General features: G+C 43.0%; 1 protein-coding gene and 1 pseudogene across 1 annotated transcript; both read left to right on the top strand.

The window, feature by feature from the left end:
• Nucleotides 1-4,118: 4,118 nt before the first annotated feature.
• Nucleotides 4,119-42,892, top strand: cd44b (CD44 molecule (Indian blood group) b). Its single transcript, XM_056282128.1, has 8 exons — nt 4,119-4,498; nt 35,624-35,789; nt 36,133-36,275; nt 36,462-36,527; nt 38,482-39,081; nt 41,926-42,015; nt 42,229-42,307; nt 42,630-42,892. Exons 1-8 carry the CDS (start codon nt 4,432-4,434, stop codon nt 42,841-42,843), a joined length of 1,425 nt encoding a protein of 474 aa, XP_056138103.1. The 5' UTR covers nt 4,119-4,431; the 3' UTR covers nt 42,844-42,892.
• Nucleotides 42,893-55,552: 12,660 nt separating this feature from the next.
• On the top strand, nt 55,553-60,424 carry LOC130114552 (uncharacterized; annotated as a pseudogene).
• The last annotated feature ends 524 nt before the right edge of the window (nt 60,425-60,948 follow it).

Genomic DNA, 60,948 nt, shown 5'->3' with positions numbered 1-60,948 from the left:
CCATGATGCCCATATATATATATATATATATAAAACTTCATTAAATAAAGTGTTTCTTTTAACAAAGTTTTATATATATATATAAAATTCGGTGATTCAAGTAAAATTCTTTATGAGACGTTGCAAGCCTGTTTCATGCCGTAATCAATGGGAAAGAAAACACGCGTTCTTTCTCATGTAGCTTTATTGACAGCTGATGATTACTTATGGCATGAAACAGACTTGTACTGTCTGATAAAGAATTTACTTGACTCACTGGATTTTATATATATATATATATATATATATATATATATATATATATATATATATATATAACTTTGTTAATGGTAGGGAAAGTGCTCAACAAATTTGGTCCTTCGAGCCGGATAGAGAGTGACCGCTGTGGAGAGTGAAGACGTTTCCGTGTAGTAGAAGTGAAGCAATGCAGCCAGCCTAGACCCGGCCTAGACCCGACCTAGACCCGGCCTAGACCCGATCTAGACATCAGATACGTCCACCAGCTTGGGTCGCTGACTATGACGTCTCACTGCCTGTCGTCATCAAGAGACCTCCCCTTGCTGCTGCTGCAGCGCTCTCAGTCCAGCGCCCCCAACAGAGGCAGGAGTCCTACCACAGTACAGAGAGGACCACCAAGATGCTACCTCTCACCCCTCTGCCCGTTGATCAGTGGAGTCCAGTTGGTGGTACCCGCCCGAAGTATCCCAGGGAGTCAGTGTACTCGGGGCCCCAGCACACATACACACATACGCCTACCTGGCAATAAACATCTTTGAAGACAATATCTTCGCATTCTTGCTGATGCGCCACAGTGGTCACATACTCCCATCCAGCTACAGTTACAGTCCGAGCTATCAATCCTCCACTACATTCGATGACAGCTGATGATGCTTATGTCATGAAACCGGCTTCTACTGTCTCATAAAGAACTTACTTGACTCACTGGATTTTATATATATATATATATATCTCAATACAGATGCAGGAAAAAAGTTTTAATATATTGCAGTACAGGCCTGTTTCGTGTGTTGCACACTCATCAGCTGCTAATAATGATATGTGTGTATGTATATATACATACATACATACACACACACACACACACATACAAACACACACACATGCATGTGTACATGTGACTTTTTGTGTTTTTACCCCAACATAGCAAGCGTTCCTTTGCAGCTCTCTGCAGGAATCAGAGCAGCAAGAACTGCAGCACCCAGCAGGTGATCTTCCACTGAGCCAGGGGGGTTGTGTGTTTTCGAATTAGACGTGGTGGTTACAATTGCAGTTTAAAAGGTAATGTTTAAAGTCTAAAGCAGGGATAGGCAACATGGTCCAGAAAGGTCCGGTGTGGGTGCAGGTCTTTGTTCCAACCAAGCAGTTACACACCTGATTCTATTAGTCACCAATAGTCTTTGCTAAGGAACTTGATTTGTAGACTCAGGTGTGTAACTCCTTGGGTGGAACAAAGACCTGCACCCACACTGGACTATTCTGGACCATGTTGCCTATTCCTGGTGTAGAGAATGTATGTCATATGAGATCACATTATTTTTCGTCCACTCTCCATGTCTATTCAATTCTCCATCTGATTTCCATTCTCCCTCTGTCGATATCTCTTTCTGTTGCTTGAATGGGCATTGCAGCTGGATTGTATCCAAACTATAACAGTTTTAACCACAATTCAAGCCTGGTCCCTTTTGCATCTAGTTTAGGAGACATGATAGCAATGTGAGCAAAATCCAGTTTTCCTGCATCCATCCTTGTCACTTAATGGGTGAGGACTGATGCAATGAAATGAAAAGTGCAGCTGTGGCCGAGGTATGAAAAATACCAAGCAAAATATGGTTGGGTTTTTTTTCTTGGTTTAAGTTGTACCATGATTTAAACTTGTGTTCTGTTTTAGTTTTGAAAATGTATATACATGTATATAGTGGGTCTAACGCCTTCTAGCTCATTAGAACTCCACGCAAAATTCTGTGATGTTCGTCAATTACTTTCATTGTTGTCATATTGATGATATCACTGGGCAGCACGGTTGTGCAGTGGTTGGCGCGGTCGCCTCACAGCAAGAAGGTCCTGGGTTCGAGCCCCGGGGTAGTCCAACCTTGGGGGTAGTCCCGGGTTGTCCTCTGTGTAGTCTTTGCATGTTCTCCCCGTGTCTGCAGTGGGTTTTCTCCGGGTGCTCTGGTTTCTTCCCACCATCAAAAAGACATGCATGTTAGGGTTAATACTCCTGTTTGTGCCCTGACCGAGGCAATGGAAAGGAGACCTGGAGTTGGTCCTGGGATGCTGCACAGCGGCTGCCCACTGCTCCTGGCTACACAGCTAGGATGGGTTAAATGCAGAGAGGAATTTCCCCATGGGGATTAAGAAAGTATATCAAAAAAAAAATTTTTTTCTTTTAAATGAACCAGTTTCCAGTTTATTGGAAAGAGAAGCTCTTTTAAATATCCATGCATGTCATCGTCGCAGGTGTGAGTCTATCCCACAGATTTCTAATTTTTCAGAGCCCATTTCCGCCAACATTAGTGAAAAATAACTACTAATAGCCTGACCTATAATTTCCCATTAGTGTGTTAAATCATAACCCCCACCCTCCACCCCACCCCACCCCACCCCACCATACATAGTGTTCCTCTTTTCCCCATAGAGGTGAATGCAGACCCTGTTAGATAGACCACCCCACTGGCATATTGCCTCTGTGCATATCACCCCTCCCCGTTTGCACTATTTAGATTACCAAATTATGTGACATGATCTGGGATAGTGCAAAGTATTGACTGTAAACGTCTTTCTATTTCAAGTGAACAGTCGACGTTTGTCCTTCTTTCTCCACCATTCGCTGCTTTTCCCATGACCGGGGAACTTGGTCCTGGCCATTAGCAGCATTCTGTATGGATGTTTGGTAAGGTAGTCAACCAACTACAGACCAGCACCATTCACGATGTTTCTCACACTTGTCTATTTGAGGATTTGTATAATCAGATGGGGACACTATAAGACCACGCTGTGTGTTTTTTGTTTGTTTTTTTTCCCTCTCTCCAGAAACCCGAGATGACTCTATCTCCTCATCTACTCGAATGAAATGCTCAGATATTTATAACTAGGGGTAAGTTTTGTAATGATCGAAATGGACGTTGCTTCACACACCGCAGATAAAAATCAAGCAGGCCTGTGTTTGGGGACTGAGTTAGCTGGAAGCTCATCAGCAAGAAGTTTCCATGGAATCACCGTGTCTCGCTTGCGTACAGTACACAGTGCTTTAGAAACAAGTCACAGTTAACAAACAACGGCTGTTCTCTGCTCCACATAATCTTTTTTTTCCCCCAAGAGAAGTGAAAAACATTCATTTGTTTCACTTCCATTCGCCTCCACTTGAGTGATGCAAATGAAAGTAAACCGATTACACGACCCCACGACACTTTCTTATTATCGATGAATGGATGTTAGGAAAGGATCTCGAAGAGAAAACTGTGTCTCTGTGAAATGGAAGTAACTCCTTCGATTGGTGGCATAGTGTAACACTAGGGGACCGAGAGAGAGAGAGAGAGAGAGAGAGAGAGAGAGAGAGAGAGAGAGGAGAGAGAGAGAGAGAGAGAGAGAGAGAGAGAGAGAGAGAGAGAGAGAGAGAGAGAGAGAGAGAGAGAGAGAGAGAGAGAGAGAGAGTAGACAAGAAAATCAGATTGAAAATGGAGCGAGGTGTGAACAAAAGACCAGATGCGCTCTCAGAAACTGTTGCTGTCAGGAAATAAAAAAGCGAGGGAGGCTGAAGAGGTAGGGAAGAAGAGAGACGTGCATACTTAGCCGGACAAGAAAAGATCACCTTCTTCTCCATTATAAACTGTGGGAGACGGGCAGACACGGGAAAAGGGGGAGAGAGAAGGGACTGAAAGAGAGAGGCTGCATGAGGCAGGCAGGCAGGCAGGCAGGAAAGGTGGGTGGGGGCAAGTGTGGGAGAGGCAGAAGGGTGTGTGCGCACATGAACCACCCTCTTCCCCCTTCTGCCTGTGTGTCACTAGCCTCCGTGTCTCTCTGAAGGCAGAGAATAAAGTTAGCCAAAGTCTGAATCTGCTTCAGTAGCTACTAGACATCCACAGCCACCACCTTGAGAGCAAAAGACCCCCCCCCCCTCTCTTTTTTTTTTTTGGATTTTTCTTTCACTCATCCGGTCTCTCGTTTGCGCACACACACACACACACACACACACACACACACACACACACACACTTATACACTCAGACACGTGCGCGCGCACACACACACACACACACACACACACACACACACACACACACACACACACACACACACACACACACACACCAACCATCACTCCTGGAAGAGAGAAGACAGGACCACAAGAGAACCGATACACACCTCCTCCACCAGCTCTTCACCCAGCCTTCACCAGACGCTTTGCCAAGGATGTGGACTCTGTTCTTGTGGGTCACTTTTGGATTACTGGTCTCCTCCAGATCGGACCAACTTGAAGGTGAGGGGACTGTGCCTTTGCCCGGCAGACAGCTCTTTGTTTGGGATGGGGGTTTTTTTGTGTGTTTTTGTTTTAATTCTGTTTGGTGTCCGGCTAGAAACACTCCTGTCCTGCTGTGTTTTTTGACGAGACGGTGTTTCCTTGTCTTTCTTTCGTTTCCCTAGAGTGCAGAGTAAAGCCTTGTTAAGAGTCTGAGGGAACATGTGTGTATGTACGTATGTGTGTGTGTGTGTGTGGGGGGGGGGTGTATAAGGAGAAGACAGTGAGAGAGGTTGTGCTGCTGCTGCTGCTGCTCATAGCATGGATGAGTGGATGATGCCGGCGAGGCAGCGTGCGCTACATTAGCACAGACAGGCTCATGTCTGGCAGTCTGACTCCTGATAGACACAAAGGAGACAGGCGCTCAGGCTCGCGCTCCTCTACTTGCACGCTCGTCGCCAAGTCAATCTTATTTGTCAGGGTTTCGAGTGATCGGGGCGCCTTTTCCCACAAATCATCCAGGTTTTTTTTTTCGCTCTGGTTGGAGGCAGAGATAGAAAGAAGATTTTTTTTTCTTCTTCTTTTTTTTTTTTGCTGCGCTGCCACAGCTGGTAGTCTGCGCTGCCATGCCTAATGCTGTATTGTCTAACAAAGGATATTTACATGAGTTGGGTCTATCTTTTTCCTTTTCATCCGTCTCCCTCTTTCTCTTTGTGTCCTATCTCCCCTTGTGCTTCCCAGCTCAGATTTTGATGAGATTTGTTGCTCGAAATGATATGGCTTTGTAGAGGAGAAGTTGTTACTGAATCAAACAGGTCTGGGTTCATCTGGCTTGTTCCCATAGGGTTATGTGTGCGTGTGTGTGTGTGTGTGTGTGTGTGTGTGTGTGTGTGTGTGTGTGTGTGTGTGTGTGTGTGTGTGTGTGTGTGTGTGTGTGTGTGTGCACGTGCACAAGTGTACAAGTGTGCAAGTGTGTGTGTATAGGGGAAGACAGTTAATAATGAATGTCTGGCCCTGTGCCAGAAAACACAAAGCGGAGCTGTATTTTACCTAAGTGGTAAAAGCAAGTGAGAGATCAGCTAGGCAGCTTGTAGATGCACTGTATGTGTATGTGTGAATAAGGGGTTGTACCCCCCCCCCCACATCCCCATGTGGGCTACTACACGTGTTTGTCCCCTGGTTTAACCTCAGAGTTCACCAAGCATTGGGACATTCTGAGGTTGTGTGTGCCTTCACTAGTTTTCATGTGTGTGCATGCGTGTGTCTATGCCTGGACTTATTTATGCATGTGTTGTCTATGTCTGAGTTGAGAGATTAATTTGGTGTCTGGAAAGGCCTGTGGTGGTTACCGCTCATCCTTGACCAGCTCTCGTCTTTAAACTTGAAATCTGCGGTCCCTAAATCACAATTATTTGCAGGGCCTCTGGATATGTGGGATGACCAAATCTCCTTCTAAACCAGTATTTAATTTAAGGTTTTTTGTTTTTTTTACTGTGTCTCTCGACCACGGACACATGGCTATCACAGGATTGGGGAGTGTTGTAGAAAAAAACAAAAAACAAAACAAAACCGCTACTTGCTCTTGTAATGGAAAAAGCCCCGGAACAACCCGACTACAAAATGTTTAGAAATAATTTCATTAAAATAAGTGGACGCAGATGTATATTCAATTATTTTGGTTGGCAAAGAAAAATGTCCAAAAATAGACAAAACCATTTTATGGCTGAGTTTTAAGAGAGATGATGTTATTAACTACAATTCTAAGGAATCGGTCAGCGTTCTGGGGAAGCTTATAAATTCTGAGTAATCTTCTAAATCCTGACTGTAAAAGGCTGATAAGCAAGGGCCTCTTGAGTTTGATCAATCATGTCAAATATCTTGTCACAATCAGCTTGTAAAGCAAATCGGCTGCACTAAGCTTTCAACCAGAAAGTGATACGATCCCTGGCACACTCAAAAACAAACCCTCAATAACCGTAGCAATGCACAAGCAGTCCTCCTCTCATCGCTGGGTTTCCAATGTGAGCAATACATACCTATACAATTAGGAAACACTATGACTGTGGCCTTGAGTCCATGTATTGGGGCGCCATAGTTCAACATATCATAACAATTGCTCATTTTGTGATAAAAGCGCCAAACTTGCAGATGTGTTGATATAGGGAACAAACCTAGATAATGGGTCCTCACAAACTTGCACCCTGGTGACCGTGGCAGTGCGCCACCAGCGGCTGGTCAAACCTTCTTATCCCATTAGACCCACATGCAAATAACAGAGAACCAAATAAAATACTCACTTACAATTTTATGGACTTCAAATAAGTTATGGAACCAACGAGTAGGTAAATCTAACCAAATTAGTGGAGACTTGAGGCCCAAGCCAACGTTTTACGATTAGCATGGCCCCTAACAGTCAGTGAGGGCGCTGTCGCCATTTCTGTTACTCTCGACAGGCGACCCTTCTGTAAAAGTCAGACAAACAAAAGCGTTAACCGCTCGTTTTACACTTGAACTGAAGTAAAATGCTCTCTTCAACATTAGCTAACAAACTAAAGCAATTTCTAAGAGATTTTCACACATTACCAACCTGAAATACAGGAGAGAGACGACAAGACGGCGGGACGAAGTTTGGGGAGAAACAGCAGCGCGTGCGCTCGTGACTACAGCCCCTGGGGCAAACCGTGGTTTTGCACTGCCACCTATTGTCAAAAAACGGTAGAACGCAAGAAGAAAGAAAGCCACTTTATTTTTGTCATTGAGCAGTTGTTGAAATGGGTTTTCTGCATTTAAACCATCCTATTGTAACGTGTATGGATAAGTAGACACGTTGGCCCTTGGCTAATGGGTCGGACCCTTTTGTAGTGATATAACGCCATGTATATCCACTGGAACTACACTAGGTGTTATGTACTACCCGGACTGTTATTATGGTTACACCACTACCATGTATGGTTATTACGTCTACCTACTGAGCCACGATTAAACCTGAGTTCTATAACCCGGTGTGGTCATTGATCCTCGACCAATACTACCCCAAGTATTACTTCATGGTGGCAGCGGTAAAGTACTCTCTATGAAGAATGAAGATAGACTGATAAAATTGTCCGTGGATAATTTCTGTCATCATTCAAGCAAGAGTGCGCCGGAGCTGAGCTAGCCGCAAAGCTAACTAGCTAGCTAGCAACAGGAGACGTCATGGCATCGCATCTACCGACGATGAATTGGTCAGACCCGGACCTGGGTGAGGCAATTTCACTGTACAAACAGAAAATGACTCTGTATTTAGAAGATGAAGAAATAAATGGCGCAGCTAAACAAGCTAGGAAAATATGTCGTGGAATCGGAGATGAAGGATTAAAAAGACTGAACGCCAGTGGTCTCACCGATGATGAAAAGAAAAAGCCTGCCAAACTATGGGACTTCTTTGAAAAACAGCTAAAGTTGAACGTAAATTTCAGAATCCATAGACTGCAACTGATGCAACAGACAGAAACCAGATGAGAATATTGATGATTTTGTGACCAGAGCCAGAACACTAGCACAGAAATGTCAGCTTTCAGACGAAGAGCTTAACGAGCGTATGGTTGAGCTTATTATTGCGAGCACTCCCCATGATGCCCTGAGGAATGATCTATACAGCAAACCAAAAGGATATTCCTTAGCAGAGGTTCTGGCCGAGGGACGAAAATATGAAGCCCTGACAGCAGGCAATGAACAGTTAGACAAACTTAGCCTGTCACACAATGAGAGAATCCACGCTGTGGACAGGGACCGCATATGTCATAACTGTGGGAGAAGCCACAAACCACGTCGATGTCCTGCATATGATGATGAATGCAATGCGTGTGGTGCAAAAGGTCACTGGGAGCAGTGCTGCAGGAAGGCCAAACGAGAGCGCCAGGAACACTCCAGCCAGAGCAGGAGCGGGGGAAGTAAAGTCCCACACACCACAAGACAAACAGCACAAGCGCAAAACCTATATAGACAAAAAGCAACAGAGCAGGACTCGCATACATGCTGTAGAGAGTAGCAGTGAAACAGACAGTGAGAACGAAAGTACTTACCAGAAACAGTTCCACTCCATAACTATCAGTGAAAAGTGCATGCATAGCATAGACAGCAAGCCGGCCAGAGAGGAGGCGTACACAGTCCTGAAGGTGACACCACCTGACTTACCTGGTCGTGGATACACACTACGTCTGAAGATAGACACAGGTGCGTCAGGCAACACACTCCCATTGCGTACCTTCAAGCAGATGTACGGTGAAAATGCATGCACCCAGAAACGACTGAAAAAAAACAACAGGAGGCTATCTGCATACAGTGGTCAGGCCATCCCCTGCCTAGGCACCATTGACATTCCATGCCAGTACAAAGAATCCAAATGGATCAATGCAAAGTTCTATGTTGTAGACGTACCAGGGCCAGCCATAGTTGGGCTGCCAACATGTGAACTGTTAAACCTAGTGACTGTCAATGTAGATGCAGTGACTGAGAAAGGACATGCAAACCAGAAAAAAGTCAGCACAAGACAGACAAAACCCAAAATGACCATATCTAACAGTGCAGACCTAAAGAGAGCATACCCAGACCAGTTTGACAAAATTGGCAACTTCAGTGGAAAGGCCAAGCTCTTCCTGAAAAAGGATGCTGAACCATTCATAGACCCACCACGTAAGTGCAGCATTCACATCAAAGACAAACTGAAAGATGAACTGAATAACCTAGTCGAACAAGATGTGTTAAGAAAAGTAGAACAGCACACAGACTGGTGCTCGAGTCTGGCATACAGCACAAAGAAAGACGGTTCCCTTCGCATATGCTTAGACCCCCAAAAGCTTAACGCCAGCCTTAGGAGACGCCCACACAAGATTCCTACTATGGAGGAACTGAACCCGAAGTTTGGAAATGCAAAAATATTCAGCAAACTTGACGCAAAAGCTGGATATTGGTCAATACACCTAGAGAAGAGTCACAACTGCTAACCACATTCCGAACTCCATTTGGTAGATACTGCTGGAAACGTTTGCCATTTGGTCTCAGTGTCTCTCAAGATCTCTTCCAGGCAAAGATGGACCAAATCCTGGAGGGGCTCGACGGTGTCGTCAGCATAGCCGATGATATCGCAGTCTACGGAGCAAGCGAAGAGGAGCATGACAGGAACCTGACCAACCTGATGGAGAGAGCAGCCAAGACAGGTATTGTGTTCAACAGTGACAAGTGCACAATCAAACAGACAAGCATCTCATTCTTTGGCAACCTGTACACAGACAAAGGTATCAAACCTGACCCAGCCAAAACCAGGGACATCCAGAAAATGCCGACATCCCAGAACAAAGATGAACTGAGCAGATTCTTGGGGATGCTGACCTACCTGTCACCCTACATCCCAAAGTTTGCAGACAAAGCACACACACTGAGGGTGCTGCTGAAAAGTGACGTGCCTTGGACATGGGACACTGACCACCAAAAGAGCTTTGAGGACCTGAAATCAGTTATCAACGAACATGACTGCCTGAAGTACTATGATCCAAGCACACCTCTGACACTTGAGGTCGATGCATCACAGAAAGGACTGGGCGTGGCATTAGTGCAGAACAAAAGACCCATAGCTTTTGGCTCAAAGACACTGGACGACTGCCAATCCAGGTACAGCAACATAGAGCGAGAAATGCTGGCCATAGTCTATGGAATGCAGCGATACCATACCTACCTGTATGGGAAGTCATTCATTGTAGTTACAGACCACAAACCCCTCGTTACCATATGCACAAAGCCACTGCATGCCGCCCCGCCACGGCTTCAGCGAATGCTGATAAAAACACAAGGATACAACTACGAGGTCACGTATCGACCAGGAAACCAGATGGTCCTGGCAGACACACTCAGCCGACTACCCAACCCTGAGAACAACAGCAACATCAAGCTGGACGAGCGCATTGACGGAATAGAGGCAGAAGTCGAGGATCCAGAGATGCTCACTGTTGCAATGATAAACTTCTCTCCCGAGAAACAGGACGCACTCCGCACGGAAACCACCAGCGACCCCAGACTCAATGCACTGAAAGAGCTGATCCACCAGGGATGGCCAGACGACATCAAAGCTCTACCAAGACAACTACGTGAGTACTGGTCATTCAGAGATGAGCTCGCAGTTGAAGCAGGAGTCATATTCAAAGGCAGACAGGTGCTCATCCCAGACTCCATGACTGATTCTATACTCGAACAGCTGCACGTAGGACACCAGGGCATCGAAAAGACACGGCGACTGGCGAGAGAAAGTGTCTACTGGATCAGAATGAACGATGACATCGAAAGAGTCTGCAGGTCATGTAGCGTATGCGTGGAACATCAGGATGGAAATCCAAAGCAACCTCTCAACCCACACAACACACCGTCAAAACCATGGCAATCCCTAGCTTCTGATCTATTTCGAGATCGATGGACATCAGTATTTACTGATTGTGGACAGATATTCTAAGTTCCCTCTAGTGGATGAAATGCCCATGCCTGTGTCCATACGGGCAGTTGCACAAAAAATGGAAATGTACATGTCTCTTTTTGGAAGGCCTGAAGAGATACTTACAGATAATGGACCCCAGTACACAGGGCACGCGTTCCAGAAATTCACAGCTGACTGGGGAATCAGGCACGTGACAAGCTCACCCCACTATCCAAAAAGCAATGGATTCATTGAGAGGCATGTGCGACACATCAAATCCATTGTGAAGAAAACCATGAGACAAGGAGGTAACATACAAGTGGCCTTACTACAGGTCAGAGCAACACCCATCGACAGTAAACTACCATTACCAGCAGAACTGATCTTCGGAAGGCCGGTCACCACCCTGCTGCCGAGTCGAGGGGACCCAGGCAAGGAGGAAAACCGACTCCACCTGGAGCAGAGAACAGCAAACATGAAGGAACATCATGACCGCAGCAGCGGCAGAGAACTACCTCCACTCGGTCCCGGACAGCACGTATCTGTCCTAAACAAGGAAAAAGGGACTTGGTATCCAGCCACCGTCGTACAAAAGTGCGATGAGCCAAGGAGCTACATTGTGCAAACATCAAATGGGAACAAACTCAGATGTGGCAGGTGCCACCTGCGGGAAATTCACCACCCCCATGCACTGAGGAGCGCAAGAACCCGCTTCACAGAACCTCAACGGGACACTCATGCAGCTGGAACTTCTTCCATTCAAACCTGTGAAACACACAAGACAGTACGCACAAGATATGGAAGAGCTGTTTCCAAACCAGCTCACTACAAGGACTATGAGTAGAGACAATCACACACAAAAGGAGGGCTCTGAATATGTTTATTGTTTTTTGAGATGGACAATTCTGAGTGTGTTATCTAAAAAAAAAAAAGAGAGAAGGCAACCTCTGTGTAATGAAAAAATTTAAAACTAAACGGGGGATGTAGTGATATAACGCCATGTATATCCACTGGAACTACACTAGGTGTTATGTACTACCCGGACTGTTATTATGGTTACACCACTACCATGTATGGTTATTACGTCTGCCTACTGAGCCACGATTAAACCTGAGTTCTATAACCCGGTGTGGTCATTGATTCTCGACCAATACTACCCCAAGTATTACTTCACCTTTAGGCGAGCGGTTAGCGATGTCTCCCGCGGTGCGGAACATACAGGTTCGCGTCCCTGCTGCGGCGGTTCCTATGGTTGCCCCCCGAATTCGCTACATTGGTGTCAGAAGTGGGATGGTGAGACCGTGAGGTCATCGGAAGGGCGTGCGCCCAGAGGCGTGAGTGAGTTGATATGCTGAAGCGCGGCGACGCGCTTCCCGAAGGAGGAGGGAATTGTAACATGCATGGATAAGTTGACACGTAGGTCCTTGACAATGGGTCGGAGCCTTTAGTCGAGCGGTCAACGATGTCTCCTGCGGCACGGGAGGTAAGGGTTTGCGTCCCGGCTGCGGCAGTTCCTGTCTGTGGTTGCCCCCCAAATTCGCTGCACTATTGTATAGGATTAGTGGGCAGCTGCAGCGCCCGGGGCCAACTTTTTCCTATTGCCTTGATCAGGGGCACAGACAGGAGTATTAACCCTAACATGCATGTCTTTTTGATGATGGGAGGAAACCGGAGCACCCGGAGGAAAGCCACGCAGACACGGGGAGAACATGCAAACTCCACACAGAAAGGACTTGGGACACCCTGGGGTTCGAACCCAGAACCTTCTTGCTGTGAGGCAACAGTGCTAACCACTGGGCCACCATGCTGCCCCCACCATGCCACCCAGCAGTTGAACAGCAACATAATTATTCTGGTTTAAAACCAGATAATCCTATAATAAGAGTAGGTTAAAACATTTATTAAACGTCTGGTGTTGCGCAACTATGTTTAAAAGCGACTGTTTTGACATCGGTTCCGTGAACAGCTGACACCATCATAGAAAACTGTTCGTGCGGCCAATGGGGGAACTCCAATTCAGCCAAACGGTCAATGATGAAGCTCCATCACTCGCTCACTCACAACCATATGTGTAGGGCTGGCCCCGCTGTTGCGGTCCAGCCAAAAAGGAAAGACAGTGTTTTCAAAAGGTAAAATAAAATGCAGATACCATCTCGAATTATCAAATACACCAAAAACCAAATAATTACATTTACACAAAAGTGGTCGCACTTTAATGGGCATCACAAATTGGACAGTAACAATGATGCCATGCACCTGGCCCATGCTACGAAAATTGTGTGTCACCACATGTTTGATGAGCAGAAACCCTTCACCAGGTTCCAAGAAGGCTGCCAAAGAGATTCTGTGCTGAACCTACTGCCAGCACAGCACTGTGATTCTTGGAGGCTCTGCAGGCCAAAAGACAGCGGGCTATTTGCCAAGCTGCTACACAGAAGTTCCACCGGTTTTCAATAACACCGCGAAGGTACCTGTACCGACTTGCACTGGGCATCTCTGAACAGGGAGGACTCTGACCAGAACATCAAGGAAGAGTACTGCTTGCTAGAAAATGTGTGGAAGATTCCTGCACTTGCATCTGATTTTTTTTTTTTTTGGATTTTGATATACTCTATTGATCCCCATAGGGAAATTATGCTCCGCACTTAACCCATCCTAGCTGTGTAGCTAGGAGCAGAGGGCAGCCACCGTGCAGCACTCGGGGACCAACTCCTGTTCATCTTTCCATGCCTCGGTCAATGGCACAGACAGGAGTATTAACCCTAATATGGATGTCTTTTCTGATGGTGGGGAAAACTGGAGCACCCAGAGAAAACCCACCACAGACAGGGAGAGAACATGCAAACTCCACACAGAGGACAACCTGAGATGACCCCCAAGGTGAACAACCCCGGGGTTCGAACCCAGGACCTTCTTGCCGTGAGGTGACAGTGCTAACCACTTGCGCCACTGTGCTGCCCCCACCGTGCCACCCAGCATGATGAAGAGAACTCTGTGAATCAGTGTGGACAACATGTCCTGGGTTGCAATACCATGCCATTCACCAGCCTGCTGGAAGAAAAGTCATCTGCCCAAGTGCCCAACTCCCTCTGTTCCATAAGAGTGCCCACATGGTGGTAATGATCAAACACTTGATGGAAAAAAGTCAAAAAGGCTGTTCAACATCTGAACACTGGGCAGACACCAGTGGTAACGTTTGCTCTTGTATGCCATTGCCAAACAGATCCAGTGGAAGTGGCAAGAGATGTTTAAGGAAGACAAGTTTGTTGTGTTGTTTAGCAGCCTGCATATCGAGATGGCAACTCTGCAGACCCTGGGTGATTGGTTGCAAGGCAGTGGCTGGCTTGAATCACTGGTACAAGTGGAGATCACAACAGCAGCATATGCCGACTCCTGCCGGCCACAAGTGCCCACCAAGTCACAGCAGCTGCATTATACATCCTGCAGTATCAGGCATACAATAATTGTGTTCAGATACAGAAAATTAGCTTTTTGGGTTAGATGGCTGTTGCTGAAAGAGGGAAGAGAGCTGCCCTCAATCCCAGTACTGGGCAATAGTTATGGTATTGGAGCTGTGTTAACTCCATGTGTGGTCCCTGTGGCAGTCCTCATTCAATATGTACCCCAATGCTCTGACAGAACTCGTCCCCTGGTTCTTTGGTCTGTACCATACCAACTATGCTCGCTGAATCCCAGTTCATCTCTGTGACATGACTGAACTACCAAAAAAGACACCCACATGTTGCCAGAGAATTGTTGAAGCCAGCAGGTGCCAACACATTTGATGAATATGCCCAGCAGTTATTCATCCCATAAATTGCTTCTCTGCTCTGCAATGTGTCACGTATGGACCTTGTTTGGGATACTTATAAGGATGACTCCCTGAAAGGCACAGCAAGAGAAAAGTGTGGAATGGGTGTAAGGAGATGTGTGGTTGGGAAGGCCGCTACACCAGGAAACTGGCAGAACTTTTTGTGGGTTGACAGTAACAAGACAGAACTATTCTGTTTCCCGTCCAAGGTCCTCCTTCCAGAGTTCTGAGATGAAGACAAGGAAGTTATCCTCACTGATGGGAAGGGGGTGGTCAGCACACAGCTACTACAGGATCTCCCTACCCTGGCCCCATACAGCCATGAAGAAGCTGACGGTGGTATGCTACTGCATGTATCACATGCTGCACAGCATGGCCACCACCAGATGCTCATTTGCACTCTTGACAATGATGTTGGGGTCTTGGCTGTTTGTTATAACTCAATTACCAGCTGGATGTGAATTGTGGCTAGCATTTGGAACTGACAAGAGCATTTACTACCTGACAGCCCACCAAATAGCTATGCTTTGATAGGCTGCGACACTGTATCCAGCTTTGCTGGACATGGAAAGAAGGCAGCATGGTCAACATGGAAGTCACTGCTGGAACTGACAGATGCACTACTGATGTTGGCAAATGGACCAAAGGAGATCCCTGATGATGCAATGAATATTACTGAGAGGTTTGTCATAGTTATACTTGTTTTTGACAGAACCAGTACCTGCACCAAGGTGGACCATGCAAGAAGGAAGCTCTTTCCACAGAAAAACTCGACACAGCGAATCCCACCTACCCGAGCTGCTCTGGTGGAGCACATCAAGAGAGCAGTCTACTAGGGTGGTCATTGCTACTAGACCCTGTGCTACCATCACCAACTGATTGGGGGTGGGTGAAGACAGAAGGAATGTATGAGCCCCACTGAACAACTTTGCCACAAGCATCAACATCCCACAACAAGCTGATTTCTTGTGGCACCAAGAGAGGTTGCAGAAAGTGCTGCAGGTGCAGGAGGGCTGCATTTGAGTGCACAGGCCTCTGCTGAGAAAGTGCCAATTGACTCTAAGAGCTCTCAATTACTCAAACATTAAAGTGCCATGCCATGGACCATGGCAAGTTGTCTTGCCATGATGAACAATTAAATTGATCAAGATGTGTTCATAGAATATTTCAAAAAGTATACAGCAATTACACTGGTCTTTTCAAATGACTTAAGTAGCATAGTTAATGGCTTCAGTACATTCACTGAACATTTTATATGGCCTACATTAATATGTAACTGTACTCACCATTGCTACGTTTGAATCCAGTTATCACTATAACATGTAGAGCCAGTCTCGCCAATTTTTTGCATTTTCTTTCATTTATTATTGTTTTACATTGTAATAAAACATATGTTTACTTGAACTTGTATAGGTTAGCTACACCACCCCATTAATGTACTTATATGCACAGGAAAGACCCAGCCTAATGTCCTCCCTCTCTCTCTCTCTCTCTCTCTCTCTCTCTCTCTCTCTCTCTCTCTCTCTCTCTCTCTCTCTCTCTCTCTCTCTCTCTCTCTCTCTCTCTCTCACACACACACATACTGTACACACACAAAAAACTAACATGACCACTAGATGTTTTTGGTGTAGCAACCTCTCCTGTACCTGGCTGTGTCACATTTCAAGGTGAGGGGCAGTCAGGGGCTCCCTTGGAGTAGGAGAGCCAATGACAAAGAGGGCTTGTGCCTGCACAGGCTCAAAGTACCGTCTGCTGCTATCTGAAAGCCCATGACACGTGTTTGCCTCCTCTACCACTGTATCTGCTACTACTCACCAACCACCCTGACACTTCATAGTCCTGCACCACAATTATATATTGTTCAGTAAGTTCCTCTTCTCCATTCATCTCATTTCCCTCTATTTCACTGAGCACCCTGAGGGCTTTTGGCCATCCTCCTTCTTGCAAGCTCATCTGCATTTAAACTGATCTTAAATAGAAGAGTGGTAGTCATTTTTTTCAGGTGGACTCTGTCTCCTGGTATGCTTTTGAAGCTATTAATTACATTTTAAAGCTTTTTTGCAAGTCTCAGCTACCCTTTTCTCCAACATGCCTTTTCTCCTCGTATACACTAACGCCTTTGTGGCTCTGGGAAAGCTGCTAAAATAGGTACTGTAATGTATACAGATCCTCATTGCATTAGGTAAACTCACTGATCTCCAAACTCACCAAGTCGTCAACCTCAATTCATGTCAATATTCACATTATTCAATATTTATATTAACATTCGTATGTGTAGCTCCAACCTGTTGTCCTGTGGTTTTGTCCATCAAAATAGATGTCCCCCATTCCCGTAGCATATTCTGTACGATTTGACCAGCAATGGGAAGCATTAGATATAAAAAATGGAAACGATAAAAAGTAACTATGAAATTTAACAGATATAGTATGTGTAAAGGTAATCAGATAATACATCAAAATATGTCATTAAAGTTTGTCCTTCACAGGCCTCCAGACCCATACATTATATAAAGTCAAAGGATAGTACTTTATTGATGGACCCTGAAAAAAAATCATTTGATATTTTGCAGGGGTTTTTTATGCAAATATTTATAAATCACAGGGCAAACCGGATGTTGACACTATGGAAAAAAAATTGAAAATCTGAATTTACCCAAGCTATCAGTGGATTCAATTAATGCACTACATACTGATATTTATATGGATGAGTTCAAAAAGTCATCTCAACCCTCCCCAATAATAACAGCGGGTCCAGATGGCTTTAGCATAGAATTCTTCAAGGTATTTGGTTCTAAAATGTCACCTCATCTTTTACGCATGTTGAATCACTCTAGGCTATAAAGCCAACATCTCATTGATTCCAAAACCAGGCCGTGACCCTAAGGTGGTTTCATCATATCGCCCCATTTCGTTGTTACCCACTGAAGCCAAAATCCTTGGAAAAGCTCTGGTGAACAGACTAAAAGAATACACATGTCCTATTATTCATCCCGACCAAACTGGCCTTACTGAAAAGGCAGTGCAAATTGAAATACATTTGTCTCTACCTGGCATATTTCATACACAAAGCATACAGAAAAGGCTGTTGTTCTTTTAATAGACACACAACACACGTTTGATCAAGTGGAGTGGCCCTATATGATGTTTATACTCAATAAATTTGGATTTGGACCATTTATTCACACCAACATCATCAACTGCCTCAAAACATTTCTTGCCCTTTTGCAATTCATTGTGGGGCCTGTAAAGGCTACCCTCTCTCCCCATTTCTGTTTTCAGTTATCATTGAACCATTGACTGCTAGCATCTGACAGAACCCTCTAATTGCTCCCATTGACATGTATGCTCACCTTTCATTATATACTGATGACATCCTTTTATAAATCTCCAACCATCAATACCTCGCCCACCGCCCCCCATGACTCCAATTGATAATTCTGGCAGTCTTTCAGGATTTTCTGTCACCTGGGACCAGAGTGAACTAATGCCAGTTTCCACAATGGTTAATGTGGCTTGTTTACAATACATTTCTTTCTTTTTTTTTAAAGCATCTAATAACTTTTCATATCCTGGTGTGATTGTAATAAAAAAAACAGATGATCTCTTAAGATTGAACTGGCAAAACAAAATTGAGCAAGTTAAATGCAATATTTACTTTTGGAAAACCCTTCCCAAATTTTCTGGTCGGGAAGATGAACCCAATCAAGATGATTGTACTGCTGCACTTTCTCCATCTCCTTCAGTCAGTTCTATGTGTTATCACTCAGTCTTACATTAAGCAACTGGATTCAATTATTATACACTTCATTTGGAAATATAAAGCCATCTGAAGTTCTAAAAAAAAAACTTATCAAAACTAAAGGATGCAGGTTATTTTACCCTACAAAATTTTAAAATTTATTATTGGGCTGCTCACTAATCCATTCTTGCATGGTGGAAAAAAGGGTCCCCACTCTACCAGACTCATGCCCAGCATGGTTACTCATATAACGATTGCTTTTCAAAAATACTTCCTTGCCTACTACAGTTAAAAAGTCATATTTTAGTAACAGTTTTGTAGTTGGCAATACTATAAAAATCTGAAAACAGATAAAACTACACATTAAAACTCAAAAAATCTGTGTGGACACTCCATCCATCCATCCATTATCTTAACTGCTTATCCTGCTCTCAGGGTCGCAGAGATGCTGGGGCCTATTCGTGAAAATCCTTCCTTTGTACCTGGCCTGAATGATATTGTTTTTTCCACTTGGAAACAGAGCGATGTCTATAATATAGATGATCTATATATTAATGGGAACTTTGCTTCATTTGCACAGTTATGAGCCATTTACAATATTCCCACATCATGTTTTTTCAGATATTTACAAATTCAAGACTATATCAGGATGCATATGCCTAACTTTGAAATCTTGGACGAGCACAAGTCCCTGGAGGCAATAAACAAATGTGATCCTGTTACTGGCAGGGTGGTTTCCCTTTTATCAGATCTTTTTTTTTATCAGAGCTCTTTTGAACACAACAGGACTTAAACAGGTGTGGGCAGACGAGATGAATGTAGAACTGAAAGATGAGGTGTGGGACTGTAATGGACTGTGATTAGTTTAGGGTTATTAGTGACACCTGCTGGAAGTTCTGGTATAGCAGCTTTTAGTTTATTTTCCTGTTAGACAGGAGTTTTCATTAACAAGGAAGAGCAGCTCATGGAACAAAAACCTTCACCTACACTGGCCCTTTCTGGATAAGACTGCCCACCCCTGGGCTATAGCAAAAACAGTCGAAACCAGAGCAGCGTTCGCTCAGAGAGAGATAGAGATTAAAATCGAAGCTGTTTGTCTTCAAGAGACTTTAAAGGCCTTGCAGCAAGAGAAGCAAATGAAAGCAACTATTGCAGAGGCTGAAACAATTGAATCCATGTGATTATACTCTGGACTACGTCGTTGAGGAAGCTAGTATGAGGTAAAGCCAACATGTCACCAAACATGATATTGAGAGTGAAAACATATTATTTCATTCACTCCTGACTGTCTGTCAGACCTAATCTAATTTGGCCAGTTGACTTCATAGAAATCATAATCCCAATGATGTCCAAGGAGACGTGGGGCCTAAAATGAAGGATAGACAGCCAATGTCAACCTTTCTGCACAGCAGCTTTATCAACATTCCTCGAGCCAATGAGAGTAACACTCCTACTACACAGACCTTGTCAGGTACCTCGCCCGCAGCCAGCTCGTTACCACGGGATGACGGCTTTCGACGACAAGCCTGAGAATTATTGGGCTTGGAAATCCACCTTCCAAAGCACTCTAGCAGGCCTGGACCTTTTGCCTGGAGAAGAGCTAGATCTTTTGATAAAATGGCTTGGGAAAGAATCCTCAGAGCAGGCAATCAAAATTAAGGTTGTCAACATCAGACATCCATCAGCAGGTCTGATGATGGTTTGGCACTGGCTTGAGGAAACCTATGGTTCACCTGAGGCTATTGAGCACGCCCTCTTCACCAAGCTTGAGAGCTTTCTAAGGATGGCCATCAAAGAGTCATACAAGCTAAGTAAACTAGGGGACTGTCTGTTGGAAATTGAAGCAGTAAAGTCGGATGAGTACCTACCTGTTTTGTTTTATCTTGACACCTCCAGGGGAGTTGCACTGATTGTTTGAGAGGCTTCCATATAGCATGCATGAAAAGTGGGCCACCTTTGAATCTAGGTATAAGCTCCAACACAACGTCTCTTTTCCCCTATTTTGTGTGTTTGCTGATTTCATCCACATGGTAGCCAAAGCCAGAATAAACCTCAGTTTCAATCTCTGCTACCCTCATCTAGCAACTGTCAAAAGAGAAAAACTAGAGACATGGTAAAACTCTTATCACTGTCCAAAAGACACAAGTGTCTTAAGCCACTTCCGAGACCACATGAGGCAGGATGTTACTCAGGGAGCTCTCTCCAAGCAGGCAGATGGTTGGGACTTGTCTCTTCCCCAAGACATGGAGGATGGAGTGGATCAAGTGGAGGGACTCACTCCAAGACCTACAGAAGCTACAGAAGCTACAGGTTCCATGCCCTTATATTGCCTTCTTATCTTTTAGCACGCAATGCAAGGAGTTTTGCATGTTCTCAAATGCGTCAATCAAGGCCATTGCTGCAGTTGCTTACCTGAAGGTCATGACTGAATATAGAAGAAAACTGAAGTGGGCATCATAAAAGCAAAGCTGGCAGTCCAGCAAGAGCTCGCTATTCCAAGACTGGAATTGTGTGCAGTAGTTCTGGCTGTCGAAATTGGAGAGTAGATTGTGAAGTAGATGGACTCGACATTTGACAACATCACCTACTATGCAGACAGTAAAGTGGTGCTGGGGTACATCTGTAACCAGTCAAGGCAGCATTACACATACATCAACAACCAAGTACAATATGTCATTCTTCGTCACCTCATCAGTGTAGATTTGTTACTATGATGACAATCCAGCAGACCAAGGGTCACAGTCTATCACAGCAGCAACACTCAGCAATACCACTTGGCTGTCAGGTGCAGTGTTTCTCAAGAGATCACGTGCCTGTTTTGCCTTACCTCAAGAGACCTTCAAGGTAATTGAGCCAGATTTAGATCATGAGAGCTGTCCTTTTGCAACTGACAACATGCAAGTCCTCACTGTGCTGAATTCCTCAGGATTTGGGCATTTCTCCAAGTATAGCACTCTGGTTTGAGTAGTGGGCCACTTAATCCACATTGCTCAAATCTTCTCTAAGCCTATTCAAGACAACAGCTGCCATGGTTAGTGCCTTTGTCATTCAGGCCCTACTGCAGAAGGGTTCAGAAAGCAGAAATACTCATCATAAGTGGTGTTCAACAACAGTGTTACTCCCAGAAGTTAGAGTGCATCGCTGAAGCACACAACCTCCCCTCACATAGCCCTCTGTGCAAGCTGCATCCAATATTGGATAGCAACAAATTGCTACAAGTGGGAGGCTGCATGACACAGGTGAAGCTTGGAGCAGAGGATACCAATCCAGTAATCATCCCAGCTGTCATCTGGCTACCCTACCTTTGCGTCATCATCATGAAGTTGTGAAACAACAAGGTAGGCATTTCACGGAGGATGCCGTCAGACAGGCTGGTTGGTTCGAGTGAAGAAGTGCAGTGGTTCCCTCTTCAGATGCATCATCAGCAAGAAATTCCATGGTAAGAGAGTACCAGCAGATAGTCGATCTTCAGGTAGAATGACTACAAGGTGTACCCTCCATCAGTTATGTGGGTGTTGACGTTTTTCGCCCTTGGGAGATGGCGTCAGACCAAACCAGAGTAGGACACAGCAACAGCAAGAGCTGGGCTGTGTTATTCACCTGCATGTGTACAAGAGCTCTACACATCAACGTGATTGAGAGCATGAGTGCTAGCAGCTTCACCAACACCCTGAGGAGAATTTTTGCCATCAGGGGCCTAATGAAGCAGATACGATCAGACTGTGGGATTAACGTCGCTGGTGCTAGTCATGAGCTGAAAATGGGTAAATCAAGCACCAGCTCTGACAGCATCGAGAAATACCAGGACCAGAACTACACATGGGTATTAAATCGCCCCATTCCTCCCACATGGGTGATGATCGGCATCACCTCTCATATCCTCAACAACATGCTCCTGCGGAATGAATGGCCGAGGTCAAAACTGTGATTAATGCAAGACCCCTCATCCCTGTGTCTTCAGACCCGGAGTCACCTTTCATCCTGACTCCAGCTATGCTCCTGACTCAGAAGACAGACGTTCCCATTCCTCCTTCTGGTGGCTTTGGTAAAGAAGGTCTTTTCAGAGAAGAGTGGAGACAGTCAGAGCCTGGTGGAAACCTTCTAAAGCAGGTAACATCACAAGTATCTTGTTATTCTTTAAAGCCAATGCAAGTGGATGGAAAAGAGGCAAGATCTGAAAGAGAGAGAAATCATCCTCCTGAAGGACAAATAAGCCAGAAGAAACGAGTGGCCCATGGCAATCATCTCAAGGACCTTTCCAAGCCAGATTCATAGAGTAGAAGCCAAAATCGCCCAAGGATGGAGGCCAGAAGCTCAACATGCATCCAATCACTGAAGTGGTTCTACTCCTGTCTCCTGAGGACTCTGGGAGTTAGATGGGAGGTTTATGTGGGGTCTGGGAGACCCCAAGCTGGGAGTGATGTATTTTGTTTAGATGTATTAGTGACATCTGCTGGAAGTTCTGGTATAGCAGCTTTTACTTTATCTTAATATTTGACAAGTTGTCATTAACAAGAAGTGCAGCTCAGAAAGGGATATCTTCATGGTGTGCAGACAATGTGACTCACCTGTGTTTAATCCATTACCATCCTTCCTCTCAAAGTTTGTTAGACTGTAAGAAATTATGCTTATTGACATTATCTTTATGCTTTGTGTGTACTATTATGATTAAAATGAGATTATAAGAATGTTATATGTATCCTAGCTAAGCTCTCACTTATCTCCATTGTAGCTACTGGTAGCTTCCTATGACTGTGTTGCTATGCTGAATGATGATTAATCCTAAATGTTTACTTAGCTTTGAGTATCCTATAATCCTATCTGTTAATGCCACTTACCTGTTTTATTTAGTTGCTTTGTAAAAAAAAATAAAGTAAAAAATGGTGAATTCTAAGTTAGAAAATGGAATTTAATCCTATATACATGTCATATTACTAAATCCAACTTTATTTTTCTTCATCTTGCATATGTTACACTTTCACACTTGGATTCAGTAAAGTATCAAATGACAGCTCGTCTCTGCTGGTGTTTATTGGGTCAAGTGTTTAGTTTTTTGGCTAGTTGGATAGGGACATCCAGTGAGTCTAGTACAGAGATGAATGTTTAAAGAGTATACATGATTGTTCAGTCAATGTCAGACATAGCCTTATACAATTTAAAATGTTACACAGACTCTATTATTCCAAGGAAAAGTTACAGATGTTTTTTAATGATGTTTCACTTGTATGTAATCGATGTAACTCTATGGTCAGTAATTTAACACATTCTTTCTGGTCATGCAGTAAACTTTACACATATTGGAAAAGTATATTTCATTGTTTCTTGGAGGCTTTGGAGAAGAATTGGGAACCTGATCTGCTCATAGCCATTCTTGGAGCAATACGCTCCTTATCTTTTGCCAGTAAGTATGAAAAAAAAATGGCTGTTTTGATTGGAATGGTGATTGCAAAAAAAGTTAGTCTTGCTAGTGTGGAAAATGGACTCTGTACTCACATATGATTTGTGGTTGAGAGAAATGGCTAACACCTTACATCTGGAGAGACTGAGATTTAATAATGAAGACAGAGGAGATGTGTTCGATAAGATCTGAGACCCTGTACTGCATTCTTTTTTTTCAGGGCAAGGACTAATGTGTTGTGTCCAGTGTAAAGCACCTTGCTGTGTATAGTCCTTTTTTTTCATTCACTATGTATATACACTTTTGTACTTTTTAAAGAAAAACTATGTATTTAATTTAATTATGACTTTGGTTATTATTATTACCAAGGATGTGCTGTGTTTGTTTGCTTGTTTGCTTGTTCATATTCCTGCTATGCTCTCAAAAATATTATACACATGCATAAAAAAAGTCACAATTTTCTTACATTGTACGGTACATGTTGCCGGTAATGTGAGCCAATGGGACTTTTTTATTTATTTATTTTTTAAATCTAAATAAATTAAAGTTATTTTTTTTAATTAAAATTACCTGTAAAACTGGCAGCCCGTACAAAGACTACTGCAATGCAGGGGCTGCATCAAAACGTGTCTTTTCTTCTAGGTCACTTCTTTTTTTTTTTAATCCAGCCCTTTAAAGATCAACGATTAGCAAAGTGTGATGGAGGTCAAACTGTCACTCCTATCATGAATAATCCCATACGGGGGAGCTGCCTTACTCATGGAAACCATCTCTTGATTCAGAAGAGGAACAGTTTCTCAATGTCAGCATGGGGAAAATGACACACATTCTGAGTCTGTCAGGAAACAGTTGCTGCCTTAAATGTCAAGTGGGTATCAAAGTAGAATGAGATAAAGAGAAAAAAAACATTGAAAGAAAATTCAGATGGGGAAGTTCATTCAGGTGACCTTGTGTTCGTATATGTTTGTGTGTGGACATCCCTGCACACAGGGCACTGGATCTCATGTTTCACATGTTCCCACTGGTCTGAAGACCCATGACTCTTTATTAACGTCCATAAAGACAAGCCCACTGACAGAGCAACTTCTGCGGAAGAGGTGAAACGGCACAAGAAAATGGATCTTTAATGGACTCATGGTCACAAGATCTCTGTTTTCAGATGTAAAAATACAGTGCTAAGGGTGTTACAGTCACATTACTAGATAAACAGATATATAGCTAGATAAACAGTCTATAGATAGACATTCTGTGCAAGCGTGATATTTTTGTGGTTGTCATTGCATTAGGCAAACTGACTTGTCTCCAAACAAGCCAAGTAATCAACCTCGTCACGGTAAATTAATATTATTCAATATTCATACTAACATTCATAGCTCCAAACTATTGTCCTGTGATTTTTTGTATCAAAACAGATGTCCCCCATTGCCTCAATAAAACAATTAAACCTTGCTTTAGCATATTTTGTACAATTTGACCAGCAATAGGGAGCATCAGATACAGAAAGTGGAAATGATAAAAAGGAACTACGAAATTAAACATATACGTTTAAAGATAATCAGATATTACACCAAAGTACGTCCATCATTGAACCAAACATGAGATAAAAATAACACAAAATAAGGTAACCAAATACATTTTTAGTTAAAGAATTAAACGATATGAATAAAAGTAAAGTAAAATGTTTCTTCAGAACTCAAAAAAAATAATTAAAGGTCATTGCTTGGCCGCCTAGAGGTCGTCTGAAGTTAAAAAATTTTTTTTTTTAAAAAGATACATAAAGATGTGAAATCCTCAAGTTACTGTGTTGTGCACAGTACATTACTGTAAATCAAATGTACAGTAATAAGACTGGTATTGTCATTAAGTATAAAATACTGTTTAAGTCACAGTTCTCAACTGTATTTAATTTTACAATAACAATTCCACTACTGTAATTAAGAATACAGCAATCTACTGTACACATAATTACAGTAACATACATCCTGGCCGCTGGCTGCCAGTAATTTTAATGCAAATATCAATAATTTTCTTACAGTGTATGGTGCATGTTGCTGGTTATGTGAGCCAATGGGACTTAGAAAATTAAAAGCTATCATCCCCGACACCTCAGCTTCAACCTTGATATCCAGAAACTGAATCTCTGAGCTTCGGTATCTACCCACGTTGGCACTAAGTCATTGTTAGCTCGGCATACTGTTGTGCATATAAGCGTGTGTGTGAGTGTGGAGCTGGGAATTTAGTCTCTAGAGCTGGCATAGGAAAGACAAATACAGATGGGGGGGGGGTTAACGGGAAAAGTGAGAGGAAAAGAAGTGGGGAGGGAAAGAGAGAGTGAGGAGAGAGTAAGTAGACAGGGCCGTCTGTTACTACAAGAGCAGCTGGACGTTTTGGCAGGACACCGTGTTAAAGCCCCCTTTCTGTCAGGCTTGTGTATATCCAGACCCTCCACACTCTCCCAAGTCCTTTCAACTCCATTAGGTGACAATGAAGCCTTTGGTTGAGTCACTGCCTTGGCATAGCAGGCCTCAGGGCTTTATAAAGACACCCATGGTCATTCTCTCTGCATACTAATGGGAACACATCTGATTCATGTATTCACGTCTTTTGAGCAAACCAAAAGGCTGCATTCACTTTGATCCCTCTTGGTAGGTCTGTAAGGCCAAGAGCTGTTTTTCTGATTTCCAGGGACATCATGACGAGTTGCAGCATGTTCCCTAATCTCTGGCAGATATGGTGTGTGTGTGTGTGTGTGTGTGTGTGTGTGTGTGTGTGTGTGTGTGTGTGTGTGTGTGTGTGTGTGTGTGTGTGTGTGTGTGTGTGTGTGTGTGTGTGTGTGTGTGTGTGTGTGTGACTACAGTTTGTTCATTTACTATTCCACTTACTAATTTAACTTTCATTTTCATTCCTCTGAAAAAGAAAGTAATTCCATGGAAGGACTTCTTTTGTTTTTGCTTTCCTAAATCTAACGAACAGACAAACACAACTTCACACAGGTGCAAATATAGTTTCAACTGTGGCCTTTGGCATCTTGGCAATGGTATAAAACAAATGAAATGGTTTTGAAGGGTTCTTTTCTCTTCCCTTAAATATTTCGATGTTTCTTCTTTCTTTTCTTTTTTTGGCTCACTCTTGTACAGATAACGATGATTATTGATTGTAAAATAGTCAATACTAATCACTGACACGCCACAGAAGATAAACAAGAACAGGAACTTTTCTGATAAACAAACTCTCCACTGGATAGATAATGATGATGATGATGATGATGATGATGGTGATGATGATCATGATTTATTCCGAACATGTAAATAAGCAGGATATAACATACAGATAAGCAGTTGCCAATAATCTGAAGTGATCAACAAATCCGCACATCAAACTCAGCGAACAAATGTCCACATGCATCAGATTGTTACATGTTCGAAAAGGAGTAAGAGGAAGTAAACACTTATTTTTATTTTCCTTCTATTTATTTCCTACTTATTAGTTCCTAGATGCCGCAGAGGTTCCCTCCTCTTGGGCCGGGGGTGTGTGGTTTATCAACCTGTGGGAAAGCGTCCTCAGCGTGGCATCCCTAGTAGGAATAGCAGACGAGCTGCATGACGGCTCCGTCTGTCACGGTCATGCGCGTTACGCAGGACGGTGGCGCTTTACGCGCATGACCGTGACAGAGAGCGTCAGACTTGAGCACACCACACGGTTCGCCTGATATTCCCACCAAGCAATCTCTCTTCTGTCAACGCTGATATTTTAGCAAACTGCTTTGAAACTTAATTAAATACAAACCAGCGACCATGGGCATTCATTAAATCAAGGCAAACATCATATCCTCAGACAGCCAAGTAGCTTATTTTAGCTAGCTAGGTATGGCGGTAATAGCAGCCAGGGCCATTTTGCCAGGCTTAACTTTGTGACTGTAAATTGATATGAACCATCCCATTAAACAGGTTAGGCTGGAGGCCAGTACGTGGCATAGATGGATGGCAAGGTAAGGAGAAAAATAGGGGGAGAAACTGACAGAATGTAAATCGCTCTAATATTCTGCTTAAACAATGTTTTGATTTTAGAAAAATGATACTAACACAAGATAGTTTGCTACAGGTGGCCTCCAATCTTTGGTAGCTAACTGTTACATCAAGTTAGCTGGCTTGCTGTAGTTTAAGTTAAACTGTCGAGCAAGCACATATTGAAATCTGTGAGAGCACATGTGCGCCCATGGCAACCCTGAAACCACAGAGGCCCCCCCTCCCACACACACACACACACACACACACACACACACATTACAAATCCCAATTACATTTCTGCTCTGGCCTTTGACTAAACTGGGAGGTATCGTAGCCTAGTGAATTGTGTGCAGTGGCCTGTGTATATAGAAATGATGATACCATGCCAGTAGATATCCCTGTGATTTCTGCTTCTGATAGCAGTTAATTTGGTTTGCGCACACTTATCTCTGTAAGACAGTGGTTACTTGGGTTAAATAAAAATAACCTAATTTGCTTTGTAAATGTCAATAGGTGATCATTCGCCAGGCATAGGAAATTTATGTGCATGTCTGCGAGTGTGTGTGTGCGTGGATGCATGTGTGTGCATGTGTGTGAACCCTTTTCTCTGTGTTTCTGCAGACAAATATATGATGCATACCTGTATTTGCGAACTTTGACTCAAACACCACACTGTGGAACAAAACTCTGGCAAAAACCTGTGGGGCAAGCAAAACATTTAAGCTGAATAATGATCCAGCAGTCTCATGGTGTCTCTCGTGTTTTGTTTTTGTTTTGTTTTGTTTTTTTATCCTACACTGCTCACTCTGCATCATAACTATCTGCACATCAAATACCTTGTGCAGGAGTGGGTCCACAGAACACACTCATCATTTTAAAATAGAGGCTTCTGTTTCACAAAATAATTCTTAAAAACATTTATGTGCCCCTTGTCACAGTGAAACCAGGCACTGATACTCCACATTGAAGTTAAAAAAAATTAGATTAGCTATAGCTGTATTTCTTCTTTCATGATTAAAAGAGAAAAATACTCTCCATAGTACATTCATGAAAAAAAAAATTTTGCAAACAACAAATTAGGAGTAATCGAGAGCTCAGTTTGGAAACATGTTTATTACATGTGATGTGATGCAATTGTGTGGCTTCCATATGAAATAGATAAGTTTCTGAGGTTACTGCATAACTGGCTTACATATAGCTCAACATCCTTTGGGATATCCCACATATATCCCTCAACTGTAGTGAGAAATGTGTTTGGCAATAATAATAATGATAACAATAATAATAATAATAATAATAATAATAATAATAATAATAATAACGTGGACCAACAAAAGACACACCAGTGGCTGAGGAGCACCGGACTGAAAGCAGAGATGGAGAGCCTGATATTCGCTGCACAAGACCAGAGCCTGGCAACCAGATCCTATCACCATCGCATCACCAAAGATGGAACAGACCCAAAATGCAGAATCTGTGGAAGGTACGAAGAAACCATCGACCACATTGTCTGAGGCTGCCCGGAACTGGCAAAGATCGAGTACATATACAGGCACAACAAGGCAGCAGCATACCTGCACTGGAAGATCTGCAGGAGTTACAAGATCGAGACGACTGAGAAGTGGTACGAACACTAGCCAAAAACGGTCACTGAGAACAATGATGCCACCATCCTCTGGGACATGCCCATCTACACTGACAGAGAAATAAAAGCCAACAATCCCGACATTGTTATCAAGGACAGGAAGCAAAAGAGGTGCATGCTCATCAACATGGCAATACCATCTGGAAAAACAAAACAAAAACAAAAACAAAAACACCTCAGTTAAAGTCACAGAGAAGCTGACCAAGTACAAAGACCTAGAGATTGAAATCAACAGGATGTGGGGTATGAAGACCGAAACAACACCAGTGGTCATCGGAGCTCTAGGACTCATGAAGAAGGGAATGGAAAAGTTCACCATCCATATCCCAGGCAATGTTAACATCCCTGCAGTCCAGAAAATCAGCGAGTACTGTCAATCAAGTGACATCTACCCTATAGTGCCTCAGGTCCATAGTTTGGACCTGGCTCTACAGGATGTAAAACAGGAAACACGAAAGAAAATAATAACAGCCTACATACAGCCCACATATCTCGGAACAGCTCACATATTACGAGTACTGTCAATCAAGTGACATCTGCCCTATAGTTCCTCAGGTCCATAGTTTGGACCCAGCTCTACAGGATGTAAAACAGGAAACGTGAAAGAAATAATAATGATAATAATAGTAATAATAATAATAATAATAATATTACTCAGATAAACCTGGCATTTCTACATTAGCGGTAGCAGTCACAAGACATTGTTATGATAAAGGTTTAATTTCAACTCTGTATGACTTGTGCCCAGATCTAATGATTCATCCGAATTAAAACTGAGATTATGGACAGAAGATATAGGGGAGGAATTATCTTTAGAAGACTGGAGTGAGGCAAGTAAGGAGGCACAGAGGCAGACAATCAGCAGTAGCTTGAAACTTATCCAGTATAAATGGCTGATGCGGACATACATAACTCCTGTTAAATTACATAAATTTAATGATAACATTCCTGATACTTCTATCGAGTGTAAGGAGACAAGAGGAACACCATATCATTGTATATGGGAATGTGTGAAAGTGAAAACCTTTTGGCAATAGTTATTAATATGATTTATCAATTTTTATCAAAGAAATTACTGTTGGATCCCAAGCTTTTTATTCTTGGTATATATCCTACCAACCCACATTTACAAAGCAGAGAGTTCAGGTTCATAGACATGTGTATATTACAAGCTAAACGTATAATTGCTCTTAATTGGAAAAATGTTGATGGACCAAGAATTGGAATGTGGATCAAAGAAATTGCGTCAAACATGTCAATGGAAACGACAACGTATATTGTTAGACATAAACAAAATGTTTTTGATGATATCTGGAGACCCTTTTTGTACTTCTTAGGGCATAATGTTAATGTTGGCAACTTGCTTCAACAAGAACAAACTCTGGGGGAGTAGGGTAGCTTTATATGATCATGTTCATTGGCCAGAAAAACACCCTTCTTTCTTTTTAATGTTTTTTTCTTTTTTCTTTTTTTTTCTTCTCATTACTTTTATTTATTTTATATAACTTTCTTTTTGTGTACTTAAGTTGTTAGGGATTGGGTTATGGGAGGGAGAACAGGGTGAAAAATGTTTGCTGTGTTCTGTACTTTTGATGTACAATTTGATATGATTTGCAAACTGAAAACCAATAAATATATTGTTAAAAAAATAATACTTTTTTAAAGGCGCCTTTCATGACACTCAAGGTCACCTTACATCAAATACAATAAAACAAAGCAGTAAAAACAGCGCAATCAACCACAAAACAAAATAAGCAATAGAGCACACATCAGCAGAAATTTAAAAAAAAAAAGATGAATTTGATGCTGTTAAAGTGAGTATGCTAAAAGAAAAAAGTGGTTAAAAGGGTGGTTTTAAGAGCAGTTTTGAATTATGTAATGGAATCCACTAAGTGGATGTGACGGGGAATGGAGTTCAAGAGTTTGGGTGCCGCATAGAAGAAAGCCCTTGCACCCATTGTGCTGAGGCTGATGGCTGGTAGTGCCAATAGACCTGCTGGTGAAGACCGCAGGGAGCAAGATGGAGTGTAAGTCTGAAGGATGTCTGTGAGATAAGCAGCGGATAGATTATGAAGTGCTTTAAATGTTGATAACATTTTAAATTAATCCGCTGTGACACAGGAAGCCAGTGTAATTGATTCAGCAGGGGAGAGAAATGGTCAGTGGACTTTGAATGTGTAATAATCCATGCTGCAGAATTGTGGATGAGTTGAAGTCAGTGAATAAGTTTGTTTAGGGATGCCTGCTAGGATTGCATTGCAGTAGTCAATGCATGATGTGACCAAAGCATTGACTAAGACTTACATGGAGTGTTGTCTTAAAGCAGGGCGTAGTCTGGAGATGGAGAAAGGTAATCCAGGAGACATTGTTTATATGACTGGAGAAGGAAAGGGGATAACACCAAGGCTCTCAGCCTAAGCGGAAACAGGTATGGTGGCTCCAGCAATGGGGAGTGAGCAAATATTAGTTTTTGAGAGTATAAATTTAGTGCCAATGAGGAGTAGCTCAGTTTTACTACTGTTGAATTTCAGATAAGTGTTAGTCATCCATATCTGTATACCATGGAGACAAGCAGTGAGGGTATGGGGGGGAGTGTGGAAGTGGGCTTAGTGGACACATAAAGCTGTGTATCATCAGCACAGCAATGGAAATGGATTCCATAGTGCAGGAAGATGTTGCCAAGAGGGAGGAGGTAAATAATAAAGAGGAGCGGCCCCAACATTGAACCCTGCAGAACTCCATGAGGAACTATCAAACTTTCTAACTGATAATTCTGAATTTGTATAAAATGTGTCCTGTATGCAAGGTAGGAGGTAAACTACTGGTACACAGTGCCCCCAACTCCAATGCTAGCCAGCCGATCCATGAGGAGCTGGTGGGATATTGTATCAAGTGCTGCATTGAGGTCAAGGAGGATATGGATAGAGAGTAAACCAGAGTCAGCTGCACGAAGAAGGTCATTGGTGATCTTAACTGGGGCTGTTTCTGTGCTACGTTTGGGGCAAAAGCCAGATTGGAATTGTTCTAAAAGATTATTGTTATCAAGGTAGATCTGGATTTGGGATGCAACTACGCTGTCAAGGATTTTGGAGATGAATGGTAAATTGGAAATAGGCTGGTAGTTGTTTTGGTAAGTAGAATCTAAATTAATATTTTTCAGGGTTGGTCTGATTATGGCAACCTTCAGTGAAGGGGGAACTGTACCAGTGGACAGAGAGGAGTTGATGATGGAGGTTATCAGGGAGCTGATAGAGGGCAGGCATGTTTTAACTAGGGTTGTGGGAATTGGATCCAGGTGGCATGTGGAGGTGACTTAGTAATAAGCTCAGAAATTTGATTTTCAGTTGGAAGACTGAAGTTAATGTACTACAATATCCTGATGTTGGCTGAAAATTGAAATTAAAGTTATTTTCAATTTTCAGATGTTTGAATACTCATGTAATGTCTAAGAGGCTTGGGTTTTATCTCACTATGCCCCTTGAGGCAAATTTGTATTTTGTGATATTGGGCTATACTAATAAAATTGACTTGACTTGACTTGACCATGTTTGACTGTACTTTGTTAGACTCAGCTTGCTACTGCATTAGTTATTTAGTATAAATTCTACCTAGATGCATGATCGATGACATGATGTTTACCATTGAGCATATTATTATCATTTAGTTTTGATCTCATGTTAATCTATATTTTTCAAGTAATAGCCTTATGTCTTGTTGCAGTTACACTTTAACATTCATAGCCTTCACTGGTATGAAGCCAGTGGTTGACTGAATTGATTGAGGATTATGTTCAGCAGTGATTGTTTTAGGATGAGTGATCATCTCATCCCTCTCATGAGTAGTTATTCATTATCTTAATAATGGTGAATAATATATTTTTTATGTAATTAATAATAACAACTATTTTTTATTTAATTATTATTGTATTATAAAGCAGTAATACACATACATTAACAAAGACTTTGGTTGGGAGCCCAACTGTGAAAAGTCTCTCTAGACATTCTCTCAGAACCCATGTAAATATTTGAAGAAAACCAAGCCATTTTACGGCAGCCTCATTAACCACTACCTAATACTGACTTTAAAGTTGACCACTACCTAACCACTGGACAAAGTTTTACAATGGTGTTTTATGGTGGTATGGAATACATTCCTTAAACCTGTCCTTTCAAACACAAAATACCCCCTAGTGCCTTGGTTGTACGGTGTACATTATTTCCTATTACTCCTCAATTAATTTATCTGTGGTTACTGGTACCCATGTTAAGTAAATACAGGTCATTCCTGCAAGTTGAACCAGGAAGTAGCTCAGCAATATGATCAACCATTGATAATATTGGGCATTTTGTGTAATAAATTCTAACTTTCACTTTTGTTTTCATTACCAAACATATGTGGCTTAGATACATGGATTACGTTGTAATTGATGAAACATGTCTGATGCTTGTATTCCATGGCATCATAAGACAGTACTGTACAGCTGAGTCCAGTGGTGGTCTCATGTCAGAGATCTCCAAAATGAAGCTGGTGCATAAAATGGTATCATGATTGACATGTACGATTGCAAAAAATTCAAAAATAAGACCCATGTTGTTAAAAAACAGAATTATATTTTAACTTTAAACTTAACCTGTTTCTGTAGTTCTGTAGCAAAACAATCTTTTGGCTATTGACTTTTGCATGTATGTATTGCACAACATTTTCAAATTGTGTTATTTGCACGCCACTCACTGAGAATGTAAATTGGCAGCCCCTGCGACCCTAACCACTACCTAACCACTGGACAAAGTTTTACAATGGTGTTTTATGGTGGTATGGAATACATTCCTTAAACCTGTCCTTTCAAACACAAAATACCCCCTAGTGCCTTGGTTGTACGGTGTACATTATTTCCTATTACTCCTCAATTAATTTATCTGTGGTTACTGGTACCCATGTTAAGTAAATACAGGTCATTCCTGCAAGTTGAACCAGGAAGTAGCTCAGCAATATGATCAACCATTGATAATATTGGGCATTTTGTGTAATAAATTCTAACTTTCACTTTTGTTTTCATTACCAAACATATGTGGCTTAGATACATGGATTACGTTGTAATTGATGAAACATGTCTGATGCTTGTATTCCATGGCACCATAAGACAGTACTGTACAGCTGAGTCCAGTGGTGGTCTCATGTCAGAGATCTCCAAAATGAAGCTGGTGCATAAAATGGTATCATGATTGACATGTACGATTGCAAAAAATTCAAAAATAAGACCCATGTTGTTAAAAAACAGAATTATATTTTAACTTTAAACTTAACCTGTTTCTGTAGTTCTGTAGCAAAACAATCTTTTGGCTATTGACTTTTGCATGTATGTATTGCACAACATTTTCAAATTGTGTTATTTGCACGCCACTCACTGAGAATGTAAATTGGCAGCCCCTGCGACCCTGGGAGCAGGATAAGTGTTTGGATAATGGATGGATGCTTGTCACGTGGTTTTCAAGAGAATGTTTACGGAGATGCTGTCATATTGATAAAATGTGGGCTCCCAACCTGGCAACCCAAAAAGCATTTTTTATTAATGTGTTATAACCTGTTACTGTTTTATAACTCAATGTAAATAATTGCAACCACTTCTATAAACCCTTCATAAAGTAAACATTTGACACAAGAATACGAGTTAGAACAAGGTAGATTTGAAGACATGTTTACTAAAGTCGGCAGGCAAACACAGAGTCAATAAACAGGTAACGGTCAAAAACACGGAGAATCAGAAAGACTATGGGAATCATTATGGTGTGATACAAGGCTAACAAGAGGTAAAGACTAAGAAATGTACTGTAGAGGACAAATGCCTTAAGTAGGTAGCAACACAGATTAACACAGGTGAACGCAATAACTCAACTAGGGGCATAACAAAAACTAAGGGCTTGAATAGGGGCAGGATGTGGATCTGGAGAAGGGGCTGTGGCAAGGATGGAGCACTGAACTGGAGCAGTGGCAGGGACAGGCGTCGGACTTGGCATTGTGATGGCCTTATTGTAAAGTGGCACCAATTTTGATTTATGTTGATAAAGACACTGAGACCATGATCTTTTCCCCCTCTTTCCCTACAGTGAAATCTCGGAGCTGCAGCTATGCCGGGGTCTTTCTTATTGAGGGACTGACTCGCTACTCGCTGAGCTTTGACATGGCTAAGGAGTTTTGTGAGAATCTAAAGACCACCCTGGCAACTCCTGAGCAAGTCGCAGAAGCCTACGTCGAGAATATGGAAACCTGCAGGTGACATTTTATTTCTGCAAACTAAACATATTAAAATCATTGTATTTACTCTGAATATGACTTTCTCAACAACTTCACAGAGTAATGTGATCAGGCTTGAACTGATTAGATGACAGAGATAATGATGTTTTGAGATCATCGGATTTTTGTTTTGGGTTTTACACAACGTGCATTTCTTCCTGCACCAGAAAACATACCCATCTAACAAAAGAAATAGCCTTAAGATAACATAAATCATCCCATTTTCAACAAAGATCAGTTTTACTGTTAAAACATGGCTCCTAACAATAATAATGCTAATAATAATAATAATTATTATTATTATTATATTGTATTTGTCCAGGAATGGCTGGATCAACAACCAGAGCATTGCCATCCTCAGACATAAGAATCATGAAAACTGTGCAAAGAACATGACAGGTCTCTTTATCAACTCACCTGCTAACCCCAAGGAAAACTATGATGCCTACTGTTATGATGAAAATGGTGACTATATTTAAATAATCACATATTATTTTGACAGCAGCTGTACATCAACAGTTGTCAGTATTATTTAAGAAAAGTATCGTGGAAAATTTAAATCTCTAAGAAGAATGCCGAGCAGTTGTCAACTCCTTTGGTGCCGTTTTTCCAATATTTTTTACTTCTTTCCAATCTTCCTCCACCAACCAGTTGGGCGTGAGGAAAACTGTGAGAAAGCCATTGTTGGAGATGTTGACTTTGTCTCAGATGTACAAGGTCAGTATAGCCGTTCATTTTCACCCCATTATAAATCTTTTTTTTTCCCATTTCTATTCATGACTATTAACAGAATTAAAACAGGAACATCAAAACACTGGAAACCACAGAACTACATAAATGGTAGACTGACTGCTGCGCCACTTCTCAGTCTTGCTCTGAAAGACTAAATTTCCTCTGGCATTAATGGTTGATTGACGGATGTCTATCATGATCAAAAAACACTCTATGGCCCAGGGACATAAAACCTCAACTGACATATTCATTTTTGAATCTGCCTTGGATGAAAGGAGAAACTAACTAAAAAGACGCTCCAGGGACTATAGCTGCACACCTTTTCAAATAGAGAAGGTAATGTCAGGGCCTCCCACAGAATGTGTTGGTCCCCTTCACTCAGTTCACGGTGAGCTATTGCTATATGGTCAACCCCACCAATTTCCCTGCTAACAATTTGCTAGCTGGTGCATCAGTACATAGACATGGTTTTGCAGAATCGCCCTATTTGTTCCCCTGTGTGGGACAAGATCCTCCTTATCAATGTGTCTCAGTTTAGTGCTGTTTGGGGATTACCGTGTTTCCCTGCTCTATTTGTATGGTACCTGCAAAAATTTGAGAACATAGTGCTAATGGTAATACTTTTTCAAAGGCCGTATTGCAATGTCTTTATCTAAGGAATATAATCAAAAGAAACAATATTTGGCGGCATGGTGGCCCAGTGGTTAGCACTGTCGCCTCACAGCAAGAAGGTCCTGGGTTCGAATTCCAGGGTTGTTCAACCTTGGGGGTCATCCCAGGTTGTCCTCTGTGTGGAGTTTGCATGTTCTCCCCGTATCTGCGGTGGGTTTTCTCCGGGTGCTCGGTTTCCCCCAGCATCAAAAGACATGCATGTTAGGGTTAATAATCCTGTCTGTGCCCCTGACCAAGACACGTCAAGACGAACTGGAGTGGTCCCCGGGTGCTGCATGGCGGCTGCCCACTGCTCCTAGCTACACAGCTAGGATGGGTTAAATGCAGAGAAGAATTTTCCCACGGGGATTAATAAAGTATATCAATATTCCTCAGTAATATGTGATACAATTGGGCAAATTAAAAAAGAGAGATGTATGTATATACACAATCAATAATCTATAAATAATACCACTGGACAAAAATAACTGTTTACTTATCAGTCACCAGGCAATTGGCTCTTTTCTCAGAGTAGCAGGACCCATTTGTTGAATGTGATAAAATGACAAGATATCATTAATTGACATCAAGGCTGTCATTAAGTTGTATCTTAGAGCATTTTAGCATAATGAGAGACACTATAATGCTAATGTCTAAATAATGGAAGAAATTCATTGGGTAGGACATAACTCATCTTGTGGAGTACATTAAATGACTGAATACCTTTTTTATGTTATTAAATGCTTCTCTGTGAGAACAGCCCCATAGTTGCATTTTCCCCCACTACATACAGCACTGCGCTGATTGCTCTAAAAGGGTTTACATCTATGGATGCATTTTTAACTATATCAACCAACATCAAACACAATTACAAAAAAAAACAATGTGTCTTTGCAATGTCATCATACATCATTATCTCTATGATATGCTTGAACAAGCTGATGTTTAAAGGACAACTCAAAAAGCAAACCTCATGTTGCGTTCCACAGGAACATGTGACTTGGCTTATAGTCAATTTACTTTTGATAGGCCTTGAAATGATCTGTGATGAAATATCTCCCTATTGGTCATATCATTATTTAACATGCGAGTGATAGGTATGATATTCCTCCTCCCTTCACCCATTGAGGATGAGGTTCAGACACTGTCGAAGGCCAGGTATTCTGTTATCTATTGATAACTCATCTGTCATCCAACAAGTATTTTGCTTTCAGTTCGATTTCTAACCTGTTGCTTGCTTGACCTTGACTGCAACAATGTACAACTCTGTGTTTTACTCTCCAAACAGCTGAACCCTCAGGACAGCCTGTGTCGGGGGGGGATGCAGTCACTATGGAGGACCCAGCCCTTCAGGTAAGGGACCAAACAGAAGCACCAGCAGTAGAGGGAGACCAGTCAGACCCAGGGACCACAAAGCCCCTTCCAGAAGTAGAGGATGTGGCTGTTGGAGCAGACAGTAGCCTGCTGGAGCCCACCTCAGCCCCAGGAGAGGGAGCAACCACGAACGCCGAGGCTCATGGTGGGGTGTTCACGGAAATACACCCAACGACCATACCACAACCTGCAGAACCCAGTCCTGTGGATACAGCGGCCGGTGGTGAGGGCGCAAAATCACACGGGACCACCACTGAGGTTTCCGTCCAGGGGAATGACCATGCTGAAGAAAATGACACAGAGGACCTGGATACTTCAACCATCTCTGGGGGGGTGTTTCCAGAGATGGGAGAGCCCACTGGATCTGGAATGCAGCCGTCCCTCCATGAGGAAGAGGGACCCTCTGTAGTGATTCCTGTTGGAGAACCAGAAAAAAACCAAGAGCCTTCTGTGGAGATGGTTCCAGTGGATAAGGAAAGGGAATATGAAGATGGCAAGGATTCTGAGGCAGAAGGTAAGGATAGGACACAATTACAACAACAAATAACAGTAATGATAGTAAAATCAAAACATGAATTGTGATTAAAATAGTCATTTCAATAGAATTGTGTTGGGGGGGGGGCTGTGCCATATAACCCTTCTCGTAGTCTAGAAAGTCTGAAATCACTGGCTGCGTGTTTTCAAAGGACCACGATGAACATGGTGTTCTTTAAAGGGAAACAATCGTGGTTTTCACCATCACTTCCCTATATATGTATGTTTTAAGAAAAACACTCTATTAGCAGCCACAATACTGTGTACTGTTCTATGTGTCTGAAATGTGCCCAAATTGTGTGGAAAAGTGTCTGCCAGGGACATCACAAACAGTCAATTTGTCAATGTGAAACCTGCACTGACTACATTTCCTAATTTGAGGCTACCTTTGGTGGGTTATGTTGAAATAGGCTACATTGTATTAAAAAAAACGCAAATAACAATGCTACATACAGCTGTTGGAGTGAATGCCACCGAATGCCATGAAAAAAACAATGATTCATAGATTGTCCATACAATTATGGTAGAGTTTCAGAATTTAATACCTTCAACATACAAATAGAAGAGCTCCCCTTTCCTTCCACCATCAAAAGACATGCATAGATCTATGCTTAGAGGGATATGTCTTCATGTCATAGGTAATGCATACTCCTGTCTGTGCCCCTGACTGAGGCATGGCAAGAAGAACTGCAGTTGGTCCCCGGGCGCTGCGCGGCGGAACCCCACTGTTGCTAGCTGCAGTGTGTGTTCGGATGGGTTACATGCAGAGGATGAATTTCCCCACGGGGATTAATAACGTACATCTTGGGGGCGTCCGGGCAGCGTAGCAGCCTTCCGTTGCCTACCAATACGGGGATCCCGGCTCGAACCAGCGTGTTACTTCCGGCTTGGTCGGGCGTCCCTACAGACACAATTGGCTGTGTCTGCGAGTGAGAAGCCGGATGTGGGTATGTGTTCTGGTCGCTGCACTAGCGCCTCCTCTGGTCGGTCGGTCGGTCGGGGCGGTCGGTCGGGGCGCCTGTCCGGGGGGGGGACTTGGGGGAATAGCGTGATCCTCCCACGTGCTACGTCCCCCTGGCGAAACTCCTCGCTGTCAGGTGAAAAGAAGCGGCTGGCGACTCCACTTGTATCGGAGGAGGCATGTGGTAGTCTGCAGCCCTCCCCGGGTGGAGCAGTGACCGGGACGGCTCGGAAGAGTGGGGTAATTGGCCAGATACAATTGGGGAGGAAAAAAAGGGGGGGGGGGATAAAAAATAAAGTACAACTTATCTTGTCTTATCTTATCTTAGAAATAATATGGATAAGGATTATTTCCCCCCTTTAAATTTGGGGATCTGGTTCATAAAATGGCTGTTAACAAATCTTTTTAACGATTTAGCATTTAGGATTTTTTTTCTATAAATTCATGGACGATTATGTGTTGGGATGTGCGTGTACGTGTGTCTATATGCATTTGTGTATCTATGTGAACTTTTTAATTCTCTGTTGAAGCCCCTTATTCAGTATTCAATAATATTGATGGGCTCCTTTTGAGATTGTGATCTTCTTAAATGTTTGATGGGGCTTGCTCAGCAGCCACAGACAAAAAGCTTGTGTTGTATCCCTCTGTTGTGATTATAGACAGTGTTGTTAGATAAGAATAAAGCAAAATTATTGTAACAAATGCGGTTAGAATTACGCCCCTCTACCTGTTTCTGTTTCCACGCCAATTGCCAGTTCAGTGCTGAAAGTGTTGCATTCATATGGCTCAGCCTTTGAAAAGTTGTCATTGTGTCACAAAATGGACGTCCACAACATCTGTGCATTCAGATACTTCTCTTGTAGATGTTAGAAAACCACAAAACCTTTTGAAACTTTTCCACTTCACTGAACAGAAAAAAAAGATTTGGAGAAACAGCACAATCTGCCACACATGCAACAGGTCTTCTGACGACTGAGGAAACTTTAAGAACGATGCACGCCCCCTAGTGTTAGGCTCAGCTAACCAGTTCAAGGGCTGACTTGCATTAACAAATAGATATTGATGTTTTGTTCTGTGATTTTTTTTCGCTTTTGTTTTTTTGCCTTTAAACCCTGCATGCAGTCACAGCCACAATCAGCTAACTTTGTTTACCTACTAGCATACTTCAATAGGAATTTGTCTTAATTTCAGTTTGGCACATAGAGGCATATTCACACCTTACAATATTTCCTAGCACATAACGGACACACACTGTTTAAGAACAATGGAACACATCCACTGCAAAAGGCATCAGATAGTTCTGTATAGTCAAGTGGAAGACAAAGAGTCCAGTGATTGCATGGGTTGGCAATCAGAGGGGACAAGTTCTAAAACAAGCAGTTAGTGGCTTACACAGAATGGCACTTGAAAGGAAACTGCTAGCTTTGCTACAAATTGTTGCTTGTGAGGACAGGGTCAGGGGTGAGCTTATCTTCCTGATTTTACCCTGGTTTCAGGCAGTTCTTTGATCGGAAGCCACTGGCACCCACTGACCCCCTCTGTCAATAGAGCCTATATAGAATCCTGTGCAGAAAACAACTGATACTGCCATGAACCAAACATCTTTTTCTTCTCAAAATAAGTATTTTCTGTGTCACAGGTATTCTGATTCCACACACCTAGAGATCTCATTCACAAATAATACTGCATAGGAGGCATATAGAAAAGCTGACCAGGCAAATAATACTCAAATTGTGTAAGCTCTGAAGCTGTAACAACTGGAAATCATCTTGAGTACACTGTTAGGGTTGATGATTGACGACCGTTATCTTTCATAATTTTTCTTATGATCTATTGGTCATCTTTTATCTTATTCACATACAGCAGCTGAACAGCCTCCTGCCAAAGGAAGAATGATTCCTGGAGCAGCGGCAGTGCCCACGGTTGCTGGACAGCAGAGCAGTGATTCATCAAGTAAATCAATCTGTCATTTCCCTGTGTCGCCCTATAACACTGCTTAAGCACTCTGGAGTCTGCAGAGACAATTGTTAAACAGGATGTTGATGTAAAAAAAAAGAAAAAGCAAGTTTCATGGATGATTTTTATTTAAATCTATCATTTATCTACTTATTGTTTTTGGTTGACTCCTCTTTAAAATGTGTTATTATTATCATTTTATCCATTTAGGTTGGTTGGTCATCATTGGTGTTGTCGTGGCAGTTGGTGCCATTTTACTTGTCTGTGCAGCTGTCGCCAAACGAAACAGGTAGTGTGCATCAAATCATTGTTCAGCCTCCGTCTCTTAGCACGGTCGCATATTTTGTTTCATTCAACAACAGTCTTTCAAACATTTCAATCCACTGACCTAACCCCTCCACATGGGTGGGGTCATTCAACTTGTCTTGCACGATGAAGGATGAAATTCACTTATTTTGGTTGAGGGGTTTATGGGGATGACAGGTGATCATGAAGAACATATCTGACTGAATGCGGTCCCACTTCTTCTTCTTCTTCTTCCTCTTCTTCTTCCTCTTCTTCTTCTTCTTCTTCTTCTTCTTCTTCTTCTTTTTCTTCTTCTTCTTTGGTAGCTGGTGTGGTAAACATCAGACCCTGATGATCACACCCAAGGATGGCGGTGAAGGAAATGGAGCAGCAGCATCGGTAGCAAGCACCCGCGCCCAGGAGAGAGAGCAGGAGATGGTGACCCTGATGAACAAGGAGAAGATCCAAGAGAACGGCAACACGGAGGAGTTCACCGTCATCACACTGGAGGAGTCCTCAGATAAAGAACAGCTCGCGTGAGATGGCAGGAGTGAGGAATTGACGTGAACAGTAGGGGGCTTTGAGGCGATGAAGGTTGGGGTGGGGTCAGGTCGGGTGGGCTGGGGTGGGGTGGGGTAGGCTGAGACACTTTTGGTGACCAGGAAATCAAACGGACACTGAAAACAGGAGAGAACAGGATCAGGGTGTTTGTGAAAAAGCAGGGCTGATGTTCGTGATTCATGTAGGTTGTCTTGCTGAGTGTGAGGGTAATGTGCAAGGTTTGAAGATATTGCCTTCTGGTGGGGACAATTTCTCTCAAAACCCATATGTGCAGGATGTGGTTGTACCCTTTGCCAGGGTGGGTGGCACTGAGTTGAGGTTGAGCGTGTCGTGTACTCTTGTGTTAGATAGGCAGGCGTGACACCGTTTATGAATGTGCTACATGTTGTTTTCTCACGTCTTTATGATTTTTTTTGTTTTATATATATATATTGATGAGAAAGAAACAAACAGGTTGAAGGGGGAGAGGAAGGGAGGGTGGGTGGGGTATGTCATGGTCCCCTGTGATGGGGAGGACGTTCTGAGAGATTAAATGAGCAGATATTCAGTTGGAGAATTTGTGGAATCTTGAAAGCTTAAGACTTTTCAGTTTAAAACATAACGAGATTAACACACCAAATTGATATTAAGAAGAATTTGGCAATAAATATTTATGGGTCATTTAATTTCAAATACTGCACATAAACGTGTAGCGCCACCACTGGTGTTCAGAAAGAAAAAAAGTCAAGTCTCTCTTTTCCCATATCATTAAATCTTGTATATATATATATATATATATATATATATATATATATATATATATATATATATAGACATTACCTGTGGACTGAAGTTTGGTTTTCAATTTTGAAGAGAAGTCGAGGTACTCGTTTTCTTAATTTATGCAATTTTAATTAAATTTTTTCTTTCTCTCTGTATATAGGGTACTGTATGTGTTTTGAAAATGCCTTATCAATCGCTGTCATTCTTTTATTTTTGCGGGTATTGTGTGAGAGGGATTTGTCTTCCTTTTGAATAAAAGTTTGTCATATTTGAGAGATATTTAAATATATACAATAGCTGGTGACAAATTGTGAATGGGGTCGTAATAGCCAAAATGGATATTGTATGAATCAGCTTGATGTACAGCATCCAGCATTGTGCATTTTAGGCACAGTTATATGATGTGAATTAACATGATATGTGCAAAATACAGTAATACTGAGCAGGGAATATGATAATATGGTTTGTGAAAACATTCTTATGTGGGTTGGACAAAGAATCACTGTCAGTCATTATGTCAATGGTGTTATCCAGAGGATAAATAGAATGATTCTGACAAGATTTACCTATTTTATACACAGTGTGTACACTGATTGAGGCAAAAATGGAAGGCCAATTAGTTTCGGCTAGCATTTAAAGAAACTAGTAATTATTATTGGGATGCAACAACCCTGCTGAATTCTTTAGGAAAGATAAGAGAATGATTTACTCACAACTGCTGATCAAAATGGAGCATATGCGACGGAGCCCTTGTACATTGAACACACATCTCAAAGGTTTCCTTGTAAGAAAGAGGATGCGGCCTTTTTCTTTATGTGCTGCAGAGGAGGAGGATGAGTGTGGCAAGCTTACAGTACCATACCCAGGCCTATATGCCGGTGACACTATTCAGATATATACAAGCTGTTGCAATTTTTTACTGACTCTCCTAGTTGGGATTTTATCATACATGTGTCATATCAGCTCTTTCCTCTAGAACAGTTCTTTCTTCTTGGTTTTCAGTATAATGCATAAGATTGTACAATCATTGCCAACTGTTTTTTTTCTCCTTGTAAGATTTTGTCCTGCTTTTGCTTTAATGTGATTCATTTTGAAGAAGAAGGAAAAAAAAGCAAATGTATTAGAGTAGGTGAGTGTAATGATGAATTAACAAAATGTTGCATAAAACCTGTAAAGTCAAGGATGAAATAAATGTGTATTCGGTAAAGAAGAAATTGGGAGTTTGCAGCTTTCATTCACTGCCTATTTGTGAGCGTAGGAAGAGGAAACGAGTACTAAGAAAAGTGAAAATGGGGATGAATGAGTGGCTACACTGCGGTCAAGCAAGAACGGGTTTGGTTAACAAGATGCAAGAATCAGAATCAACTTTATTGGCCAAGTGTGCTTATGCACATGAGGAATTTGACTCGGAGACACAGCAGCTTCTAGAAGTTGCAGACGTCAATCACAAAAGAAAAAACAAAAACAAAAGAAAAAGAAAAAAAGACAAGAAACAAATGGAACAACAGGACATTGGAGGCAAGCATGTATGCACAACAGGTATGTCGCTACTATCTATACAGCGTTTTGTTATGGTTGAGTAATAAACAGCTTATACACATATATTAGACCATATTTCTTATATAATACATTGCCCACACACTATACCATATTACTACAACCCGGTTGCAGCGGCCTCACCCAAGACCGTCCATGCAGTGTCTTTGTCCACGTCTGCGTCTAAATTTTGTCTTCGTTTGATGGCTGGGATTGCTGGCGCTGGATCGGCTGGGAGAGCGGGGCAAGCTAAGCTAAATGCTAGCCCATGCAGACCAGCAGTTCCGACAACACCGAGGGCGGTCTGGCGGCGGCCTTACCTGGCGTTGTCTGTGGTGTTTCTGATGTCGTCATGTGGAGTGCGGGGAGGTGTGTCAAAGGTGTCTGGCTGGAAGAGCTGGCGCTGGATCATCTGGGAGGGCTTGGTCTGCTTCGTCCGGTTGCCACAGCGACCACGGCCCCTGCCTGGAGCTGCGGCCCAGGTGAAAACATGGAGGGCGGTCTGACGGGGCGCGCAATCGGGGCAGGCTAGGCTAACCGCTAGCCCATGCAGACCGTCGGTTCTGACAGTCGTACTGGCTGGCGTTTGTTCCCTTAGCAGAACCGGCGCTGGGGGGAGGGGGCAAAGGCCATAGCACCCCCATAGCACCTCCAAGAAATGTTTTAACTTCTTGTCTGTGAATGTTCTCATTCATCCAGGTCATGGTTATCCAAAGGAGTTGAATCAAGTGCAACTGGACTTGGTATATATCCGTGAAGACGTTTCGCCTCTCATCCAAGAGGCTTCATCAGTTCGTGCCTTTCTGACTAGACCAAGCTAGTCTGACTGGCTGGTGATGAGACTCAGAATGTATCCTCTTTGGAGTCGTTGTCAGAGCTATTGATATGCGTGGCTCTTTGTGTCCCGATGTTTACCAACGCCCGTCGCTAACAGAGCCATAGATATGAGTGGCTCTTTTGTGTACCGATGTTTGGCCGTGCCCGTCGTTATCGGAGCTATTGATATGCGTGGCTCACACATTTCATTTTTTCACTAAATAAAATTAATTGCTCGACTGTGTGACACTATCTGGTCGTCACAGTCGAATAATTCCTTTTATTCAGTGATAAAAGTAAAATGTGTGAAGAAGTTACAAAATAAATTAATAAATTAATTTACTATATAAATCAATTGTAAGTTAAATTAATTGAATTAATTGTTCAACTGTGTGACATTATCTGGTTGTCACACAGTTGAACAAATCATATTGTTTAGTGAAAAAATGGAAAGGGTGAAGAAGTTACAAAATACATCCATCCATCCATTATCCAAACCACTTATCCTGCGCTCAGGGTCGTGGGGATGCTGGAGCCTATCCCAGTGCACATTGGGCGGAAGGCGGGGAAACCCTGGACAGGTCGCCAGTCCATCGCAGACATTAATAAATTAATCTACAATATAATTTGATTGTAACTTAAATTAATTGAATTAATTGTTCGACTTTGTGACATCTGGTGGTCACACAGCCGAACAATTAATGTTATTAAATCCATTAAATCCGTTTGACTTCCGGCTGGGTGAACGCTGACGAAACTTGCTGCTGATTTTTGCTCTGACGTTGACCCTGCTGTTCCTTAGCCCATTCTGCTCACAATTTCAGAAACGTTTGTTTGTTTTCTTTTTTTTTTTATCGGACAATCCCGTGTGTTTTTTGGCTACCAATTGTTTTATACCTGGCTACTGGTCTCCTCGCCTCCCCCAGCGACTGTCGTTCTACTTCGGAGCCTACGTTTGGTACAACACTGACAATAATGTGGATCAGTAGACTGTTCATATGGATTATTTTCACCTGGATTATTTTATTTTTGATACTCCATCCAGTAGCACCGCTACTTCAATACACGTCAGTGGATCTTTTTCGACTACGACCCCACCTCTCTGAGCCACCACCAGCACTGCGACTTCACCGAGATATCGTTCGTCATTTCCGCCGGAAATACATTCACAATGGATCCCGCCGGGGCTTCAACTTTGATGTCACGAAACCAATCCGTTCCTTCTGGTCGTCCTTTTCTCGTCCCTCAAGAAAATCCCGACGGACTGTTGATCACAGCGCACTAGCTAACCTAGCCAGGTCGGCTAGCATCAAAACCGGAAAAAAATAACCTCTCCATCGGATTATTTAACATTCGCTCGCTAACCAACAAGGGACTCCTACTTCATGATCTACTGAATGATCGTAAGTTTGATTTTCTATGCTTGACTGAGACGTGGCAACAACCAAATTATTTCTCACAGTTTAATCAAACTATTCCTCCAGGGTTTGTGTACACTTGCAAATCCCGTGACACCGCCAAGGAGGGGGGGGGGGTCGCGATACTTGACAGTGAAAAGTGGAAAGTGTCTTCCATAACTGTGCCTGTGACATGTTTCATTTGAGTCCATTGCCCTACAAATCAATGGGCCAAATCCTACCATACTAGCCACTGTTTATCGACCACCGAAGCCAAATAACAATTTCTTAAATTAATTTTCTGTTTTTCTAACCTTTTTATGTTCTTTATCCCCTAATGTAATATTGCTGGGTGATTTTAATATACACATGGACAATGTCGACAATACTCTCACAAGAGATTTTACATTATGCCTGGACAGTTTTGGATTACAGCAATATATCAATTTTCCTACGCACTCTAAAGGACACATACTTGATCTGATTTGCTGCTCTGGTGTAACTCCTCTTAACTGCAATGCATCTGATTTGTCCATTCCTGACCACAAGTTAATGTCTTGCAATGTTAATTTAACAGTATCCAAAACAAATTTGTCACGCTCCATCTCGTTCCGTAATATTAAGAACATTGACTTATCTACTCTCACTAGTGAAATTGATAACCTTCCCAGCAAAGACAGTTTATCCACCCCAGACGAACTTGTCTCTCATTACAACGATGGCCTTTATAGTATTTTAAACAATCTCACTCCTTTAAAAACCCGCTCTGTTTCTTTCACCCACTCTGCCCCTTGGTTTATACCTGCACTACGCCTGCTTAAAGCTAAAGGCCGTCGCCTGGAATGCCTTTTACACGAAAACTGGCCTTGTTGTTCATAAAGACATGTATAATGACCACATACTTCATTACAAGGAGGCTCTGTCCACAGCTAAATCATCTTATTACGCAAACTTAATTAGATCAGATGAAGGGAACACTAGAATCCTGTTTTCCGTGGTAAACAATATTTTACGGCCACCAGACACTCTCGCACCTCACCTGTATTCAGTTGCTCAATGTAATGCTTTCATGACCTTCTTTAATGCCAAAATTGAAAATATTCATCAGCAATTGACCTCGTCAAACAACACTCCATACAGTTCATCTTATTCACCCTCCTATGTTCCCCTCTTTTCTTCACTACCTAGTTTTAAACTCCCAACTGTTGCAGAAATATCTGGTCTTATTCGCAAATCCAAATCATCTACCTGTCAGTTAGACCCCCTTCCTACTCATTTAGTAAAAGCCTGTCTACCTTCTCTATCCTCTTTAATAACTGATATCATACATTCCTCCCTTACCTGTGGTCTTGTTCCCTCGTCTCTCAAAACAGCTTCTATAACTCCAATACTCAAGAAACCTGGTCCTACCTATCTTTCTGAACTCCTTCATATCAGCACGCCCTCCCGCACTCTCAGATCCTCTTCTGCTCTCCAACTCACTACACCATCGGCCCGCTTGATTACCATGGGGACTAGAGCCTTCAGTCGTTCTGCCCCCCCCCCCCCCCGCCTATGGAACTCTCTCCCACAAGACATTCGCAACATTGACTCTCTTTCAACCTTCAAATCCCATCTCAAAACATACCTTTTCAAACTGGCATATTCAGTCTGATCCACGCTTCACTGAGTTTTGTGCAGATGTTGATTTTATACTTACCTGTTGTGTTAACTTTTTATTGTCTACCCTGCTTTATTTTGATTTTACGCTGTCTGATACAGTGCTGTTTTTTTTAAACTATATTCTGTAAGGTGTCCTTGAGTGTTTTGAAAGGCGCCCACAAATAAAATGCATTATTACTATTATTATTCAGCAAAAATTAAATGTGTGAAGAAGTTACAAAATAAATTAATAAATCAATTTACAATATTAGATTAGTTAAATTAATTGTTCGACTGTGTGACATTATCTGGTCATTAGCAGTCATCTATTAGTAGGACCAGTCTGATCCTATTAAAAGATGACAGATAATACATTATTTACGGTACGCTCGCTAGCACCCCCACGCATTTTAGTGATCGCACTTAAAATAGCAGGTGTGGCTTGCTAATGGCTGGTTGGGCTTGTTTAATGATCGAAGACCCATTCTCAACGCAGTAGTCAGTGATCAATATTGTAGCGAATTCGGGGGGTAGCTCGGGACGCTGCATTCGGGACGCGAACCCGTAGCTCCCACTCCGCAAGCGACTACGTTAACCAGTCTACTAAAGGGTCCATTAGCCAAGGACCAACGTGTCTACTTATCCATGCACGTTACACCACCCCCTCTGCTCCTGGAAGCGCGTCCCCGCACTTCAGCATATCCGCTCCCTCACGCATCTAGGCGCATGCGCTTCCGATGGCCTCACGCGGTCTCACCATCCCACTTCTGACACTAATGTAGCGAATTCAGAGGGGGAATTCAGGAACCGTCGCCACAGCCGGGACGCGAACCTGTATCTCCCACTCCGCAAGCGACAACATTAACTTAGCAGAGTGGGCCCTCAGTGGGACCCATTGTGGGCCCGCAGCATGCCCGTAGTATGCCCACACTTTGGGCTGGGGGCAGTGGTCCCACACGGGCCCATAGTGCCCCTACTTGGTATGCTAGTGACATTTATTTACAGCCAACTCAAACAAAAAAAATGAAGAAAATATAAATTATACGAAGAAAGAATTCATTGAAAATTGGAAACAATTGGAATTGAAAAACAAAACTATATACAAAATTAAATGCTTTTATAAAACAGAACAACAAACATAGAACCACATTTGAACACAATAAGAACATTAAATCTAAAAAAACAAGCATTAAATCTATTTATTTTTTGCTCCTTCTGCTCCTCCCTCCATCTCTATCCCTGGCATTTCTGAGCCACATTTTGATGGCAGCTTCCACCTCGGATGCTGTGGCCTGACTGCTTTTTGTCACAGCACCTGAAGAAAACAACAATTGAAATGTAAGTGCACAGTATGAGTTAGCCACAGGTGGAGCATTTAATCTAGCCTGGGATCAGAAGTTAAGATCAAGTTAGAAGTTAGATTATGATTAAATTAGATTAATTTAGCTAGGCTAATCTGTCTTTGTATGCCCTTTTTTCCCTAGTGTAATCAGAAACAAAAATTATCACAAAATACTCTCATTTGGCCTTTACAATTAAATTCAAACTTTTGATTTTGTTCCCCTTCTGAGGTCTTATTGCATTTGAACATTGCATACTGTACCTATGACTGCTCTGCACACCAGCATATCCCCAAAAGCCAACTTCTGGCCAGAGCCCCGCCAGCACAGTTGTTGGGCCAGTGGGATGGTTAGCAAAATTATTAAAATTGTAAAGTTATGAGTAATAGTTAATCTGTAATTAAGTTGGTTAAAAAACAGCACGAGCTGCTCTATGGGAACATTTAAGGGACAAAAAATTAACAAAAAAAATAGTGTTCTGTCTCTTAACTGTAATATGAAACAGCTGCGACAAACCAAAAAGTTGAGACGGTACTTGTCTTGTTGGATGGGCGGTTTTAGTTAAGTATGGGATGGACCGGTTATACCTTGGACAACTTGTTTACATTTTACTGTCATTTTTGCAGAGGTCTGACTATATGCGGCCTTGGGGATGGGTGGTAAATAAAACGTTTGAGTACCGCTTACCCTAAAGCAGTCGTAATCTTAAAACGTTTTAACTGTACTGTCAACAGGGGGTTGACCTCAAAGGTCAAAACTGCTATGGGCCCCGCATGGGCTAACCCACAGAGGGCCCATGTGGGCTTACTGTGGGCAAGACAACAGTTGGGCTTGCCCACAGTAAGCCCTCATAGGTGCCTCAAAGGGCAAAACTGCTGTGGACCCCGCATTGACTGACCCACAGGGGGCCCATGTGGGCTTACTCTGGGCAAGACCACAGTGGGTTGCCCACAGAAAACCCTCATGGGGGCCTCACAGGGCAAAACTGCTGTGGGCCCCGCATGGGCTAACCACATGGGGCCCATGTGGGATTAGTGCGGGTTTGCCCCTGCCCACATTGCCCCACAGTAAACCCACACCTACCCATGGGCTATCACCTATCCATGGCTATCACCCCAGCAAACATGCTGGGGTGATAGCCTGGCGACATGTCCAGGGTGTTTCCCCGTCTGCCGCCCAATGACTGCTGGGATAGGCTCCAGCATCCCCGCGACCCTGAGAGCAGGAGAAGCAGTTTGGATAATGGATCGATGAATGGATAATAATCATTACATTTATAAAGTGCCTTTCTAGACACCCAAAGCGCTTCATATTGAAGAGGGTAACTCACTTCAACGACCACCAATGAGTAGCACCCACCTGGGTGACGCATGGCAGCCATTTTGTGCCAGAACGCTCACCATACATCAGCTTGAGGTGGGGAGGGAGGAATCATTGAGCCAATTACATGGGGTGATGATTAGGTGGCCAGATGGAGACAGCCAGGTTGGGAATTTTGCCCAGACACCAGGGAACCCCTACTCTTTGCGATAAGTGCCACGGGATCTTTAATGACTAGTTTCAGGACCTCAGTTTAACATCTCATCCCAAGGTTAAACTGCTAAAATTCCTATAGCACAGTGTCTGTGTCACTGCACTTGGGAATTGGGATTTGATATTTGTTGTACTTTAATAGATGGAAGAAATAATGCACATTACATTATAGACAAATATACAACTTTGCCATTGTGTCTCAGTGAAATGGATCAAATAAGTTTGCAGTAATATCAGAAAATCAGTGTACAGCAGCAGGACGTATTAAAGTGTATTAACAGTAGACTGACGAGAGGTTTGTACTTTACCGAACTTCATTTATGGGGGAAACGTGCTCACATGATGAGGAGGAGGCCAGGGCAGGAGCACCCTCCCCTGTTAAGGAGGAGCAGGAATGTATCTTCAACAGTCCAGACCCAGTGGAAGAATACTGTTTGAGAAATGTATGCCCTATTGAAACATCCTCACCTGATGAAGAGACGGAGGCCAAGGGAGGACATAAGGTCAAGAAGGGCCGTCTCCAGCGCTTCTTTGGGAGGCTGAGGAAGATTGTTTGCTCCTGCAATGACAAAGCTCTGCCATGAAAGAGCCCTTCTCTCTTCAACCCTGCTACCAAATGGTCTACAACGACCTTAAAAAAAAAAGACCTGTCTCATTATAATATTGTAGAGGATGAAAGAAAGGAGACGAGACCACTTCTCCTTTTGACCACACAGCCGTGGGGTTGTTTGTTTCCTCCAACCAACTCTAAGTCAACAGTTCACCATATTAAAAGCTCAACCTCGTGTCTACCCACAATCCCCCTTGCTAACCCCTGCCCACTGTCTTAAAGGGACTGTCTCTGGTCCGCATGGTGAATATCTAATCTGCAAATAGGCCACTACAATATCAATATTATTATTATTATTATCATTATAATTATCATTATAATTCTGTTATCATCTTTCAATGTTGTATTGTGTAAATTGTGTAAACACAACATCATTGCACGTTGTCCATATTGGGAGAGAGATCCCTCCTCTGTTGCCCTCCCTGAGGTTTCTTCCTGTTTTTTCTCCCTGTTAAAGGTTTTTTATAGGGAGTTTTTCCTTATCCGATGCAACGGTGTAAGGACAGGATGTTGTGTAAAGCCCCTTGGGGCAAATTTGTAATAAAATTGACTTGACTAATTAGTTTTGTCATTATCAATCATTCAATGGCGTATCGTGACTTTTCCACTAGGTGGGCCTGCTTTGAATCCAGCGCGTCAGAATTACAATTTTTCTTGACACACAGCAGGCATAAGAGTCTAGTCCCCTAGGATACATCATTTAATCGTTTTCTTTTTTTTTTAAGAAACATACACAAGTCTACTTCCAAACGTCTAATACATTTCAGAAATAAAAACAAATAGCAATTATTTAACAGAACTCGTTTATTTTTCTGTTTGCCTGTCATTGTCTGACACTATATTTCATTTATGTAATGTAGGCTTGATAACATGCATTAATTGAATTAGACAATTAAATTAAAATGATAGGCTGTCAGTGATTTTTTGCATTTGATACAGTTATTCTTTTTAAGCCACAACTAATCAAATTTCAAATTTCATAAAGAAATCAAATTTCCACCTATAAACATCATTCGCAGCCATATTAACCTCATTAAATTAATAGCGCAAATGCGGGAAAGTTTCCAACAAATAGACGTACATACTGTGCACAGAAAGTGTTCCACATAAAATAATTAATGAGAAAAAAAAACTAAACTAAACTATCGTAACATAGGCCTGCAGTAGCCTGTTACATATTGATCGATAAGCATTTGGAAAATATCAAAATAAATTTCACCGGCCCCTCCTGATTGTTCGAAGCATAGACTGTATAAAAGGTTCGAAGACGAAGTGCATGTAGGCCAATAGATTCTTTCGGTCGTGTTTCTCCACTCCAAATCAAGGCTACTCCCCGTAGGGGTTAGGCTACTCACTTATAGTTGAATTTGGCCCGTCGTTCTTTCAATGGTGCGAATCTGTCTATTACCTTGGAGTTAAAACTGGGAATGTCCTTCATGAGTCTCTTTTCCATGGACAACATGGCAAGTGCGTTGAGACGCTCGTTGGTCATTGTGTTTCTGAGACATGTTTTGATTCTTTTTAGCGTCGAGAAATATGTCTCAGCCTCCGATGTTGTCATTGGGGTTGTGATTTGGATGTGAAGGAGTTTAATGGTCTCGGACAGGGTGAGTCGGAACTTATTTTCCACTATGAAGTGGAGCAGAGCCGCAGCGCAACTGCACACACGGAACTCCTCTCTCTCTCTTGTAGATAAGAGAGAGTTCAGTACGCAGTTTTGGTCTTGCTGATCATCGGGTATGCTTCAGCTGTGCTGTTGAGTGCTGCGTGAGGGAAGTGCTGTTTGTGAATGATGAATAAGTCGTTCTGCAACAGTGCAGCACTTTGAAGGTGTTCCGTGAATGCAAAGCGTTCCTTAGCATGAGCCAATATGATATGGCACACCTCAGTAGCCATTCCGCGGTATGTTTCCAGGTCAGACCGTCTGCGCTGGGAAGAGGCCATTTGGAGAGATGCTGCGCGCTCTCCGCACAGGGCTGCAACAGATTCACCACGCACCCTCTGAATATTGTCCACGAATGTGTTGATCGTTCCTTGCACGTACACTGCGTCAACATTTCTTCTCTGCAATTGACTGAACAACACATCAACATGAGGCATTACAGCGTGAAATAAGTCCAAGAAGAAGTTAAACTCCCAGTTTTCCAAAAGTCGTAAAATGCATCTGCCTCCCGCTCGGTGGTCAGATTGTTGCCCCTGTCCAGGATTGTTTGGAAACACTCGATTAGATCCCGTTTGTGTTCGTAAACTGTATTGGCAGCCTGCGAGAAAGAGCCAACTTGTAATCTTGACAAAATTGGATTAGGTGTTGACCAAATAAGGAATTATTATCCACGATATCAGCATTCATGTCTCCCACAACAAATATACATGTATATGCACTTTCTTTAATAAATGCACTAATAAATGCGAGCCTATTAACGTATTCATCCTCATTTTGGTAACGTTCATAGGGAGTGCAAAGATTTAAAATTATAAAGACATTCTCATTATGTACAACTTCGATTGCTATGCACCAGTCTACCTCTAATCTAATCACACTGATCAGTGGCTCATACTTCTTATGCCAGAGAATGGCCACTCCCCAGGTATTCTGCCACCCATGCTTAGGTCTGTTGTGGACTCCCCTGCCTCATGGAAATCATTACTAACAGAATTAAGTTTGACTAAATCTTGTTTAGCTAAAAAAATTATCTTGTATACACAAGATATCAGCGTTCTCCAGGAGCTTATCTATGACAATAGGTTGCGCTTTGTCCCCTGCGCTCTGACCAAGGCGCAAGCCACGCGAGTTATATGACACAACTCATGAATCACAAACTAAATCTGCATTGCATCAGATGCCCCAGCCTACATGCATAAGCAGAGCAATAGATCGTTGGCTAAGTCAGTTCTTCGATCTGTTCGGCATTGAAGGTAACTCCTCTCCCTACACTCTGAGGACATGCTCTGGCATAGTTGAGACTGCGGGGAGAAAAGCAAGCAACTTCACTGTGGAGTCACTCGATGGAGAAACCATAGTGGTGCTCCCTACCCTCATAGAATGCAACACAATGCCAGATGACAAAGAGGAAATTCCCACACCAGAGATAACACAACACTTCCCTCACCTCACTCCAGTGGCTGGCAAGATCCCACCTCCAGATCCCAGTGCTCAGATCCTTCTACTCCTGGGGAGAGATGTCTTAAGTGTGCACAAGGTACGTGAGCAGCATAATGGCCTCCACAACACACCATATGCACAGCACTTGGATTTGGGCTAGGTCATCGTAGGAGAGATCTGCCTAGATTGAGCTCATCAGCCTACTGATGAGCTCAATCTAGTCAGTGTCTACAAAACAAACATACTCCCAAATGGCAGAGCCTCATTCTTCACACCATGCTCTAAGAGCGTCCATGTGAAAGAGCGAGTGAGTTCCTATCCTCTTCAGTACTTAGCTGCCTCGCTGTGTTACTCCAGACCCTCCAAAGGACTCATTGCTGGCACAAGCTGTCTCGGAGATGATGTTTTCTTGAGGACTGCAGACGACGAGAAGACGGCCCTGTCAATTGAAGATATCTTCTTGCATGTGATGAACAAAGAGGTGTATCTTGCTGAAGAGAACCACTGGGTGGCGCCATTGCCCTTTTGCTCGCCATGGAGCTGGCTTCCCGAACAACAAAGAGCAAGCGAAGCAGAGGCTGTTCTCGTTGCAATGCGCCTTCCAAAAGAAACCAGGGAAAGTGTCACAACGTAGCTCACTCAAGAAACTAGACCCCTTTATTGACAATGAAGGATGGATGAGAGTTGGTGGCCACGTGCGCGAAGCTGACCTCTCCAACCAAGAAAAGCATCCCTTGATCATACCACCTAGTCATCACATATAGCCACTCTGCTCGTTCAACATTACCACAACCAGGTAGCCCACCAAGGTCACCATTTCACTGCGGGTGCAGTACGCACGGCAGGACCGTGGGTTGTCAGTGCCAAAAAAGCTCATCTCCAGTGTCATCCACAAATGTGTCACGTGCAGGAAGCTGAGAGGGAGGCTGGAAAATCAGAAAACGTCAGATCTGCCCACAGACAGGGTTTCTGTAGCTCCTCCATTCACACACACCGGGCTTGATGTGTTTGGCTCATGGAGCGTGGTGACACGTTGAACCAGAGGGAGCAGTGCTGAAAACAAAAGATGGGCTGTCATATTCAGCTGCTTAAGCACCAGAGCAGTTCATCTGGAGGTGATAGAGTCAATGTCAACTTCAAGTTCCATCAACGCCTTCCACCACTTCTTGGCTATCAGAGGTCCAGTTCAAAATCTGCGGTCCCTATAGGGAACTGCAGATCAACACACAGGACCCAGAGATCAAAAGCTCCATGCAAGATCGAGGCTGCACCTGGTCCTTTTAATGCACCACAGTCATCCCACATGGGAGGAGCGTGGGAGAGAATGATTGGGGTCGCACAGCGTATCCTTGATGGTCTCCTGTTGAAGAACAGTGCCACAAGACTCATACATGAAGTTCTGACTACACTAATGGCTGAAGTCATAGCCATCATGAACTCCCAACCTTTGACTCCCGTCTCAACAGATGCAGAGATTCCTCACGTTCTGTCACCTGTATAGCCACTGCACCTGCATTGCTGTTGACTCAGGAAGCTAATTGTCACACCTGCTCCTCCGGGAGACTTAGTTGTGCTTCTATCTAATGATACTAATTGATAGAGAAATAATAATGATATAGTGGCATAATAGTAATTATGCCAGACGGGGAGTGTTCTGATTGTGAAATTTAAAGGATTGTTGCATTCAGTCTGTTCTAGACCTATGTTAGTTAGCTACTCCACATTCTTTGCGGTGCCTATGTGACACTTAGTGGTGAGACTGGGTAGTGCATGTTGTGTCTGTGTGTGTCAGTGTAAACGACCGTGTCAGTAGCTGTTGTTTGGAATGAATGAGTTCAGTTACCATGCGTTTCAAGCGGAGAAAGACAGTTGTTCTATAAGCGTCGGATCCTTGGAGCGATACGTCCGTAAGTGTTGTTGTTTTTTTCTTGTTGTATGGAAATATCATAATTAACACTTACGTGAGTATGTATGTATTAGATATAAGTGTGTAATTTCATGTTAGCAAAGCTCTTTTTTTCTTTTTTTTTTACCTCGTGTAGCCTATGCTAGTTAGCTATCTGCGTGTGAAGGTGCACGGGCTAGTTTGTGTGCCTATGAAATAGGTAATGTGAAAAGACAGAAAAGACTGTTAGGGTACTTAGTAATTGTATTCCTTATTTGTGTTTCTTTAGTTTTATGGGGGGGGGGTGAATGTATGGGGTAAAGTCTTCAATAAACTTCCATCTGAAGAAGACGTCAAGCTCGAACCGCATTTATTCTCTCGTCCGCTATCTACGTACGTCTTGTTAGGACACAACTGCTAGGGCAGAATAGGGAACAAGCTGGAGGAAGAAGATACAATCCAGGGAGAGGCAGTCATCTCAAAGTCCTTCAGTGGACAGCAGCCAATGAGAGGATAGAAAATATTTGAAATATTACAACCAATGGGGTAGGTAGTTATGATGACCAATGGTGGGATAGAAAACATTACAACCAGAGTCGCCAGCTGCTTCTTTTCACCTGACAGTGAGGAGTTTCGCCAGGGGGACGTAGCACGTTAGAGGGTCACGCTATTCCCCCAGTTCCCCTTCAACCCCCTGAACAGATGCCCGACCGACCAGAGGAGGCGCTAGTGCAGCGACCAGGACACATACCCAGAGAACGCAAACAACATCGAGCAATTTAGGAGGATCTTGCTCCTCAGTGTGGAATGTAAGATCTTCAAGATTGTTGCCAATCGCCTCATGGAATTTCCTCTGAAAAACTCCTACATAGACACCTCGGTGCAGAAGGGAGGAGTTCCTGGTGTTCCAGGATGCATAGAGCACAAACGTGTGGTAACCCAACTGATCAGAGAGGTGCGAGAAAGCAGGGGAGACCTGGCAGTGCTGTGGCTGGACCTTGCTAATGCCTACGGATTGATCCCACACAAGCTGTTAGACTTGGCCCTGATCAGACACCACATCATAGAGAAGATTCAAAATCTCATCCTCGACTATTACAACAGCTTTAACCTGAGGGTGTCTTCTGGGAACTCAACATCAGCGTGGCATCGACCAGAAAAGGGTATCATCACTGGCTGCACAATTTCTGTGTCCCTGTTTGTGCTGGCCATGAATATGCTTGTGAAGTCAGCGGAAGTGGAGTGCAGAAGTCCCCAGCCCAAATCTGGCACCTGACAACTCCCAATCAACAGTACAACTACATCACTGCCTGGATGCAGGTGGCTCCTTCAAAGATTTCAATGGCTGATTACATGGGCCACAATGAGCTTCAAGCCCACAAAATCCAGGTCTCTAGTCCTCAGGAAAGGAAGAGTAACCGACCAGTTCAGCTACTCTTTGGTAGGCACCCAAATTCCATCTGTGACTGAAAAGCCAGTCAAGAGCCTGAGTAATATTTTTTTACCAGCAATCTGAAGGACACAGCGGTGCACCAGGCAATCAGTGATGACCTCAACACTTAGTTCCCCACAGTGGACAAGTCAGGGCATCCTGGAAAAGTCAAGGCCTGGAATCAACATGGAATCCTGCTTCAACTCCTGTGGCCACTGCTAATCTACAAAGTCCCAGTCACCGTCATGGTGGGCTTTGAAAGGAAGATCAACCAGTTCCTGTGGAGGTGGCTGGGCCTGCTGTGGAACCTAAGCAGTATCACCCTTTATGGGCATAACACCAAGCTACAGCTTCCTCTCAGCAGTCTGGCAGAGGAGTTCAAGGTCACTCCAGTGAGTATCGAGGTCAGAATAGGAAGGAAGTGGCACACACGGGGCAGTTGAGCGGGTTGAGGCAAGGTTGCGGCACAGCATCCTGACGGACACTGTGGCAACTGGTCGGGCTGGGCTCAAGAGCAACTCAAGACCACGCTACGGTGAAGCCTCAGGAAAGGAGAAGTGAATGCTGATCCAGGAGGAGCTATGCGTGGAGGTGGAGGAAGCTCACTACAGCAGAATGGTGGGCATGTGCAAGCAGGGGGCCTGGACCAAGTGGGAGCATACAACCGACTGAAAGATCAACTGGGAAGAACTCTGGAAGGCGGAATCACACCGATTCAGTTTTTGGTCCAGTCAATGTATGATGTCCTCCCAAGCTCTTCCAACCTGTTCAGATGGAGTCTGGTGGACTCACCTGCTTGCCAACTCTGCCAGAAAAGGGGATCCTTGGAGCACATCCTGAGCTGCTGTCGAAAAGCCTTAGGAGAGGGGCGGTATCGTTGGTGCCATGGCTAAGTTCTGTGGGCAGGAGCAGACACCATCTGCACTGGGATCAGGTACAGCAAGCAGCAATATCCAACAAAACGCACCATTACCTTTGCTCGAGCAGGGGAGAAGCCCCAGCCCCAGCCAAAAGCCCACAGTGGGCTGCGAAACACAAGAAAGGAAGCGAGCCAGGTATGCAGATCTGGTAGCTGAATGTGGGAGGAATGGGTGGAAGGCCCACTGTGAGCTGGCTGAAGTGGGCTTCAGAGGCTTTGCAGGCCAGGCTCTACAACAGGTCCTGTAACTCTTGAGGATTTGTGGGCTGCAAAGAACAAGTCATTAGGAACATCTTTGAAGCTGCAGAAAAAGCTTCCCAGTGGCTCTGGGTGAAGAGGGGTGACTCGTGGCGTAATGCGCCACCTGGACACAAGTCTGGGCTTGATCACCCCCGGCTGGGACACTCGGATGAGGGTGTCTGATGTTAAGACCCGAAACACCTGTTGACCCTGGGTTCATTACTGATGATGTGTCCAGGTTACACCACATCATGTATCAAAGAACTGGGATGATATTCCCTTGCTGCATTCCCTTGCTGGTGCACCAGAGATGATGCACAGCGATGTGTTTTGCATCAACCAGTAATGATTGCTTTACCAGAGCTGAACTTCCGTGTGACAAAAACTTTCACATGCCCCCGACTGGCTTGCCTTCAGGGCTTTCTGCTAGAAAGCTTCTGGGCTTGGAAGCTATGGCGGAAAAACCTGAATGGAGGAAGGATTCAAGTTAAAAGAAAGAAAGAAAGAAAGGGTTGATGATGAGGACAAACCCGGATAACCATCGGTGTTTCTTTCAGGGATGGCTCAATACCACTTTTTCATGTCCGATACTGATACCTTGAGTATCTACTTATACCAATCTGATACCATCTTTTTCCCTCTCAAACAACTTAACTGTTGATAATACATTTGTATTAGGGCTATCAAATGATTGAACTATATGTAAAACATTTGTATAAAACTAAACATTAGAATAAAGATAATGAATATAATTGCAATGTAAACTAAAATAGTTGGTTCATGTTTACCCCTAAGATGATAAGACATGGCTCATCTTTTTTACAGTCTTTATGTGACTTAAGCTTGTTCACTTTAACATGAGGGGCAGAT

This window comes from Lampris incognitus, chromosome 6 (assembly GCF_029633865.1).
Source record: "Lampris incognitus isolate fLamInc1 chromosome 6, fLamInc1.hap2, whole genome shotgun sequence".
In the NCBI taxonomy this organism is placed as follows: Eukaryota; Metazoa; Chordata; class Actinopteri; order Lampriformes; family Lampridae; genus Lampris; species Lampris incognitus.
The sequence above is the reverse complement of the archived record's forward strand: the minus strand, read 5'-3'. Positions and strand labels throughout refer to the sequence as shown.

Bases quoted from the DNA above. Each gene is read 5' to 3' on its own strand.
- cd44b (XM_056282128.1), top strand. From the start codon at position 4,432: ATGTGGACTCTGTTCTTGTGGGTCACTTTTGGATTACTGGTCTCCTCC. The intron at 4,499-35,623 runs GTGAGGGGACTG...CTTTCCCTACAG, and splicing joins CAGATCGGACCAACTTGAAG to TGAAATCTCGGAGCTGCAGC. The intron at 35,790-36,132 runs GTGACATTTTAT...GTATTTGTCCAG, and splicing joins GAGAATATGGAAACCTGCAG to GAATGGCTGGATCAACAACC.